General features: G+C 37.4%; 1 protein-coding gene across 2 annotated transcripts; it reads left to right on the top strand.

Annotated features, from left to right (window-relative positions):
- The first annotated feature begins 12455 nt into the window (after positions 1-12455).
- Positions 12456-66405, top strand: LOC134527276 (leucine-rich repeats and immunoglobulin-like domains protein 1). 2 transcript variants are annotated; one of them, XM_063359813.1, is made up of 2 exons: positions 12456-12660; positions 62874-66405. In XM_063359813.1, the coding sequence occupies exons 1-2, from the start codon at positions 12643-12645 to the stop codon at positions 65241-65243; spliced, it is 2388 nt and encodes a 795-aa protein (XP_063215883.1). In that variant the 5' UTR covers positions 12456-12642; the 3' UTR covers positions 65244-66405. The 2 variants fall into 2 exon arrangements, with proteins under 2 accessions (XP_063215883.1, XP_063215882.1); XM_063359812.1 differs by lacking the exon at positions 12456-12660 and adding an exon at positions 49140-49705.
- The last annotated feature ends 5684 nt before the right edge of the window (positions 66406-72089 follow it).

Below are 72089 nucleotides of genomic sequence, written 5' to 3'. Positions count from 1 at the left end.
TTTATATAATCCAAGATGGCGACCGTTACGATAAGTCCATCAGTGGTTTTTAAGATTTTTATTATTTATTCGATTAAATAATTTTTTAATGATTTTTTAAAATTCATCCCGATTTTCTAACATAAAAATTACAGATTTTCAAGATGGCGGCCGTAACGGAAACTAAAACTGTAACGTTATAAACCAAGATGTTGGTTCTGTCTTGTACAGGTAGTGCTATTATTACTTAAAATTAAAACAAAATTTTAAGTCCGAATATGCATGTTATATTTTTATATATCTTATTTAATTCTCAGTGTGGTAATTGTCTCGATAGCCGAGCGGTTAAAGTCGTATGTTTTCCAACCTAGATATCAAAGCTGCGCTGGTTCGAATCACAGCGCTTCCAATGTATTTTGCAAAAAAAAAAAAAATTAATATGTCAATAAGGAACATAATAGCTCTGGTAGGTAAAGAAACATCGAACTTATGTGATGAGACAGAGCGACGCTGGCGCTATATAGGAACAAACAACAGAAACAAAGTCGACGGTATTCAAGATGGCGGCCTCCAGTGGAACAGAAAAAAAATCAGGACGCCACTGGTGCTATCTAGGAACAAAAAACAGAAACAAAGTCGACGGTATTCAAGATGGCGGCCTCCATTGGAACAGAAAAAAATCAAGAGTGATGCTGGCACTATCTAGAAACAAACAACAGAAACAAAGTCGACGGTATCCAAGATGTCTGATCCAATATGGCGGATCCAATATGACTGCCGGGGTCAAGTACCAGTTGAAAGGTCAAGTTGAAAGGTCAAGGTCACGTCCGCCGTGATCTACTTGTCCCGTTACGCTGTGTCCCGTTACGCTGTGTCCCGTTACGCTCATCCAAGATGGCCGCCGTGCCGTCAGAATCAGGGATGTGGTTCGGCTCCGGCTCCATATCCTGCATCCTGTGCCCGGACTGGCTATTACACACTACTACTGTATGTTCATTTCGATTTCTGTTTGTACTGTGTGTTTATTTCGTTTCCTGTGTGTACTGTGTGTTTATTCCATTTCATGTGTGTTCATTCCGTTTCCTTTGTTTAGTTTGTTATTTCTTTTAATGAATGTGTGATGTTTCGTAAAATGTGCGTAGTCAAATCTGTATTTTCTCAGTAGTAGCTCTGAATATTTACTAGACCAATATCCCTTTGTCTTGATAAATCATTTTTCAGGGATTTGTAGTCATCCTGTAAGCATAAGACATGTTACTTTGATCTAATTGATTGTAATAGATTTTATGATAAATTATGTCTGATAGTACGAAGACTTTGCTATGACTGGTCTAAATATGTTATATTACCTGAAGACGAAGAAAGTTATAAGGTTCGTTAATTTCTGGTCTATACGTCTGAAATTTATTATGACCCTGTCACGTGGTCCGAAGACGATTGTTCTAGATGTATGGTTTTGTACATAAACAGTTTATAAGTTATTCTAAGTATTTTAAATTATACTTTCATGTTAGGCTTGTGGGCAATGTATTTAATTCGCCGGACATATATATTGTCTGAAGATATTTTTCTTAGAGTAAATGTTTAATAAACTCCTCGAAAGGTGATGGGAAACAGAATATAACATTTATTTAATATTCAGTTACACTGGTTACTGTTCGAGAATTAAACCTAGGACAATGATCAATCGATTCAGTCATTATTTTAATGATTAATTTTTTGTTAAAATAGGATTTTTTCTCCAATTTCTAACTAAAAAATTACTTATTTAAGATGTTCTCCAAATTTCAAGATGGGGGTCAATATGTTATCATCGGCTAACTGTAGGCTTGTAGATGTAGAACTTAAGCCTTCTTTAAGATTTTGAAAATGATTTATTAAATAAGGACATTTTTACATAAAATTAAAATATTTTGCATCGCCAGGGATCGTTCGGAGGTCTGTAATCGATCGAATCAATAAGTTAATTAATTGCATATTTATTTAATGAATTTTGTAAGTTTTACCGAATCTCTAGCTAAATAATTACGGATTTCCAACATGCCATCCGAACTTTAAGATGGTGGACGCCTTAGTAATTATAAATGACAACTACACTCCAGCGGGTAAAACTTAAACTAATATGACTTTAGTACACTTTAGTAGAAAGAAAATATGTCGGTCTCAAGCAGACGAAAACAAGATGCCGTACATGATGTCATACTAGCTGGCGATGTATATACCTTGGAATAAGTGGTTAGGTTTATCTGCCAGCGGATTACATGGAGGAAGTATCGGTTGCCACTTTTTATGTACAGATATCCTATTATTATTAAATTTTATTTTCGGGGACCTCAATGGCAACTATGTCGACGGCACCGGATATCCCGATGGCAGCAACACTGATGGCAACGCAGAAATTTACGGAATGTGTATCATGGCCACCGATGACATTAGAGGAGACCTAAACAGGTGTGGTTACACTAGCAGAAGAAACTGTAATGGTTGTAGTGCAGGCTGCAGAGGAAACCTAGATGTTAGATGTTTCGTCAACGAAAGTTAATTTAAATGTTGGTGATTCGCCAACAAATAACGAGAATCGATGCCATTATTGTGACAAGATATACTCGAACATTTGCAATGCTCGTCGACACGAGAAGCGAGAATGTAATAAGAATTCTCCCTGCAAAATAATTGAATGTGAGTAATGCCATAAGCATTTACCCAGAAAATATAATATGAAAACGCACTTGAAAACATGCATAGGTCGTGTTCCGTGGCAGAAATTAAAGGTTTCGCTGCCAAAACGATTTGTAATGTGTATAAGTTTACACCTGGAAATATGGTTTGGGTCCGAAAGGTTCATCTTCGTCGACTAGACATCCTTACGTCTACTATGATATGTCGTTTGCATTTTACCGTGATGCACGAAGACATGAGAGAAGTAAATGTTCAAAGAATCCATCTCATATGATGTTTCGCTGCGATAAGTGCTATGTTTGGTTCACTCGTTTTGAATGTTTTAGACGACACGCGAAAAATGGCAAAATAAAGTCCATGTGCAAACTGTGGAACTACCTGTACACATTTGTACGCCTGGTTTCTGTTGTAGACTACTAGCATACAGGCATATGGACAACAACCGATTATGATTATGGCTGGACATGAAACTAAATACAAGACTGTGCTCGGTGCATTACAGGTAAAAGATAATGGATTCCACTTGGCACAATCTGCATTTCGTTGCATGTTGAAAAACTAATCTTATGTTAAAATTTTTAGTTAGTTGAAAAAAATTTGTACTTTCCTGGACGATATCTAGCAGAACGTTATTTATCAGCTTACTAATAAATTATCTACATATGGACCTTTAAAATATAACATGTGGCTGACGATTGCGTATATGGTAAACTGTATCCGTTCGAGGACCAAGAGAAGAAGTGCTCTTTTAAGACTTTGGCTGCTTCAATTTAAAATTCTGATTATGCGAAGGAATCTATTAAAATTTGTATAAAAAAACTCAGCCGAGAAGAAAAAGCCTATGTAAAAAAAGGATCAGGCTGGTCTCTATCTTCAGTAAACCGTTTGGAGCTGAGAATTAGTCATTTCAAGCCAATGCAAAACAAATTTTTTTTAGATTGCTAACATTATCAATTGTTTTTACAGGAGAGTAGAAATCATGTAATATATATTATATTTGTAAATTTGTTGTTTTACTTGTCGAACCTCTCATTGTTTGATAATTTTTATTAAAATTTTTTTTGCATGACAATGATTAGATCAGGGCTATCAATTTAGTAAATTATTAAATTGCTGAATTATTTGTTAAATTTTGGATTTTTTTTTTCCGATTTTCCAGCTTAAAGCTTCCGATTTCTAAGATAGTGGACACATTTCAAGATGGCGGGTGCTACATTTATTGACAAATACTGCATTCTATGAGATAAAAGTTAAACTAATATTGCTGTAGCGCCCTATAGAAATATAAAAATATTTTTCAGAGCCACGATGGCGGCCTCCAGCAGACGAAATCAAGATGGCGGACGTGACGTCATACTATCTGACAAAATATCTACTTTGGCATTGGCGGTTGGAGGTTAAACCGTCGGTGGCCTCCGTGGAGGAAGGATTTATCGCAACTATTTTGGTCTCTCTGGTTCGAACTGAATTCTCAATGACGTGAGTGCGTTTTAGATTAAATTTTATTTAAATTATAGTAAATATAATTGTTTATAAATATTAAAAATTTTACATTTTTACGATAGTATTTACCAATTTCAAAAATGGTCGCTATGATGTAATTATGCAATAAGGCAAATTATTAAAATTATTAAAATTTTATTTATTATTTTTTTTTCTAACATTTTTTTTTCCAATTTTCCAGCATAAAATATACTGATTTTCAAGATGGCTGTCGTAGCGAAAATAACAACATCCTAGAATTCAATATGGCGGGTGTCAAAAATCTGCGTGGGGCAAAGGTCCTACCTTGGAAAATTTCGTATAAATGAAAACTGTTGACTACATTGACACAGTCAAGAAAAGTGTTGCCATTGTGGTCGTTTATTGCCATGTGTTTCGTGCCAGTGTATAACACCTAGCGAACATAATGAGGTAAGAACTAATTTACTATAATCTGATGTAATTTTGCAGCAATACAAAACAATGTATTCCGCCGGGAACAGCGATCGGGAAGGATTTATGAAACTACAGTAAGAAAGTGTGCTTCTTTATGGTTACTGTGCGTTGGTAGTAGTAGAGATTGTCAAACATATGTAGTAGCAGGAGTCGCGCACAGGCCAGACTGCGCTCTGGGGCAAGCATCCGTAACTAATTACGGGGTAAAGATCCGCACTACGTGTTTCATGCGGATCTTTGCCCCTCGCCCGTGTATGTCTAACATACATAGATTAAATTGTTTAAAATAATGTTTTAATTTAAAATCTCAGCCTCTCTAATGCTAAATATTTTGCTGTGGGTTAAGGCACTTGGAGGAAAATGTTTTGGTAATGTAAATGGTCATTGCATTCCTTTATTTTTATTGCAATATTCACATATTTAACTTTACTAACTATAAATTCCCATCGTATCGTGTTTTAATATTGAATAAACTGCGCTCAGTTATTACACGAGTGCTTTGGAACATAATAGGGGATATAAAAACAAATTAATGTATAAAACTTTTATTTTACCTCGTACAGAGGCACTGGAAAGGAAAGCAATATTCGCTGGTATACTAGCCCTCCCATTAATAGGAAAAAATTGATTATATATTCACAAAGTTTTAAAAATAATCTGAAGACCCTCCACATGCCTTCCTTTACTGAATGATAAATAACATGTATTTGAATTCCATCATCTGAGAACAAAAAATCGTAAATTAGACTCTAAAATCCATTCCATATTTTATTTCAAAAACTACACAAGAAAAAAAAGCCAAGGCTTGCACTCCGGAAATGCTAAGAGTTGCAGAGCAGAAGCTTGCAGAAGGCTATTCCAAAATAAAAATTGCTGATGAGTTAGGTATCAACGAGTCTACATTGCGCAAGCGTCTAAAAGTTGGGACTGGTGTTACATCTCTAAGCCGGTATAAACCAGTTTTTACAGTTGACCAAGAAGCCGAATTAGCAACCCAATGTAGAGACTTGGATTCGCGATTTTATGGGCTAACTTTGCAGACATTGCGTAAACTCAGCTTTGACTACGCGGAATCAAATGGAATCGCCCACCCTTTTGACAAAGCAACGCAAATGGCGGGAAAAGATTGGGCATATAGATTTATTGAAACACATAATTTGGCACTCAGAACACTACAGAACACGAGTCTCGGCCGAATTATGGGGTTCAACAAGAGCCAAGCCAAGCTGACATTGATCATCCTGTATTGCTTCTGCTGGATAATCATTCGTCACATTTTTCGCTAGAAGCAATTAACTTCTGCCGTGACCATAGCATACATTTGCTGACACTTTCACCCCACAGTAGCCACAAAATGCAACCACTTGACAGAAGCTTTTTTGGACCACTGAAAGCTTTCTATGCTGATGAATGCAACAAATGGTTAGTGACACATCCTGGAAGAAACCTAACTCCCTACCAGTTTTGTGAATTGTTCGCTAAAGCTTATGAAAGATCTGCAACATTAGAGAAAGCAAGAAATGCTTTTAGAGCATGTGGGATCTGGCCTATCAATTCTGATGTATTCACGGACGAAGACTTTCTTTCTTCTAGTGTCACTGATTTCGCACAAAATATTGAATGTTGTAGTGAAGAACGTGGAGATAACAGAGCAGAATCTTCTCATGTGGACAAAGAAGTTGACTCAGAACAGTCAATGTGTCAAACAACTCAAGATATTAGTACGTCAGTTCCTAATGTGGACGATCCTAATCCTGTGACTCCATTAATTTCAAATTTGTAGAATTAATTTTTTTAAATTCTCTTTTAATATATATTTTAAGAAAGTTAAAATATTAATTTTAAATTTTGAAATTGGACATTGTTTTATATATATTAAAGCAATATTTTCAAATTTATGAATTATTTTGTATATTTAGATTTTTGGACTGTTTGTGTGATTTAATAATTTCCTATTTACAACTTCCAATGTGGTGATATTTTACAATAAGCATATTATAATATATATAATGTTTTCCTGTAGATAAAAAGTGTTGATCGCTGTGGGTTTATATGTTGAAAGGTGCGGGTATTTGCCCCACTCAATTCGGATCTTTGCCCCACTAGTGGGGTAAAGATCCGGATTTGCATATCTATCGATACTTGTAACTTATGAAATAATGCACTTGTTTTCCTACAGTTGTGAATATAACTGAATTGCATTAATGTGTGTGTATTCCGGACATGAAGAGAAAAAAATTCTCCTGCTATTTGGACAGTCAGAATATCAATTTAAACTTAAAGTGCGGAGCTTTGCCCCATCTTACTCTAATGTAAGCAATTTTTATTTATATTTACAAAATTTTAATTAATTTCTATTTAATTAAATGTTATCTTTGAACAGGATTTGAACCGAGGATAGACTGCAAATCTAAACATTTGAAGTAAATTTTTTTATATTTTTGGGATTTTTTTTATAAAGATTTTTTTTTGTAATTTTTGTAATTTGTTCAGAATTTGTACCTAAATAATAACATATATTCAAGTAGACGGTCAAAGTCAAGTTTATGACCTGGTGGCTTGATTTCTGGCGTTATATGGAATTTAAGCCTCTCAGAGGAAAGTTAAGCCTCCGTGGGAAAAATTATGCGTCTGAGGAAAATTAATCCACCAGAATTTTCTGAGGAAGAAATATCTTTAAAAACGGAAATTTTCCTTTAATATAGAGACATTTTTGGGAATTTTAAGTCATTTTTTAATTATTTTCAGGAAATTTTACACCAATATGGCCACCAAAACGTGTCAATCAAAGATGGCGGACGGCTCTATGGCTCCACAGCCTTAAGGCTGTGCCAGAATATTGTTTTATATACTACTGCTAATATTTCCTAAGTTTTTTTATAACATTTCCTACGAAGCGCACAAAATTATTAAATGGCTTGCCAACTCCAAAATGCCTTAAAAAATATTTCAAGTTTCTATTTAGGTAGTTACACTTATTTTATTACTATAAGAGCTCTTATAATAGTACTTGTACCAACACTGGGCATGCATTTCAAAAATTCTCAAATCCATGTTACAGCACTCCCCGATTTGACATGGCCAGCTGTGTAATGAAGTTGTTGCATAATTGCGTAACCCTGTGCCTCCTCTAAAAACATTAACCATGCAAAATAACTTGCACTTCTGCATAAATCCATTTAAGATGGTGAATCATCGGTAGCAAGACGAATGCATAAAAATCTAATATAATCAAGTCACAATTTTGTTTCATGTACTACACTCAGTCATTCTTCCCATTGGGGAATCTAAAAGTTATAAATAAATCGGAGGCCTTACTATAACATCTGCAGCTGAAGTTCTTGTAACGAAACGGCCTGCTCCAAATGCTAGGCAGTGCGTGTCGATGGCACATTCAGCCGTACGCTGACTGCCCGTTACACACAGCAATTCCACTCTCAAGTCCACGGTGCGCTGTTCATGTGCTGTCCGCGTGGCGATCGCCCCACCTTGTTCTTGTGCAGCTAAAACCACAAAGTTCTAAATGTGGCAATCTGGCATACTAACCATGTAAGTAAAAATAATTTAACAAGAAAATCTAACTAAAAGAATAAATAAATCTATCAGTAACTAAATGATTTGAAACCTAAAGTAATTTAAAATCTTGAAACACATTTTATGTTTCAGAATTAAAGGTCCAAAATATTTGCTTTAGTAAAAATGTTGTAAACTTAGTAAAAAAGTTTCAACAATGAAAAATATTTCCTGAGGGGCCTGGATGCACTATAATAATAGTTGTAAAAGATGATTAAATTATCTTTTTTTTATATGTCTAACTGATTCATTATTGACACTTTACCCGAACAACTAGTGGAATCATTCTTCACCCAAAAGGTGGTGTAGTGCCTACCTGGAGACCTTGTTGCATAATTCTTCGAGGAAGATGTGAAGTAATCGACAACAAATGCAGCCCTTAAGGATGTGGTCTTCATTTGTTGAGGAACTATGGCACGATGATGTCACTGAAGTTGAGGAAATGGTGGCCAGTCCCTCAGGCAGTGAGCCTGGGTGCGACCCCTCACGATGGAGGAGTTGGGCTACCGTCTTATCACCGAAGGTGCAGGTCTTGGCAAGACTGCACCGTCTCAAAAGAGAGAAAATAACTTTCGTTATTTTTGATTGAATATAATATGTTAATATTGAATTATCTTTTGTCAGCTGAATTATTTCTCTAACATTCCAACGGTTTTATTTGTGTAATCCATAAGGTAAAAAATATCACCAAAAGGTGTTTTATAAAAAAAAGGTGAAAGATTATTCAAATTATAATACAAGGTTTGTCTTGTGCTCAAGACATGCACTATAAAGGCTTGCAGGTTAAAATAACACTTTCTTTAAGATTTCTTCAACCACTGCCAGTGAACGAGAAGAAGTGAGATAGTTTGCACAACATTAAAAATATTTTTAATATAACACCGTAAAAAAGGCAGTAAAGAGAAAATAAATAAATGTACTTTTGAGAAAAGAGTAATCCACACACGCACACACACACACACACACACACACACACCTACACATACACACACATATGTATATATTTACATATGAATTTTTTTAATTTTTTGATAAAACTAAACTTATAGTTTAAAAACTAAAAAAAAAATAGCTTTTATCGTTGAATTAACTTAAAATTGAAAAAAAGTTGCAAATTAAGTGTTTTGTCCAACAGTCAATTCACCACAACTCTGTATAATTAAAAGCGTGGTGTGCTCTCTTTTTTCATCTTTATAATGACTTTATCCTAAAATAAGTGATAGAAAATGTATTTCAAATGATATCCAGCACCCCATTACTAATTTTAAGTTCATTATTGTTATAAAGTCTACATAGTAATTTTTGGAATGACTTTATTCTTAAAATTTTCAATTTGACTATATCCTAATATTTTTATATTGTGTGTATCCTAAAATTAGTGCTAAAAATGTATTACAAATAATGATTTTTAGTGATAAAATTTAAGACAAATTATGTCAAGAACGCCATTACGATTTTTGAAGTTCATACTGTCATTCATTTCATATATTTATTTTCGTAATGACGACCTTCTAAAAATAATTTGAGAAAATTTAAGACAATTATTATCAAGCAACCCAAGCTTTAAGATATACAGAGTTGTGGTGCATTATTTGGCTGTTGGACAAAATCTTAATTTAAATATTTAATTTACTTTTCTGTTTATTCAAAGATAAAAGGCGTTTATTTTTTTTCAGCTACAAGTTTATTTAATTCTTTTCAGTCCAAAATAAAATTTCACCAAGTTTTTATACAGTTGTCATTAACAATTTTGTACTTAATTGTTTTTATAGCACATTAGCACTACAGCACTATCACATAACAGCAGACATTAATATAAAAAAAATAAGACGACAGTAGTTTTATCTTGCAAGATAAACATTATTCTGAAATTAAGTAACAAACTTTTATGGTTTTAAAAAACTAATTTAATGAAAAACTGATAAACATTTGTGTGTTCTAGGCAAAATGAAATGTCTTTACCGTTTTCAAGTATATTTCTACAGGCTTGAAACTCGGCAGCGATATTCTTTATATTACATGCAATTAAATAAGCACGAGGTTTTCCTAAAGCCTCAAAGACAGATTAAGGGAGCGTTAAAGATTTGAGGGGTTTTAAAACCTCCCCCGGGTACATTATACACCATTACCCGAGCTATTGGATCGGAAACACTCCAAATACAAATAAATAAATAATATAAAAAAATTGTTTTTAATTTTTTTAATTTATGGTCATTAACCCCTACCGCCTCCGAGGGGAAGAAAGTTGAACCCCGGACACATTTTCCACCATGACCCGACCTCGAAAACACTCTAAATCAAAAAGAATATTTTATTTTCGAAATTTTGTGGCTTCCTCCCCACCCCCTTCCTTTTCAAGGTATATTTTACACCATGAACCGACCTTTTGAACCGGAAACACTCCAAACTGACAAAAAGCAATGATTTGTAAAATTTTCAAATTTTGGGATCTTTACCCTCTTCCTCCCCCCCCCCCCCCACCGGGGACACGTCTACCCCGGAGCGAATTACCACCATGTCCTGACCTCATGGATACACAAACACAAAAAGCATGGTTGTTACCTATAAATTAAAATTTGGATTATTTCCCTCTGACGCCCCTAATCCCCCTTATCCTTTAAGGTCTTAAATTATTAAAATATATCATTGCATATGGTTCTTTATATGTATACAAAATTTCAACACATTCGGACGTCAAAAAGTGGGTAAAAACTTATTTGGAAAGAATTTATTACATAGTCCATTCATTCATACATATAGGTAAAGCTAATAAAAGTGTGGTTCTAAATATTACTGCAATAACCGAGTTAGCAATATGGACTCTCCTTATTTAAAATTTAACAGTGTATATGACTGTTATTACTGAACATTCATTTAACACGGTAAGTTATTTATTATTTTTATTAAATTTCATTAAAAACTTAAATAACCCCCTTCATCCATGATGGTGCGTGTGTCTAATACACTTTAAGAAAAACGTGCATTGTTCGCACCATGCCAACAACTCTTTCAATATGGTACCATTGCCTGAATTCAATATTACTACAGTGTGGCAAATGTCAGTAAAATATTTCTTTGTGCACTCTATGAACCCATCTATGTGCAACAAATCCTTAGGTAAATCATGCAAATATATTTGAATTCATGATGATGCTTACTGAATAGAATATAACAACTTCCTTGTGCACTCAATGTGTGAATATTAAGCTTATAATGAAATGACTCATTAAGACACATCGTGCTTACATATTTGAATGAAAGATGGAGTCTTATCTGAATTTAGTATGTTAGTTTGGGGTGGAGCAACACAAGCATTCTCTAGCAGAGCCATTTAACAGGGGTGCTCTTAGCAATTAAGATGGCAGACAGTGATGCGTTCTACCTCATTTTTAAAATTTTTCCTTTGGTGGTATTTGGCAGCCACAACTAGATTTAAAAATGTGGAAATTAACCTGTAGTTATTGAAACCATTAGAGGCCACAATAGCACTCCATTGCAGAAAATAATTGTACAGTTGATATATAGGAACCAAATATACTTTTGAATTTGAAAGCATATATTACTTATTAATTCATTATTCTCAAACTGATTGGTCACCTAGTGGCTATGGCCTCTCTCTATCTTCAATTCAAACGTTGTCACTGTCCCTCGATTCGCCCACAAACTTCTTTTATTTGATTTTAATAGAAATTAAATTAATACAGTTAGAGAGAGGCGTGTGAAGGGGTGTGGCCTGACTTTCACACAGACATTATAATAATCTGTATTAAGGGGTAGGGGTTATGAGAGATTTAACTGATTCTTCTTTGCATCGGTACTAAAATGGTGCTGAACGCTGATGCTCACCCTACTAAAAGCATACACTTAGTAATATAAAATTCTGTCTGAATGTTTCGGTGTGTAAATTTACGTGAAAAAGACAAAACCTTATATTATAGACTGGTGGAATACATTTTATTTATATTTTATGTATTATTTGTTACCATTCTCTAGGCCTATATCATTTCCAAACATCCATATACCTAGGGATATTAAAAATATTACCCAGCCACAATCTAACTTTAATTGTTTCGAAAATATGGATAAAAGTAACAAGGTAACTGTGTAAGTAAACATTCATATTGAAATAATGCCACCGATCTACATTCCTGTGTAATGCAATGACTGACAAGCTCTTCCAAAGCGCATTACAAGATGGAGGCCGGCGGGTGACGTCACAGCTGTGTGCACAGTGCCGCGAGGCCGGCTCCACCAGGTGTTAGCCTGGCATCACAGCGTCAGCCTGTTATCGCGCGATACGCATTAACGACGCGGGGAGGGGAGGTCCCTCCCTTCCTCCCGCCACTCTAACAGAAATGCTGATACCGCGTAGAGACTGTTCATCGCCTTCCCAAAAAGGTCGCTCCACCGCTGCCTGCGGCCAGTCACCTGGAAAGTCATGAGAGCAATTTCCAGAAGCTGAGTGTCGCCAAGATGAACCAGAACATGAAGGTGAGGCGACTGCACTTGTCTACATCTCTCGTGTCGTCACGAGGCAGGGTGACTCAGGCCACGAGGCACTGCACGGTTTGCTGGCCAGTCTGCACTGAGACATATTGCTTACCAAAGTGTAATATATTAACTGTTGCTCGGGTATTTTAAAAGAGTTTCAGTTAATTGACCTTTAAAGTACTATAGGAGAATAATCTGTGAACGTTTAACAAGTTCAGTTAAATGATGCTGTCTCTGTGGTCTTGTCACCGTTAGCCACGACGCATTACCTATAAACAACCTTTTTAACAAAAAATCTGTACAAATCATTTGTCAAAATATCATTTTGTTTTGTATAACTTATAAATAAGGCAAAATTTTGGTTAAAAGTTTCCGGCCTGCAAGTGAAAAAGACATCAATTCCCTTTGAAAACGTGGAACTAAAACGCAATCTTGGGTGGTGCAGATTTATAAATTGTAGATTTTTTAATCAGCGCTAACTTATGTTTTGAACTATATTAGGTAGTCTTGAAAAAATAATTTTTTATAACTCTTTGCCCAAACTTTGCTGACAATTCTTGAATCCGAGTTGTGAATTTAAAGCCATATAATATGAAGTTCCGATCTTCCTAGGCTCCACGGACAGGAAAGGGTTTGTAAGGGGGTTTACAGGCGGCAATAGCCCCTTCCGAGCAAAAAAAAAAATTTTTTATATATATAATTTTGTTTGTGTATATTTATGTTAACTAATTAAAAAACTTTAATTCAACTTTTCTATCATGAAAAGTTGTTTCAAAGTATTAAATAACAGTAGTTTTACTATTAATTTGTAAATATTCAAATCCTATCTCTGACTTATTTAGGTTCCTTTTACGCTGGACCACTAGAAGTTCGCCATGATTTGGGCGAGTGGCGCGCTAGGAAAACGCGCGAGACTAGTCTTGAGAAACTGCGAACGCGCTACTCCGTCTTATTTCCAATTGATAGTATAAAAAAAGTCGATTTGGAGGAAGCATAAGTGCATTGTTAGTGTTGTTTCTACAGGTAAACAAATGCCATAAAAACCGAATATATACTATTCATCCGATCATTTGTTGAGAAATAACATAAAATTTCTAAGAACACTTTATTTTTAAACTCTCTGAATATTATTTCTCAGGCATGACCCATATGGCGATTCCCTCATGCACTTCTCAAATAAACCTTTAGGCGTGGAAACTTGATCCCGCCACCACACGAAGAAACAGCTGTATGCTGGAACCAGGGCAGCGTGTGCAGGACCCATGGCCCCTCACAGTGTGAATAGTTCTGTTAGGTTTCATGTTACCATAGTGTGGTACATTTCTATTGGCACGCCGCAGGGCCCCAGTGTGAAGGAAGCCTTAACATGTTGTGAAACCATATTCTTTCTTTCTATGATAGTCCCTCCCGAAAAGTCTTTCTGGAGCTGCCACTGGTTCCGAGGCAGTTTGTCAGTAGGAAAGCATTCCTTTATATAGAGCGGCTATCATCCATAGAACCTAACTATGTCATTTTAACTAAGGTAAAGTGGTTTTGTAAATGTCTGATGACATTAGTGCTGATGCTAATACCGGAGCGAGGTGACCCCTAAACGCCTCGGTGTGGAATTCGGGAAGCAACAAAAACTAAAGTGGCAAGGGAATTCTTTTGTGGTTTACCCTCGACGTCCGATGATGAGAAGGGAAGGGGAGGGGCTAGCCATGACCCAAGTCCTGAACCACAGGACCCACGGCTTGCCAGTCCGAGGACAGACTTCTTGGATAGCAGTGAACAATGGTCTTTAAATATAATAAAAGACTTTCATTTCATCAAAATAAATAAAATATTTTCCTCATATGAGTATTGTAATCCCACATTAGGAAATAAAAATTAAAAATTGATGAATAAATACATTTTAAAAACGTACTTATTGAATCCAATTCACAGTATTTACTATATTCTAAGAAACTTAGTGCAAATATTTATTTTAAATGAAATATTTCTGAAGAAAAACTATTTCAATTCTGAGAATTATTTCGTATTTTAAAAAGGCGCCTAACTATATAAGAGTTATTCGAAATGTTTCTTCAGTTCCTTTCACATTAAGGGCCTTAATTGTTTTCAAAATACACTCTTTGCAATAAATTTAGAAAGTCTTACGTCTGATCCATGAAAAATGAGTTTCAAAAGGAATTTCCACAAAACATACCACAAAGCTGACTGTCTCCTGCCACTACAAACAATAAATGTTACGGTCAACAATGTGGCGTCATTGCCACCACATTGGCTGCCAAATGTATTCTCTTTTTGTCTGCTATATTGTACTAGCTTCTGTGGCCATTTTGCATCATATACTATTCTGGTAGAGTATGAAAGTGTCATCTATCAATTCGTCAGTAACCATAGCGTCCACAATCTTGTTTTATATCTTGGTCATAATCTTGAGGAGCATCAAAATAAAACAAAAAATCGAAAAATATTTTGAAATATAAAAAATTTGTAATACATTCGGTATCACTTGTAGTCCCGGGTTTTATCTCTGAACATTGTAAAAGAAAGCAATATTTTTTACTGAATACTGGAAAATTTTAAAATTGAAATCGTCTTACATAACAAACAATAAACTACCCGAATTTTTAATCGACAAAAGTTGCAGAGGTTTGTCGGTGCTGCAGACATTTCCCCGCTAACTCCTCTGCACATCGACTACGTTTTCCGTCACAACGAATATCCCTCATACTCGACATCTAGATGATTGAAGTGAGCAAGGTGCTCATCCCATTGTGTTGTCGATACAAGTTAAAACATCTTCCACAAAAAAAAATAATGCCGACAAATGTGCACATCGTTCAGTTCACATTTGGTCACACATTTAGATTGGGCAATATACACGTTCCAAAACATAGGAGAGCTCTTGCCCGACCCAGTAAGAGAGGAACCAGGTGCCTAAAACTCCACACGCCAGCATGCGAAGCAGTGGTTATCTTCTTATCACCTGCCGTAAACTGCGCGAAGCAGATAGCATCGAGCTCTGTAAATATTTAATGGTTACGAGGTCAAGTTCTTAGTGAATAATAAGATACAACCAGGGCTTACAAGCCGCATGGCGGGGGGAGGCGATAACCTCGAGACACGATTGGTATTCAAGTTTATTATAGTGCTTTGTTGGGCAAAATTACAAGTATAATACTGGTAGAACACATTAGACACCTACAAGTTATACGTTACATGCTGGTCACATTTACACTTACGGTTAAGGTAATGTTTGCATTGTAATAATATACTGTATACGTTTTTTTAATAGTGGTGTTTGGAAAACTGGACTTTATTTAGTAACGGGAAGGGAAAGGGCAAATTTATTTGCCCCTCGCCTCCCTTACCAGTTCGTTAGTTTCTCTCGACGGCCCTGGGTTAAATATAATGAAAATGGCAACACTCATCGATATTATAAATAAAACAACTGTTTATAATATACTAGCTGAACCTGCGACCTCGTGTGCGTGGATACAATAATTCACACCAGTCATTTTAGAACAAAAATATTAATAAACAATGATTGCATATAATTGGCACACTGAGACAGGGTTCAGGGTATGGTGCTGTGGTACCGACCACCATATTGGACTGTGATGTCATGGCGGGCATCTTGGATGTTCTGGTGGGGCCATTGTATTAAAAATGGCTACTGGATTCCCCTCATTGATGTCCTCTATCATATTGACCCTCATAACTAATACAAAATAATATATTATAACAACCAGTGTGACGTCCAAGTGGCCAACTTGTATCCGCCAAATTGTTTTTTTCGTTAATGTTTTACCTGCTATAGTGCTGTAGTAGTGATGTATTACCAGCAAACTATTGTCATGTCCAACATCTTTTAAGATATATTGGCAGCCATTTTGAACATCCATATTTAATAAAATAGAAATTCGAGAGAACTTCCTAAAATAATGAAAAAATTACTCATAATATAATGATAAGTTTGATCAATTTCTGTTCTTGGTTCTATATTTGAAAAATGTGGATTTTGGGTAAAAAAATATTTATTAAAATCCTTGTTACATTTTACTATACAAGTGACAGGTTCAAGTAATTAAACAGAACAATTTTTTTTACAAACAAAAAAGTACTTGGTTAATTCTACACTACTTAATGTACAAACAAGTACAAACAATTGAATTAATTATTTAACCACTTTAACCAACTGTAACCCCCTCTTTTGCCTGGCCGGGCCAGTAAACACTAATAGGGACCAAGCAGAAGGCTTGATCACAATAATAAAACCCAGGCTGATATTATTAGTTTATAATATTCAGTTAAACAAGAAAAATATACACATTAAATATTCCACATCAGAAAAAGGCATTAATTCATTTACAGACTCCAACAGTCTTAAGATCATATAAAGACATATAATAAAATAGAATAATCAACGGGGGTCAAGGTCTCAAGCAAAGAGGGCATACAGGCCGTTCCCCTCCAATACAAAACCACCTTCCTCACAAATACTGGAACCACCTGCCCCCGTCGTCCTGTGCACCGGTTACACCACTCCACTTAACCCCATTAAAAATCTCATAAAAAAATAATATATAAATAACAAAACAATATGTAAACAATCTATATAAAAATATTTAAATAACTCTGTTCAGGTACTATTAAACACATTAATATTATGTACATTAGGTCAATGGCATATTCACATTAATAAATATATTTTTAGCACCAAAATGTAGAGAGTTACTGAGCATTTAAGAATGTACCTGCACTTGTTCTAAAACAAATTATAATAAAACACCAATTTAAATAAATTCCATCAAGCTGGACTGGCAATATAGTCTATACCTACTATGTACTTTGTAATCACAATATAATGCCACAGAACATTTATAAAATTAATAATCACCTAACAAGTATTATAATTATACCTAACCAAGAAACAAATGCTTCCTCAGATCACTATTTCCTTTTACGAATTTACTTTATAAAGTTCAACAAGGGTGAGCACCAATAAATATAATAAAAATAATTTAAATGCCAACAGAATATAATCAACTTTACTTTAGCAGGAAAGGTGATTTTTTACAAACTACTCATCCTATTTGTGTGGCAAACCTGTCTAAGCCTCATCATTACCTAATCGCCAGATTTACAGCTGAATTGTGAGTCGGCAGCAAAAAAATACAACGAAAAAAGGCGAATCAACGTAGCGGTAAATCAGAGCACAACTCCGCGATGCAAAAAAAATTAATTCTGAGGAAAACCTACACATATCTAGAATCCCAATTAGGAGAGTAATAAATCTTCGATAGATCCACAGAAATAAAAATGCCAACTCTTACAGTTTAAAGGAAGACTGAACTATGAAGAAAAATCAAATTGCCTCCAGCAATTTACAGAAGTCTGGGAGAAGCGGCCCCATTCTCTCCAGCCGCTGACATGCCTTGAAGTCGCCGCGCTGACGTCATCACAGCTGCACTGATTTCACAAAACTTCTATTCGTAGACTCCGCCTTCTACTTGAATATACAAGCAGGTAGAAAACTGTATCATCGTAGCAGAACTCTTCATATCTTCATTCGCCATGAAATACTCTCTCTGCAGTAGACTTCCCTCTTGTCCTCGGCAAATTATATTATTACAACTTCTCGTACCCCGACATGTAGATTTATAGGAGCAAAACGTTTTATTCTCGTGATCAGTCCAATACTCCGACGCAGTTCGGCTTCATCTTTTTCTCCACTTGCTTACTCATAATCACAATCCCTCGTGAAACTAATGCTGATAGAATTAATAACTCTCGTTAGCTAATCGATGAAAGGTGAACCTCTATTCCGTTGTACCGTTGTCTCAGGCACGCAGCTGAATTTTCATTTTAAAACGACCAGTCATTTGTTGCGTATGCTTCTTACAGTTAACCCTCTTTTACTCCTACTCCAACTCTTCTCTCCAGTAGGTACGACATTACTCCTCGAGGCGACTCACATCAACTCTCTCCACCAGCTGTCTCATACCAACAGCCTAACGCACAACCAATACTACCAATTCCTTCTCCCCAGCGCTAAATTCCCTCGCGTACCAACTGCACAAACACTAGCACTCGCGCGTCAAACACATGCCAGATCGCAGCGCCGCACGACAAAACCAGCAACTAACCAGACCGCCGCGCCCGCTCGCACACAGATAGCGTGCACGACTGCGCCTGCGCCTCGATCACACACAAAACCTAATCAAACAAACCGTGGCACTCAAAAGAGTGTAACACAACTTTTTTCAGTGTTTATATACCCTGACGTTGCAGGGGCTGATCCCGTTTGTGGTGGTTGAAGTCCCGGCTGCTTAGATGGATGGTAGAGGGAGTTCGAGCCTCGTGGCCTGGGGGATCAAGCCTAGCGCAGGTGTGTCACTGGCCCGCTGTGTGTCACTGTCCTGGTGAGTACCGCATTTTTCCGTCGTGGAACGAGATAACGAACCTGAAAAGTTCCTTTCCGTGGTTGCGACCCGCATTGGCCGAGGCATCCGTCCGCGAGCGTCAGCGAACACGCGCCTCCAGCGTGTCCGATGACTCTGCTGCCTCCAGCCACACTGCCACTGCTGGGGCAGCTGCGCAAATTGCGATGTATCGTCTTTGGCGACCGACGCGATACTTCTGCGCGCGATGATCCAGCTCGCAAGATTATCTCTCCCCCAATCACTCCCCTCTTTCTGGTGCATCTTGCCGGCGTTCCCACAGCTCTTTTATTTTGTCCAATTCCCCCCTTTATCACAGTTTTCCACACACGTGCACATCGGCGCAAAGAGGTGGCAATGTGCAAAAACAGTCTAAGCGACTGGGAGAAGCACTTGGGGCGACATCAAATACCCCCCCTCTGCCAAAATCGTTTTGTTCATTGACACCTTGGTCACACGCACTGCATAACGAAGCACTCGGACACCTTGGTATCACTAATCGAGGGCTCAGGCATGAGTGGGGATAGTCAGCTGAGTAAAAGCACCTGGCCATGGGAAGTACTGAAGACGGGCGGGGGCCCTACATTGTCGGGTGGAACGGCGGGGTGCCACAGGGATTTTGAGTTCGTCCTGCTCAGGGTCGCCACTAGTAGGCTGGGCCCCACCTCCGACTTCTTCCTCATCAATAGGAAATATGATAACCCCCTCTGGGTCATCTGAATCACCGAGTAGTTAGGGTGAGAGGCGGGTTTTGCGAGGGCGTACAATAGAGTCTGTTTCCTCCATGGTGTCCTTGGGAAACTCCACATCAGTGTCGTATTGGAGGCCGGTAAATTGGGGTCGTCAACAACTGGGGCTGGTGTAAGGATATGCCCCCTGACCTGGAGTGGGGCATTCGAATCGTCATTACCATTGTGGTGACCCTCCCTTGACCCGGGTGATGGGTCCCTGGGAAACAGCCTATCCATCAGCTGCTCCAGTTTGTGTAGTGTCATGCCACCTCGCTCAATTTTCTGTGATGTACGATTAGCACCAAAGGGGGGTCCCTGTGTGTGGGATCTGGGATTGTTTTTGAGGTATTGTTCCTCTGGAAAGCTCTATTTCCAGCCAGTTCAGATTCAAGTGGGGTGGTCTGGTTGGATTGGTCTGTATGCCCAAACTGTGTGGGTACTACCGCTGCATGGTACTCGGAAGCCTCGGGATTTTGTAATGTAAGCTGGGCTTCAGGAAAAAAAATCAAAAGATGAATAAGTGTAAAATAAAGCCTTGGAAGTGTCAGCCCACAAACAAACAACAATAATTAACACAGAGGTGCCCAGACATCTTACAAAGGAATTTACTTATAACCTACTAGGAACTCTAGGAGGCTATGTGGATCGAAGATGAGTAATAATGAAATAACAAGAATTGTGGTTTGATTTATATAACTGGCCATTTACTAAAATAATTAACTTAGCTTTTTCTTTTATCTTCATATTTTAAGTACACATGTATTAAAACACATTAGTTATAAACAGAAGGGAGCCCCGGGGCAACAAAATACATATAAAAGTAAACAACCATATCTCTTAAACTTGACCCTGGTTTTATGTGAGCTCGCAGGCTCATAAGAAAGACAATTACGTTTTGTTTTTAATTTTCTTTTGAAATGAATTCAACCAAATCCTGTGTTCTGAATACTGGCGGTCCTGGCACTGGAGGTTTCTGTAGATTAAAGTCCAAAAGAATTCATTTTATGAAGAAACTTGTATGTCGACCGGTGTGGGGAGAGAACTTGTGACTGGAAGAGCCCAATCACAGACTGCTAATTTTGGTAGTGAAGTTCCATTCTAATTTTTGTGGCTAATCTTGCACCCCGCCTGCAACCAAAGTCCCAAATTGCTTAGACTGGTTAACAGGCAGCTAAAGCTGGGAAAATCTATGCCCAGGGAAAAACAAAAAGAAGGGGGGGGGGGAAGAATGACGATAACTTACCCAAAACAGCGGGCTGAAGTCACGATGGCGGGCCCCAGAAGTTGAGTTGGCATCTCCCGGTGCGGAAGTCCACGGTAGCCATGGCGAGAAAGTTAAATTTTTTTTTAGATAAAACAAAAAATGTTGGTACGGGCAGCCAATTTATAAAATAAAAAAATTAGGCATCAATACTTTGATGTTCGAATCTACATGTCGTAGTGTCAAGTCTTAGAAAATACAACTGAGATGGACTCTCGCGAATCGCGACGCGTGGTCCGTACTGACCAGATGCTGCCCGCCTAATCTTCAAAAATGGCGTCGGTGCGCCTAATTAAAGAAAGTTACTGCCCCCATCCAAGGAGGGGGGGGGGGGGTTTATGGTCCGCAGGTGTCCGGAGATGGAGATACCCGAAGGGGCGAAGCAGACTGCAAAATGCTCGCCCCGCTCTCACCCGAGTCGCGTGCCGACTAAGGTCGCAATCGCGCCGCTACTGCTGCCAAAGTCGATTGTGACAAGCTGTATCTTATGGGAGGGATGAGTAGTGCGCTCTGGTGGCCAAGATGGGAAACTGTCTGGAGGGTCACAGAAATGTCCGCTAGAGTGCACTGGTGGCACTCGCAACCAGCAGACAGGGCAAGGTTAGGGATTTTTGCCGCCGCTAGGCTTCGCTGATGACTCTGTTGGACAAGGGTGGGTGTCCTGGGAGAGACCATGTACCCTGCGCGGGTTCACTGGAGGTCGATGCTCCGGGTTGAAGTTCCCAGGAAGCCACAGGTGGGTGATGAGGGAAGAGGGGTAAAAACTGGCTAAGTCACCTGGGAAACATATCATGTGAACCGTCCCGAGGCGTCGCCGAGGACTGTAACATGCTCCTCGACGTGCTGCCAAATAGCATTTCAGGTTGTGTCTCAGGGTAAGTCTCTGTTGGATCAGACTTAGGAGTTTCAGAGTTGATACCCATGTCATTGTCCCTCGGTAAAGTTCTAGTTAGCTTGGGTTCTGGTGGGATCAGCGGATTTCGGTCAAGCTTGGTGCGATTTCCCCTTGGTGCCGCCAGGGGTAGCTCAGGTGTTGTCGAGTCGTCGACTAGCCGCATAGCATCGTGGTGGATCTTGGTTGTCCTGCCATTGGCAATCCTGACCAGGTAAGTAGTTGCACCCAATCGAGCCATTAGTCTTCGAGGTTCAGACCACTTGGGTGCTAGGCTTGCACAGAATTTTCGCCGCCAGCTGACAGATGATTAAACTTGACTTGGACCATCTGCCCGAGGGCACGTTGGATGGGTTGAGTGGTGGATTGAGGGGTGTGACGAGCTTGAAAATGGGCTTGTAGCTGCTGGGCCTCAGCTTGCTGGGTCTCTGTTGGGGCCGGGTCCTCAGTCCCAATGGCACCCAATTCGCCTGGCCGCGCTAGGTTACGGCCTTGCAGCAGCTTGGCCGGGGAGTGGCCTGTGACCACATTGGTCCTGCACCAGATACTTTATAGGAGAGTGGGGATGTGGATATCCCACTTGGTATGGTTTTCATCTAGGCAGATTCGTAGTTGAGTCTGAATGTCCTCATTGCGCCTTTCTGTGGGATTTGCCCGTGGATGATAGGTGGGGGTGGTGTGGTGTTTGACCCCCCACTGTATACATGATAACCGCCAGTGACGACTCATGAATTGTATGCTATTGTCTGTCAGTAGTATTCTGCGAAATCCATACCTTGGGAACACTTCCCGGTCCAACAGGGCAGCTACCATTCCCGCCTTGACATTCGCCACTGCAAATGCCTCTGTCCACCGTGAAAATACATCAGTAATTACCACGATGAACCGCTTTCCTCTGGTGGTACGAGGATAGGGGCCCATGATGTCAAGTGCTATGGTGTGGAATGGTGTGTCTGACTGCCTGGGCACATGTTGTTCCACTCCATCAGGTAGGTTTGCTTTGCGCTGCTGGCAACGCTGGCACTTCCTCACGTAGTTTTTGACCTCTGCAGTAAATCCTGGTCAGTGAAAGACCCTGCTGACTTCCCGCAGGGTTTGCTCTGCTGCAGGGTGTCCTGCATGTTCATGAGCATGAAGGAAATACAGTACAGCTGGCTGTGCGGCATAGGGCACATGAATATGCCACTTGCACCTCCCAATAGCACCTTGTGTCCGGAGCAGCCCCTCGAATTGTGCTGGTTCGGGACAAATCGAGCACCACACTCAGCAAGTCGGTCTTGGATACTTGGGTCCTTCTGTTGATCATCGCATATGTGCGCAACTAGGTCGGCCATTGTGCCGATAGTGGTGGGTGATTCGCCTGCGCAAGGCATATAGCATGGCAGGTGGTGGTGCTGATGTCTGAGTGGTAGTGAGGTGGTCCGGCGGCAGAAGGTCGTCCCAGCCCTGGCTGTCGTGGAAGGTGGTGTCAGGGTATGGATTTCTGGAAAGTTCGTCAGCCAGTTGGTTTTCTCGGCCAGGGACATGCTCCACCATGAAAGTGAAATTTGGAATCATCAGAGCTTATCTGGTAAATTTTGACTTCCCTCCCTGAGTGGAGTTAAGCCACTTGAGGCACTGGCTGTCTGTGCGGAAGGTGAAAGGGCGCCCCTCGAGGTGGTGTCGGTACCGCTTAAGTGCCCACACCACCGCAAGGCACTCCTGCTCGTTGACATGGTATTTCCTCTCAGCCTGACCAAACTTTGCACTAGTACATTCCATTACTTGGTGCTGGCCCCTTGCATCCAGCTGATACAGCACAGCGCCCATACTGTCCTGCCTGGCATCTGTCTGCACAAACAGGGGCTCATCCGGTACCAGCCAAGACAGGGTGTGGCAGTTGCAGAAATTCTGTTTGACCAGCTCCAATGCCTAGTCAGCGGCCTGCGTCCACCTGCATTTTTGCTTGGAGGAGAGTAAATTGGTCATGGGTGCCGTGATTGTGACGAAATGGGGGATGAAGGACCTCAGTCAATTCAACAGCCCCATAAGTTTCTGCAGCTGTTTCCATGTCCACGGCCCCTGCTTGCTCGCGATGAGGGACAGCTGATTGGGCAGCGGGTGGCATCCCTCGGCGTTGTCTATATGCCCCAGGAACTGATTTTCTGCCACCCCAATGTGCCACTTCTGTGGGGCGCAGGTAAGCCCATGTCTGGCGAGCTGTTCTAGGACCAGGGCAAGATGGTGTGCATGGTCCTCCCACGAACGTGACCAGATGATCACGTCATCCAGGTAGGCCATGGCAAACTTGCCGATGTATCCATCCAGGACACGGACACTTGTGGTCTGGAAGGTCGCCGGGCGTCCATCAGCCCGAACGGCATTGCACAGAACTGGAAGCGCTGGCCATCAGGGGCTGTGAAGACGGTCTTGGGGTGGTTAGAGGGGCGTTCTGGCACCTGCCAGTACCCAGACTTGAGGTCCAGAGTAGTGAAAATGGTGGCATCTCCAAGTCCAGCTAGGGCATCAGTTATACTAATAAGAGGTGGTTGTGCTGGAATGGTGAGACGGTTTATGGGCTTAAAATTAACACAGAACCTCAGAGTTATATCCTTTTTGGTAGCCATGATGATGCGACTGTTGTAGGGGGAGGAACTTGGCTTGATGACTCCACTCTCCAACATTTCCTCGATCTGCGCCTGTATGGCCTCCTGCTCTCGGGGCCCGAACCTGAGTTTTTTTTCAAAGGGAGGTGTGTGAGGCACGAGAGGGATACTGTGTTCGGTGATGGTTGTCCTGCGAAGTCGGTCTGCTGCTGCAAATACCTGAGGATGATTACTATGTGTCTAATTTATATGTGACCAATGTTATACTGGAATGCCATGATGGAGCTCGTCCAAACTTATGACATGACTGGGTAGAGATGGGAGTGACCGATGGAGCCCGTACACTGTCCAGCGGCCACAGGTAACCAAGTGCATATGCCTGGCCCGGACCTAGATGGTTGCATCCACCTGAGCCAGGCAGGGAGCTCCCAGGATCAGCTCCTCTCTCAGGTTTTGCACTACTAGAGTGTCTGTCTGACTCACATGGTCCCTGATGTTGAGTGTAACTTGGATATGCCCAGTTGCGGGCACGCTATCTCCCTTGGTGGCCAGTAGCACAGTCTCCGCACTACCTGCTGTCATGGCTGCCTCGGGGACAAGGTGAGCCGTGATGTAGGTGCTGCTCGCGGTGGTGTCCACCAGTGCCTCCAGGTCCTGCCCATTCACACAGACAGGAATCCGGAGAAGCTCGCATGCATCGGGGCCCAAGTTCCCGAGTTGTGGTGGTGCATCTCATGGTCTGGCAGCTGCGACAGGGATCGCCAGGGCTATGGTGTGAGCAGGGGAGCTCGCTGGTGACTCGTGGCGAGGCCCGTCGTGGCTGTGTGTGCTGGCCCCACCGACGTTAGTTGGGCGGGGCGGCTGGTCATGGGTTGGGGCTGGGCGAGAGTTCAGGGGGTTGTGGCCAGCTCTGTCACCACACCCTTTCGGCTGTTTCCTGGCGGCGCGGATTCCCACAGGGCGGCCCTGGTCGGACACTCAGCATGCCAGTGATATGTCTCAGTCCGACATTGCCTGCCACGGGGTGGTCGCTCCTCCCGGGCATCCTGTATGTCGCAGCGATGCTCTTCTTGTCGTGGTTGTCGCCAGGATCGGTCAGGCGAACTTGGTTGCGCAGCACCACGACCTGGTGCTGGTGCCGCCGACGTCGTTGATCATGGGTTGACGGGGCCAGGCATATGGTACCACCGCCAAGGTGTCCTCTGGTGGTATGACAGCTGGTGGTGCATCGGCTTGTCGTGTTCGGGGAAGTTCACGCACTGTTTGTGCTGCTAGCAAGTCCTGCTCTACATTACGATCCACTGCCAGGAATGTCTCTAAGTCATTATGGAAGTGCCCCTCAGATAAGGCCGCAACTCTGGTCTCAGCATTTCAATGGCAATAAGTAGTATATCACTCACTAGTCCTCCCATTGCCAGGCATCGGTGTAACCGCACCTTGTCGTGAATAAATGCCTCCACCCCTTCTCCTGGTGCCTCTGCATGGCAAAATAATGTTCGTTGACAGAGCACGCGTGCGCGAGGTCCGTCAAAATGCGCCTCTAATCGCATTGCATATTCATCCCATAATACATTATAATCTCCTGACTGTGCCCAACAGGTCTGCGCATCGCTGCGCAGTCGCTCACTGATGTGCTTTACCCATTCGCACACTGGTATAGATTGACGGGTGAGCTTGTCGCGACAGACGCGGATGAATACTCGCAGATTGTCACGAGCTTTACCAGCAAACTCTGGTAAAGTGAATCCAATGCGGGGAACGACCACTGGTTGCTTGACTCCGGCGTTAATTACTCGTTTATCACACATGGTACAGAGATACATTCCATCGCGGGAGCACAGGAACTCGCGTGCAGTCGTGCACGCGCGGTGTTTTCTAAGTCCACACTCGTGGCAAACAGTTGTCTCTCCTAACTCTCCCCGACAACGCACTGCCCCACATACTAATGTTTCGCGGCCTTTGCCACTGGCTTAGTGTTCGGTTATTATGTCCGTTTGTGATGCGTCTGGCATGCAGGTGTAACTGTCCATTATTGTCCTACATGCACTTAATTCGGTAGCTTTGTCGCCTGCCTCCTCAATTTCGACAGCTATGTGCATACTGGGCCTTGTCATATCCGCGGCTGTCCAGTCCGAACGGTGGCTGGGTTGCGTCGTTGGCGAGGTGCGGACAGGCAGGGAGGGGCGCCTCTGCTCCCCAGCGATGCCGTGTCCTGTCTCCACTCGCTTCTCGCCCCGCAGAAGATTAAATATCGTGTTCGCACGATATCACCGGGCCAGAAAAGTTCGTTTACACTCGCGGGGGGTTTGGGGGTGAAAATTATGCTCCTGCGGTGCGGTGTTTTAACATGATACTATTTATCCAGGCGTTAATCTTATCTTCACTTGGGTGTTGTGCGGCTGAAGCTCGGCGAGTCGGCGGCTAAATGATCCTGGCGTGAGACACGCTGACACCTAATCATTCTCGCCCGCCATATCTCGCTTCGGCGCGCCAGTTTCCTGTCCCAGTGCTACAAACATCTGTCCTTACTGCGTCACCCTGTTTCAGACTTACGATTTTGACAAAATTTTGAAAATTTGAAAGTGACTTGAAATTGAAAACTGACTTGACTTGAAAATTGAACTTTAAAACTTTGAAAATTTGAAAGTGACTTGAAGGCCACAAGAGTCGGGCGCCAATTTTACGTCGCAAGGGCTGATCACGTTTGTGGTGGTTGAAGTCCCGGCTGCTGAGATGGGTGGTAGAGGGGGTTCGAGCCTCGTGGCCTTGGGAATCAAGTCTAGCGCAGGTGTGTCACTGTCCCGCTGTGTGTCACTGTCCTGGTGAGAACCGCACATTCCCATCGTGTAACGAGATGACGAATCTGAAAGGTTCCTCGCCGTGGTTGCGACCCGCGTCGGCCGAGGCGTCCGTCCGCGAGCCTCCGCGAGCACGCGCCTCCAGCATGTCCAACGACTCTGCTGCCTCCAGCCACACTGCCACTGCTGGGGCAGCTGCGCAAATTGCGATGTATCGTCTTTGGCGACCGACGCGATACTGCTGCGCGCGATGATCCAGCTCGCAAGATTATATTTCCCCCAATCACTCCCCTCTTCCTGGTGCGTCTTGCCCGCGTTCCCACAGCTCTTTCATTTTGTTCAATTCCCCCTTTTATCAAACTTTCCACACACGTGCACATCGGGGCAAAGAGGTGGCAATGTGAAAAAACCGTCTAAGCGACTGGGAGGAGGACTTGGTGCGACGTCAACCCATTTAATTTGTTTGCATTAAGTCACTGTACAGGTGTAATGATTTATTTCTGAGGTTGATAAGCGAAATACCTAATGCACATCGTACACTAAAAAATCTTGTACCGATGTTTTGTAACCTGGGGCCTCATATGATGAAAAATTGTTTATTGCAACAGTAGAATGCAGCATTTATTCCATTCGTCATAAGTAAGAATTCAAAATGGTATTTTATCATACTTGGTCACACATTTTAAAAACACCTTTTTAATACAATTTAGCAGTTTACAAATTATCTGATACTTCAAGTCTGTTCTTAAACAGGTTTATCTAATGTATATGGGTTGGATAGTCCAGGCCACTGAAGAGGTAATTATTCTCTAAATCATAAAAACCCTTATCAGCATGGCTTTGATAACCTCCATTTGACAAATCTTGCCAAAATATTCATTTTAAAGAAAAACTGATAGTTCAAGTTTTAGCAGTTGAGCACTGCTCATTTGTTGATTGTTGTTTTTAACATTTCTGCTGGTATTGAGGTTTACTAGCACTTGTTTTTTACTTTGCAGATCTTCTTGTGTTAACTCAGAGTATTTAAATGTGAAAAACCTCATCCCATTTATTATACTTAGATGTCCCCCGTCACACAGTCGGAGACCTACCGCGGGTTACAACATATCTTTTGAAGTTATAATGGAATCCGATCCCAATTGTTTATTACACATTCACCCTGAAACAGTGTTCTTTGCGCGTGTTTCGTACATATCCTTCTTTCATAGCGACGAATCCTTGAAGTTGTACTGAAAGACATACTTTAGAATTTGCACTGGTGAATCGAACATGCCAATGAATGTCCGCTGCCCATTGAAGTCTCTGGCGTCGCTATAATTGGGATCTGCACTCTCGGTGGTGATAGCTCCGATGTCGATGGTACAACTTCCATCAAGGCCTTTGTGAATGTCGTTGAAGATGCCAATGGGATCTGCGCCATCGTCGGTGTTGCTGTCATCGAGTTTTGCATAGCTGACGGCATTACCACCACCAGGATCTGCAGCATAATTAGCGTTGCTGCAATTAGAATTTTCTCTACCATCGTCGTCGTTACCATCGGAATATCTGCTATTGTCCGAATTGCAGCCATCGTAAAATCAGCAACCATCGTTGTCATTGCCATTTGGATCTCCACAGCCATCGGTGTCACTCTCGTCATGGTCTGCACTGCTGATGGTATCCTTTCCATCAAGGTCGACATTAGAAAACCAACAAAATCTCAATAAACGTAGTGGAGAGAGTCGATTCGCACTAAACCATAACCAGAGAAGCACTGAAGGTCATATCATCTAGACCTCACTTTTATACCCACAGTTTCTGGTATACTACATGAGTCAAAACAACTTGTGGTTTTTGTTTAGTTTTGTCTATGGAAACCTTGAAGGTTGCAGCACATCTTGACGATAACAGTTCTTGGACATAACTAACTTTATCTCGAAAATATACCTGTAATTATGAGATAATTTCAACAAGCTTCTCCCGACAATGGTGCGATGCAAGCCGATCGTGATGTATCAGACAAACAAAATAAGCATTTCTTGGAGTATTTCCATTCGTCTCTATGTCGATACTACAGTCGATGGATATAATTTATTCAGTAGCCCTGTTTGGGAAAGTCAAACACCATTAACAGAGCCCTGTCTTGAAACTTTTGGGACTAAGTATCGGCGACTGTTTGCGAACATATTATGCTAGCTGGAACTTGGAAGAAATTTAATATCCAAGAAGAAATCGCCTATTTTCAAAGTCCATGTATATGTCGACATTTAGGTAGCTTTCGTTGTTTTAAAACATTTCTACATTATGTAATTGGCAGTTATCGAACAACGAGCGACTTACCCCAGTATTAAGTTGTCTTCCAGTCTGAAGTCCGACAATGATATTTTGCTAAGCTGGACTGTATTAATTTTTGATAAACTGACTTGGAGACAAACTAGAATACATTTTCAGGATCCAGTACATTATTGATCTTGAATTATTCAAAAGTCTTCAGCCTCTTGATACGTTCGACCATGCTGACTTGGACATGAGGTATCATCCACTAGATAGACTATAGTGTAAGCGAGACATAGTGTGTGCAACTACTTTCACGTTGATTTACATGCTGGCTAGAAGGAATACGAACTCATGTTTCGAAATAATTGTTATATGCCTGTAGTCTTCAGCAAATCCGAGAAGCATAGATGAAGGCATGCCAGATAGCTTGTTAACATCCTAGAGGTCACAGCTTGCCAAATTTGCAGCATACAATTCGTTCTGCATGAGCGAAAGGTAATTTTTCATTTCAAATATTATGCCCACATCTCTCTTCTGGTCTACATATTTAAATAGTTAAATTATTTATAGAATACAATTGCAGGATATATTCGTTTTGGTCGGATACATGCTACCTGTCTGTGTCAGCATGCCTCTTATACATAGAAACGACTGCGAATGCAAATAACAGATATATTGGTGCTGTACAGCGATGCATAATTCATGTGGTAACATGTATAATCCGAAAAGGTAAGGCTAGTATTTGTACAGCTCAATTTTCGTAATAATGTCAAACAAAATAATGTGGTCTACCACGTTGCGAATCTCGTCTTTCATATTTATTTGGCACTTGTCCTATACTGAGAACAATCTTTACTCTGTCAACTGATGACACATAGACGCCTAGTAGGAAACTGATCTTTTGCATGTCAATGCGATTTTTTTTATAAATTACTGTTCTGTGTCACAAACTTTATGCCCATCGCTTCAAGTGCAGACGAAGTGTAATTTCTTCATTTCATAACTGACTAGAGTCCTGGCTGGTCACAAGTCTAATGGCGACTTCATGTGCGCACTTAACAACTACTGAAATTTAAATGAAACATTGCAGCACTTCGAACAGTTTATATCCTGGCAGGACCATTGGTGAAAACTGGAGTAGGTTGTGGTTTATTCTTCAATTAAGATTAGCTCCACTTGCAAAAATGTAGTTTATTTGTATGACGTACATTAGCAATAAGTTGACAGCTCGTAAATATTCGTATGTTTCTCCAGCAGTGTACAACTTTTGTTCCCATCCTAGCAATTTTAATAAGGTCCTTGGTTTCATAAAGTTGACATTTTCACTGCATGTTGTAATGATTTTTTTGATTGCTTTTCCTCACCCTTTGGTAACTTTTCCTTAATGTAATATACAATGTTTTCAATTGTGCCGCCAATTAACATTTTTGGCACAATTTTAACTTTTGAATTTTGAACCATTAATTTTACCAGTAATTTTGCAGCTCAAATGTAAACTTTTTACACTCTCTGTAAACTTCCATTTATTCATTGTCAGGCCAGACTCCCCTATCCAACTTAGAAACACACAACATAGAAACACACAAAATATAATCTTCTAAGTTATGCCTGTTCTAAGTTTTGTGTTTCGGCGTTGCGTGTTTCTAAGTTGTGATAGTTCTATGTTGTGACTTTCTACGTTACGACGTTTCTAAGTAGTGTGGTTCTGCGTTGCGTGTTTATAAGTTACGTGTTTCTAAGTTATGACAGTTCTAAAATGTATGTTTCTAAATTGTGAAAGTTCTAAGTTATGACTTTCTAACTTACGATGTTTCTATTTTGTGTGGATATTGAATGGTGAAACTTTTGGTTGTGTGTTTTTGGCAAATGTTTTCATACGTTCTTATATCCAGCCCTCTACAAAGCTTCTTCCTTTGAAAGTTAGGGAGCTATATATAACCATCTTGACCACCAGCGATCTCTATGTGGTTCGTGGAAAACTACATTTTTTAAGACTTGTTTGTTTCTCGGCAGATGGCATTTTACACCGTTCGTGCATTTAACTATGAAATTACTGTGAAAAATAAATTTTATAAACTAAATAAATTACATCCAACAAAAAGGCGTATTTTAATTTATTCAAAACGAAAATAAAAACTGTAATTAAAAAAAGTATAATTATTTAAAGTGATATCTAACAAAAGTAAAATAAAAAAAAGAACTTAAAATTGAATTTTAATACTAAAATATAGGTATGGTGGAAATACCTGCCATTTAAATGAGCTAGTAATGTGTAAAAATAGTACTAGTTTCTCAGCAACCCATATTTACTGGGTAGATTTTTTTGCAAGATTTTTATAACTGGCAACCATTGATTTGGCCTTATTCTTTGTCATAGTGAATATCATTTTTACTTAATTTTTTTAAATTGCGTAATTTAAAGTTTTATGCTAATTTTTGAATTGAAAAAGCTTTGCTAAATTGGTCATCTGTGAAATGGAAAATTTAATACATAGTCCAATGTTCTGTAATAAAATTTATTCGGTGAACTATTACGTGCAACTTAATGCATTTGTGACCACGGTTAGTCACCATGTTATAGCAAATGCATAACTATCACATAAAACACAGAAAGTAATCCAATCAATTCAAAGGAAAAAGATTTTGTAAAGGTCGCGTTGTGCGCAATTCACAATAATTATTTTTTAGTTTGAAAATTTGTCCATACAAATTCGCACTTAGTATCTAATCTTTTTAAGTAAGAGCATGTAACGAGTTTATATTTTGAAAAAAATTATGAAATAATAAATTTCGTATGCATTTAACCTTCGATATAAAATATGTAACACAATTTACTGCAGAACTTTAAAATCTATATATTTAGTAGTTTTTTTGTTTTAATTATACGTAGCAAAATATTATTACTTTAACAATTTATTATGTATAGGTATATCGTCTACCGTTTGTAGTGTAGGCCTATACAATATTTTAAAAAACCTAGCGTTATAATTTTGTACACTTCTTAGGGGTTTTAGGATGGAATGTGCCTGCCTGCCTGCCTGCCTGCCTTTTTGATTGTGCTTCCAAAATGTGCTGCCCTTTTGATGGTGCCTCCAAAATGTGCTGCCTTTTTTTTATTGTGCTTCCCAATGTACTTCCTTTTTCGTTAAATGAGCTCCATTTTAGATTATGTTTTGACTCGTGTATTATAGTAAATTGATCTTGATTTGACTAGTATATTGTTCCTACGGTTGCGGGTATATATAAGCGAGTCCTAGACAACAGGTCACTCAGTTTGTTACTGTCGTCGACGGTGTAAGGATCACCTAGTTTGTTTCATCTTGTGCATAAGTCAAGTAATTACCTGTTCTTCAGAACTCGATGGCATCTTTACCGTCTTTAACGTCTAAGTCGATGGAGATTGAACCATTATCTACGGGAACACTGACGTCTGCGACGACTGCGATGAAGCAGATCCCGTTGGCAACGACGAAGCCAACACTGGAGGAGACTTCAACAGCCGTGGTACCACCGACAGAAGAGAGCTGAATGACTTCAGTACTGGCTGCACAGGAAACGTCAACGAACGCTGTTTCGCCCTTGATGGAGACTTCAATGGATAGTGATTCGTCAACAGCTAACGAACATCGATGCCGTTACTGCGACAAGATTTTCTCAAATAACAGCAATGTTCGACGGCACTAGAAGAGAGAATGTGCTAAGAACCTTTATCGAAAAATGTTTTCTGTAATAGGTGTCGCAAGAAATTTACAAGAAATGTTAATTTGCAGGAACACTTGGAGACATGCAAAGGTCCTGTTGCGCGGCAGAAAGTAAAGGTTCCGGTACAACAGCGAATGGTTGATGTGCATAGGAGTATTCCTGGAAATGGTACAACTGCAGTAACATCGACATCTGGTTCGGGTTGGTCCTCATTATCTAGGCATCCTGGTGGCTACTGCGATATGACGTTTGCATTTTCACATGATGTCCGGAGACATGAGAGGAGTAAATGTACGGAAAGTTCTTCTCGCATGAATTTATGCTGTGATGAGTGCCATGAATGGTTTACTCGAATTGATAATTTGCGTCGACATGCGTAAAACTGTAAAGGTGACGTCCGTGTGCCTACTGATGAACTATCTGCAGAAATTTCGACTCCTCGGTTTAGATTGGAGACTCGTGAGCGTAGAAGCAAACAAACAGATGTGCAGCAACCGATTGCTATGACGTCTGTACATGAACCTAAAGCCAAGATTTTGTTCGATACCTACTATACAGGTGAATGATAATGGCTTCTACTACTTGGCGCAGTCTGCATTTCGTGGAATGTTGAAAGACTACTATTATCTAAATACGTTAAGTGAGTCGAAAGATATTTGTAATTTTCTTTATATCAGACAGGACATAATCAATCAGCTTACTGATGACGTATCAGCAAACGGTCCTTTAAAATATAACTTGTGGTTGGACTGTATATATGGAAAGCCATATATGTGCGATGACAAAGTGAAGAAGTGTGCATTCAAGACATCGGCTGCAGTAATTTACTGTTTTGAAGATGTGAAGCAAACTGTTAAACACTGTATCTAGAAAATATCTCAGGAAGAGGAGGACTATGTCAGTAAAGGTTCTGGCTGGTCTCTGTCTAGTATAAACCAGTTGGAGCTAAGAATTAGTCATTTCACGCCTATGCAGGCCCAAATGTAAATAATATTGCTGGTTTTCGCAAGTGTTCCTCTAGTAGAATATAAATTAAGTAATAAATATAACGTTTGTAAAAGAACTTGTGGTGTTTTAACTCTCGAACCTGTCACATGTGTGCTAAATTTACATTAATTTTTTTTGCATCGCCCAGGGATCGAACCAATAACAGGGTTCGATCGAATCAATCAGTAAAATAATAAGTATTTTTTTTTATGAATTTTGAACTTTTTCCCGAATATCTAGCTAAATAATTACGAATTTCCAAGATGGTGCTCAAATGTCAAGATGCCGGGTGCCACAGTAATAAAAAATTATTACTGCACTCTAGCAGGTTAAATTTTTGGTAATATGAAGGTAGTGCACAATAGGGGCCGAAAACTAGATGGTGGTCTCCAGCAGACGAAAACAATATGGCTGATGTGACTTCATACCAGCTGATAAAATATACCTTGGTATTGGTGGTGGGAGGTCAGACGAAAGGTGGCTTCCATGGAAGAAGGATCTATCGACATTTTTTTTTTACGTGACAACGTCTAATAAATCGATGAACGCCGGCTGCACGCACGAAAAAGTGTCCCACTACGGATGTCCCACTACGGATGTGTCCTATTTGCTCATTGTACGCATGCGTGGCATCTCTCTTCATGCTCATTGTAGGGCCTACGCATGCGTGGCATCTCTCTTCCACTCGATTGGAACGACCATCGATTTGACTTTTCAATCATATTTTCTTCGTTTGAATTATTAATATTATGTAATTTAACAATTGTCCACCGATTTTCAGCACAATCGGTACAGTTATTTAAAAGTAATGTTTAATATTCAAATACGTTTTGAACCAACAATGGTGGTTTACATTTACATATAATAATGCAAATTACAACCGGGATCTTTTGCACAATGTTTTAAAAAATATTGTAACACATTATAAATAAGTTTGGTGTATTTGGGATGCGTATTTGTTATAAAAACGAAATAATATTATTCCCCTACCGTGAACAAAATTTTTATAAAAGCATATATGACATCTGAAACTATCATTTAACGAATATGGCTTCGTGGGTGAGCGATCAGCGGCGCTATCCTCTTATTGTAAGGTTGTAGGTTCGATTCCCGGCAGGTGCGAAAATGTTTTTTGTACTTGTAAAAATAAATACGACGCACGTAACATTTCAAAAGTAATAAATATATTTGAATAATGAATGCAAATAAAAGTAAATTTATTAATTAAATTGTTTATTTTATTTCACTCCTTTGTATCTATGCAAAATATAAATAATTCAATAAAAATGATTCAATTTAATTCATAAAAGTATGTAGAGGTAGATTTTATCATACAAAAGATAGAAAAAATTTAAAAAAAATTCTTCCTCAAAGAATACAATATTTTTAATGCCTAAATGGTTTGGTTACAAAAACCTATTACGGCTCAGTCTCAGGCCGAATATGATATTATTTCCTTTTCTTTTGGATCAATCATTTCATCAATGTTTTGTTATGACGTTGTCACGTTAAACTATCGTCCGTAAACCGACTTTACTGACAACCAGTTTTTGTTTTAAATTTTACTCTTTATGGGTTTGAACCAAGAACTTCAGGACGTAAGTGTGTTTTAAATAGTATTTTATTAAAATGTGATTATTAAAATGTTATTATAATATTTGAAAATTTTTCCAAATTTCTACCTTCAAAATTACGGTTTTCCAAGATGGTGGCCTGAACAAAAAGGGAAACGGAGTTTTATAGATTATTTATTTTAATTTATTTAATTAATTTTTTATAATTCTAAATGTTTTCCTCCTTTTCAAGCATTGTACTTATGGATTTTCAAAATGGCGGACATGACGTCGTACTAGATAACGATATATATACCTTAACTTTTGAGGGGGGGGGGGGGGTTGTCAGTATGCCTGCAGCCACCATGAAGGAAGGATCGGTCGCCGTTTTTTTTGGTCTCACCGAATTCGAACTGAGGACTCCGATCTCCATGCCGTAGGTGTATGTTTATTAAATATTTTTTATTAAAATTTAATAAAATTAAATTATTTTTTTTATAATTTAAAAAAATATTAAAATCAGTTAATAAGAATAGATATTCCAGATGGCGGCCGTAACGTAAATTGAAACGGTGACGTTATTATCCAAATTGGTGATCATAAACCCAGATGATGTCAGAGGCTCATCAGAGGCTTTAGACATGGATGCTTAAGCCTCTTTTAGGACAATGTGTTCTTCTAAGGCAAAAAGTATTTTAATTTTTTTCGAAATTCTAGTTTTTGAATAGTGGAATTTTTTGAGATTTTTTGACGGAATTTTGTTCCAATAAAATGGAAATTTTGGCGAATTTTGGGTAAATATTAGAAAATGTTGGCAAACTTCAAAGGTCAAAGGTCAATGTAAAGATGTAAGTTCAAGGTCACGGCTATCCAAGATGGCCGCCGTGACGTGACCATCCAAGATGGCGGGCGGCACCACAGGCACCACAGCTTGAAGCCTGCGCCCGGACATACTTTCCTATAGATACTATTTTTTATGTTGACTAACTTGATTATTAACGGTGAAGAAGAGAGCAAAATTACAAAATACATATTTTCTTTGACCTCCAAATTTCTAAGTTGTTACAAGTAGTTGGCGAGATGAAAATAGAATTTAGAGTTGTGTGAGTAAGGTTCAACCTCGAATCTTTAACATTTCATCTTTACAAAAAAAATCATACACTTAATAAAATTCGATAACTCAAGGATAATTTGATGCTCAGAGTGAAATCCAATTTCCAGATTTTCAATTTTTCCAAGAAACTTAAAAATTTCAATAAAAAGAAAAATTGGAATTACTTACAAAATGTTAAATTTTATTTTAAAATGTTGCGTTTATTTTTATTTATCCTCTTTATTCAGTTCGCTTTTTATAAATATAACTCATATTAAAACGGTTTTGAAACCAGTCACGTGATACAAATTCATGTGTCCAAAAATTCAAGTTCGGTATTTGAACCTCGGGAAGCCCACAAAAACATCTACCGCTGTCTTTACACTACCAAGCCCATTAGGCAAGAGTAAAGTCATTTTTTTAATATTCTCACTCTCGTCTTTTTCTTTATTATTTCACTGAGCCTCTCACAAAAATTACTAGCAGGTTGTGCTGAATGCTTGGTTATCGTTGTTAATGAAAGTGCCACACATTTTCAAGAAAAAATACAAGACTATTTCTTAAGGTAATTTTTTTTTTCATAACTTTTGAAGCATAATGGTATTTTTAGAAATTTTTGAGACTGTTTAATTCATACGTCAACGGTTATTTAAAAAAAATGTTCAACTTCAAAAGAGTGTTCAAAGTCATTATTATTCTGTCCTATATGTAAATGAGCACGGCGTAGAGTAAATCACATTGAACGAACGAATAAATTAAGTTGTTCCTTAAATTAGGTATCAAACGTGCGCTATAAAATAACATCATTAATAAAAAATTTCAATAATTGTAAGATCCATACAAATCAATAATTTCTCAGCGATTTTTCTGAACGTGTAGTAAGATTCACAAACAATTTTCAAGAGTGCACGCATTGTATTAGATTTAACGACGTAAGATGCACATACCACCCATATTACACTTACTTTGTTTCGTTTTACAAATACAGTAGTTTTAATTATTGAGCAACAAATAATTTTAACTTTCGCATACGAAGCCTCCGACTGTAAATAATAACTTCACGGGCGAATTTCTCTAAATATCATGACGTCACTCTGTGCTTTTGTTTTAGCTTGGAGAAAATAGGTCTTTGAAAATAACCGTTTGTGGAAATATTTTCTTCAGAAAACATTTGTATAATTTTCTTTAATATTTTGATTCTTTTTCTTTTTTAGTAACACATCGCGCTAACTCTAACATGCCAAATGTTTTCACATGTTGGGTTACGGTAATATGTTATTCAATAGACGTTTACCCAATAAAATTAATTCACATCTCTATTATATTTTTTTCCGCGAGAAGCTACTAAAAACGAACTTCACCCAAGAATTTCGTTAAGCCATTCAGCGGTTTATGCTTTTTTGGATACAAAAAGACGTTAAATTTGATTTTGAGTGGAATATTTTTTTGTAGGATGTACCAACAGTATAATAAGATAATATCCAAGCAGTAAAATAATTTTCTTGCAAACACCATTGATATCGGACGTTCTGCTGGCCGCTTTCTTAACGTTCGGAACGACTCAGTGTCCTTTGACGACGAAATATTTTTTTTAAATTCTGTAAGTTAAATGTTTGGGGCGGGTCAACTGTTTAAATTGATAAAATATTTACTAACAAATTCTAAAACGCGGTCGTATGAAACCGCTATATGGCCGTAATAAATGTGGATACTATGCGATATTTCCGAGGCATCTTCTCTCGATTAAGGATTGCTTTCTTCCAATTTAAAAAATCCAACTCAAACTTATAACTGAAATAAGATAAAAGTTAAGTATTTTTTTCAGTAACGTAACTGAATAAAGGCTAGTTTTGAAATGGTGAATTTGAGGCCAAGAAAGTCGCTCGGCAGTTTAGAAAGGGTTCAGTTTGATTTAGAATAGGATAATATGCATTTTATTTTGATGGCAAAATTAGCATATATTTTATGTCACCAAAAATAAAAATAACTAATTTCTTATCCTACGAATCTATTCTTAAGAAAATTTTTCTACGAAACGACCGTACTAAATTTTGAACATAATAGGTTTTCATTCTCTTTGTGCTGTATATATATATAAAAACACTAGCGGACCCAACACACGTTGTTCTGTTCAAACGTTTTAAATTTGAAAATATTTACAGGAAATTTCCCTGAATCTGATCACAGCTTCCTCTGCCGGGTCGAACTGAAATAAAAATAAAATATTTCTGAATATTCGATAACGCGATAACAGCGCTTCCTACCGGATCCAATGTAAAAAGATCCAACGTAAAACAACTAAATTAAATTAAATTAATTAAAAATATTATTTATCGGATTGAATTGTGAATCTAAACCATTCTTGAATCCACCTGAACACACACTTTAAAGTGGACCCGACAGACGTTGTCCTGTTCAAACGTTGTAAATCATAAAATTATATATTTTTCTAAATAAACTTAAAATTAAATAATATAAAACTTAAATTTTGAATATACTTTAAACTTTAATTACTATATGCAATTTTTATTTTATAAATGTTATAATTTATTTTACAAACTTATATTTTTATTTTTAAAGAGGCGTTCAATACGTCATAAGTTGCATAGAATAAAATGAGAAATGACGATTTAAAATTGTAGGTTAAGTTGATTGGTATTGAATGTACGTGTATGCATCATTAAAATTACGAAAAAATAATGTTAATTACTCACTTCAATACTGCACCTCACAAATTTGCACAATGTATATTTTTAATTACAGTTTAAAATGTTATTTCAATAAGTTATAATATATTCTCAATAAGCAATTCTATTTTAATTTTAATGTAATAACAACAATCCATAGAATCCATCCAAAGATTAACAACACATAAATAAATACACAACACACACATAACACATATATATACTGTAAACCTAAACCATTCAAAGATCAACAACAAATTATAAATAAAAAATTAATTAAATAAACATTTTCCAGTGGACCAAATTGTGAATCCAAACCATCCTCGAATCCCCGTGAACTCACACAAAAAATTTCATAAAAATCAGTCCAGCCGTCTAGGAGGAGTTCAGTGACATACACACGCACACAAGATATATATATATATATATATATATATATATATATATATATATATATATACTAGCCGAACCAGCCCGCTTCGCTGGACGTGAAATAAGGTAACTGCATTGAAGGCAAATAATTAAGTAATGTCTGTTATACGCAAGACCCCATTAAAATTCGTATATTAGTTGTGTAGAAAACCGCGTACAAACAGACAGACAGAAAAAGAACTACTGTTTTATTATAGTAAGATAGATATATTATTCTAACATGTTCGCATCCATGCAATATATGAAAAATCAGCATGCATAGCCCTATACCTATAACTAATCGTAGCTCGTTCCCACGACTTTTTCCTCATGGAATTTTGTATTATCTTGCACCATTTAGAAATTTAAACATTATAACATAACAGTTGATACAGTTGTAGTAGTTTTCTTATGTTTACAAATGATAATTTTTCTCACCTCTATTTCAGTCTTTGCAATAAAAATATGTTACTACCTAAATTTTGGGTAAATATGTTTCTACTTTCAAATGTAATGTCGGGAAATCACTTCATAAAATTTCTTTGTAAACCACATTTACTGTTTTCCCGTCTTGAGCTAGAATGTAAAGATTGTCTGCATTACTGACCCGCGAGCAAGCCACATTCATCTGGCCGTGGGAAAAACAATCAGACCTTAAGTCGACACCAGCTGCCTTAAGGCTCTGACCCTGAGACTTATTTATTGTCATCGCGAAAGAAACTGCTATTGGAAACTGTGTGCGCTTGAACCCGAACGGGAAGTTATTCGGGATGATCGGTATGCGTGGTATGAAAACAGTTTCACCTGAGCCACATCCAGTAAGAATCTCACCTTCGATTATATTTCGTTGTAGAGCAGTTACTTTAAGTTGGGTTTCATTGCACAATTTTGGGGGAGTAAGGTTCCTATGAAGCATTATTGGAACACCAACTTTGAGAACAATTTTGTGAACAGGAAGACCACTTGCAGTGAGAGAACTCAAAAACTTAACTGGATAATTAGTGGCGTCGTCCTGATTAAGGACGCTGTTAAACGATATGTAAACCACTTCAGCCCCATTCAATTCGTTTAAAATTTTTTCATTGATTGCAGCAGCTTGGTCATTTCTTGGAGTGAGTATGGCACGTTCACATAACCACGTATGTTCCTGATGTTGTATGTTTGACAAATACCCGAATACCGAACGTATGAGTTCGTCTTCCGAAGATACGACTCTGCCAAAATTTCTGAAAGCGTCACCTGACGGTGTTGCTCAGGGAATGCACCTTCTCCAACTTTTAATAGAACACCGGAAAATTCTTGCGCATGAGTTTTACCACCCAGCTGTGCTTTCATGTTAATTGTTAATTTCAGTTTTGTTATTTGAGGCCAGAGGTAAGAATTCTTCAGTGAAGCTTTGATTTCATCGGCTGATAATGCCCGGCATGCGTTGCAATGCCTCAATCAATTTTTTTTGTAATTTTTTAAACGTATACTAAGCATCTCTCTTCATCTCTCTAATTCTCTATCTCTCTTGTATATCTCTATAACTCTCTCTATCTTTCTATTTATATCTCTATCTCTCTATATATCTTTCTAGCAGACCCGACAGACATTGTCCTGCCCAAATGTACTTTTTGTGAGATATGGATATGGCGGTAAGTATTTCTACGCTGGACATGTTGTATCTTCTCATTATGCCCTCCTCTTGGGCACGCCACTGCCGTTACCAATAACCTTTCCCATGGTTACGCAGAAGGCAACAACAATGCAAAAGCCCGTTGCCATGGAGGCTAATTATCAACAATGCTTAGTTTTTTTGCTTTTTAAGCGTGTTTTTTTAGTTTTTCTTAACTCAGAATCGAGATAAAATATCCAATTGTGAATCTAAACCATCCTCGAATCCCCGTGAACTCACACACAAAATTTAATCAAAATCGCGTACAAACAGACAGACAGTAAAAGTACTGTTTTATTATAGTAAGATAGATAGATTATTCTTACATGTTCGCATCCATGCAGTATATGAAAAATCAGCATGAATAGCCCCACACCTATAACAATACGTATCTGCTGCCCACGACTTTTTCCGCATGGAATTTTGTATTATCTTGCACCATTTAGAAATTTAAACATTATAACATAACAGTTGATACAGTTGTAGTAGTTTTCTTATGTTCAAAAATGATAATTTTTCTCACCTCTATTTCAGTCTTTGCAATAAAAATATGTTACTAGTACCTAAATTTTGAGTAAATATGTTTATACTTTCAAATTTAATGACGGGAAGACACTTCATAAAATGTCTTTGTAAACCACATTTACTGTTTTTTCCGTCTTGAGCTAGAATGTAAAGATTGTCTGCATTACTGACCCGCGAGCAAGCTACATACATTTCAGAGAGAGAGAGAGAGAGAGAGAGAGAGTGAGTGAGAGAAAGACACCTATTGAATGTCTATAAAACTAATTTTTTTTATGAGAGCATATTTTCATTAAATAAATCATGAAATCATTCAACGATAAAAGCTGTTTATTTAATTAAGCGGACGGGTTTGCTCCAAGGAGAAAATTGACGCGGCGAGACCTCGTGGACATAGAGAAATGACACACACTCACTATTTGTGTGGCTATGAAACATGATTTTTTTTCTGCAATTTAAAATGTAATATACAAAAAGGGTATTGAAAATTGAAACAAATATGGCGACACTATAAACTGTCAGGATCTTTTTTTTTTTTTACTCTCTACTTAGTTCCTTACAATAGCAAAACTTAATGGCTTCTAATAATGCGTTGCAATTTTTTGCTTTTAAAGCGTGTTTTTTTTAGTTTTTCTTAACTCAGAATCGAGATAAAATATCCAATTGTGAATCTAAACCATCCTACTATTTGTGTGGCTATGAAACATGATTTTTTTCTGCAATTTAAATTGTAATATACAAAAAGGGTATTGAAAATTGAAACAAATATGGCGACACTATAAACTGTCAGGATCTTTATTTTTTTCTTACTCTCTACTTACTTCCTTACAATAGCAAAACTTAATGGCTTCTAATAATGAGTTGCAATTTTTGCTTTCAAAGCGTGTTTTTTTAGTTTTTCTTAACTCAGAATCGAGATAAAATATCCAATTGTGAATCTAAACCATCCTCGAATCCCCGTGAACTCACACACAAAATTTCATCAAAATCGGTCCAGCCGTCTAGGAGGAGTTCAGTGACATACACACGCACACAAGAAATATATATATAAAGATAAAGATAGACATACAGAGAAAATGTTTTTTTTTCTCATAATTTTACACTCATATTGACTGTATGAATGTAATCTCTGCCCAAAAACACAGAATTTATTCAAAGATGGCTTATCTTACCTGAATTAGTGTTAAAGATATACTCTTTACGTCACATTCGATATATTTACCACTGATATACTTAGTGCAAAACCCTAGACGTTAAACCTTTTAGTTTATTTCTGAGTATTTTTTTCCTAACATAATTAAAACTAAGAGTGTGTGGGATGAGTCTGGGTAGGGAAGACTCTAAGTGCGTCTCAGGGCGAAGCCTACACGCTCTAATCATCCATCATGTGCTAGGAGGGGATTGGCCAGCCATGGCAGCGATTGGCGCCATGGCTGACTTCCCTCTCTGACTATACTAGACTAAATCTAGGTAAGTTGGGCCCAGGTAAAACCTGCATAGACACAGGGAAAACCCTGGGCTCTTTCATGCAGGGTTCCAAAAAATCATGCATAATGCGTGCAGGTGGTTACGGGAAACAGAAGGATGGATCTGGAAGAAGTGTGGAATTTTTGAGTATGTTTCAGTAAAGTTACCATATAGTTCCAGGAAAACACTTTTCTTTCATGTGATTCTTTACTTAACAGGTGTAAAGTTCAGTATTTAGGTCAGTTTAGTTTTTAGATTGGTCGAAAGCTAGAAACATTTAACATGGATAGTAGGGTATTAACAACGTAAAGGAAGTGAATAAATTGAGGATTCTAACTAGTTGATAGTAGATATGTAAGTCACTAGAGACGATGAGGGATGAAGTGACAGTTCGCCGTTTTTTGAAGTGCCCGTCGTGTCTCTCTTTTTCGAGGTCAACTATTTATATGTTAATATAGTGTATTTTAAAACAGAAATAATTGTGAAATGTTCAATATACAAAGTCTAATACGCTTGATAGCAGGATTGTAAAAGAATAAACCAAAATCTTTAGCAAAGTCTTCCATAAAAAATCTTTAGATAAATTATCACGAAACGGAATTTTTTTTCAAATAAAAAGTTAAAACCTTAAAATTAAATTTTAATCTTTATGACTAAAAATAACAAAAGTATAAAAGCATGATGTATTTTGTTAAATTTTACTGAGATAAACTGTCTTGTTACAGTTTAAATGTCTACTTTATTAAGTAGACCTATGCTTTAAAATCACACGATGAAGCGATTCTATAAATCCCAAAACCGAGGCTCATTATACGTATCCGATGATTTTTTTAAATTTTTCTGTAAGCCTTGTTTTTTAAATGAAGTGTTACAAATATTTTATTTTCAGTATGCGTATATTTTTCGACGTCGTATATTTTTCGACGTTTATTCATGTTTTACCACGCAAGTCTACGTGAAAGTTTACTTAAAAAAAATGTTTTTAAATCATTTTAAAAAAACTTAGTTTAAATGATGATTTAGGCCTCTAACAATTGACAACGCAACACATTTTTAAAAAGTCAATACTTAATCAATTCCGTTAAATAGCCTACATGAATCTGAAAGGGGGTAGGTGCTCAATGGGCTAAGGCGTCACACTTGTTCGAAGAGGGTCGTTGGATCTAAACCACTTCTTAACGGGGGCGCGGAAAAGAACCATACTGGAAAACTACCCCTTTTGGGGGTGGGAGGGGTGGTTTATAACATAAGTACTCGGGGAATTCTATTGAATATTCTTATAAACTTTTTTTTTGTTTTTGAAGAACTTCTCAACTAAATTAAGGGTGTTGCTCAGTTAAATTATTCATTCAAAGAATGATATGTATGTATGTATATATATATATATATATATATATATATATATATATATATATATATATATATAAATGACCATGGTCTAGCTACTTCGATTGCTTATTTCAGTAAAACCAGAAATAATATTTCATTTGAAAACGTTAAATCGCACATACATATATAACAACTTAATGCTGAAACAATGTAAAACATTGTTTTCATTTATTTATTCAAAAATATTCATTTTTGATGTATTTGTTGTGGTTATGTGTGTTTATATTTAAATAGAATTAAACTAAACATATCGTTGTTGACAATAATTAACGCATCGTCATTATTATAGGCTTACATAGAAAACACACATTGTAATCTTAGGCGTAACGAGGAGCGCAATGAGAAATATATTATCATATTTTTTATATGAAAGTTTCTTGAGGGGGAGGGGTAGTGCTTCTCACCCGGACTGTTTTTAAAAATATGTTGCTATAAGCTGTATTTAAATCTAGCTGAGGACCCTTAAGAGCTTTATCTTAACCTGAAAATCTTAGGGGAAAATTACCACTTATGAAATGTAAATCCACAAGTCCATGATTGTAGTAATGCGTGTTTTAAAAAAAGTCTACACTAAAATTATGCAATATTCAGTAGCAATAAATCGAACCATATTTTTAATTTAAACTGGTTAATGAGATGCACTACTATTTTAAAAAATGAAATAACTTGACTTTTTGATTACATAATAAAAATGAATGGGATAAATACAATATTTAACGTTTTGTATAAATATTCTGGCTCTAGGGAACGTTTGTACACTGCTTAAATTAATCTCAAAAACACATCAATATTTATGTAAAAATTTTCACAAGCTTGTCTCGACAGTAGTACTATTTAAGTCGATTGTGATTCACAAAACAAATGCATAAGTGATTGGAGGAATGTTTCTGCTCATCGATACCTCGTTTCTAAATTTGTAGATGTTAGAATTTATTCAGTCATCCTGTTTGGAAAACTCAAACATCATTAACGGAGCCTTGTACTCGAACCTGTCGTGGCTCAGTATCGGTGATAATCAGTGGCCATCGTACATATGCTGAAACTTGGCATACATTAGATATGTGAGGATAAATCTTCCATTTTTAAAGTCCGTGCTTTCACTTTTTAAAAACATTTTAACATTACATATTAGACATTTATCGAAAATGGAGTGACTCGCTCTTGCATCATGATGTAACTTGTTCTTTTCGTAGCGAAGCTGGACTTTACTATCCAATTAATGTACACTGACTTTGAGACAAGGTGGGATACGTTTCCAAGCTTCAGGATTGGAATGGTATGTAAATGTTCTTATCATTTTATACATTATTCAGTATCTTGATACTTTTGATCATGCTCTCTTAGACATGAGCAAGCTTCACTTGATATACTGTAGTTTTAACAAGACAACCTGAGGGTTTTATGTAAAAACGACAATTGTGCTAATTTGCGTTTTTGATGGAAGCAGTACAAGTTCTTGTTTCGAATCAATGATGATATACAAGTAGTATTAAGCGAATCCAAGAAGAATGGACAGATGAATACAAACTTCAAACTTTCCTCCAGCATAAACAGGAAGCATGTCATCTTCGAGGGCCGAGCTGACCATACTTGCAGCAGACAGTTCATCCGGTTTGAGCGAAAGTTAGTTTTTTTATAGCAGATGCTATTCCCAAATCTCTTGTCTGGTCCAACTCGATGTTATTGAGTACGTATGTAATGCACTTGATTAGTTTTATACTATTGCAAGATATTGCCGTCGTTGTCGCATGCATTCCATATGCTTTTTCAGCGTGCCTCGTATATGTATAAACGACTGCGAAGACAAAGTACATTGTTTTGTACAGTGATGCGTACTTCTGATGGTAGTTCATATGGCTCGAGAAGGAAAAGAAGGTACTCGTGCAGTGCCATTTTCATTGTACTATCAACAAAAGTTTTCTTGTTGAGGATTTCATCTTCCATAATTATTTTCCACTTTTCCTATATTTAGAAAAAAACTATATGCTGTCAGGTGTTAATGCACCGACATCTGGTAGAGGAATGAACTTTTGCACTTCAAAACTTTTTTTATATATCTGTCTGGTCTCATCAACTTTATGCTCATCGCTTCAAGTGCAGGTGAAATGTAATTACTCCGTCTTGAAATTTACCAACCGATCTCTCTGATCAGTGATTTTGACGACTTTATGTGCGATCTCACGACGACTGTAACCTAAATGGTTCTTTGCGGCACTTAAACTAGTTCAAATCCTGGTGGAGCCATGGGCGGAAACTTGTGTAGCATGTGGTTTTTTCTCCCATAGAGATGTGCTTCACTTTGCTAAATTGCAGTTTATGCAGTTTATTCGTTTAATATTTATGTGCAATATGTGTAAATCGCGCGTAGATTCCTACATTTTCCTGCATCATACACCTTTTGTTCGAATTCGAGGATTGAACCTAACCTTCCTGGTTTCGTAAAGTGGACAATTTCACTTCATGTTTAGATTTACATGTAGTTGAAAGTATACATATGGTAGTGACATTTCCTTTTTTTAATTTGCAACATCGTCCATTTCGTAAGAGCCAACAGGTAATTGTATTTAACAAGTGCTCCCATAACCATTCAGAAAGAAGGCTACATCTTTCAGTTATCTTTATTGATATTTGGTATTTCATTATATGTTTGAAAATCTGTGAGTCAAATATACCATTAACCATAGGTAGAAAATGGACTGCTCGCAGCTCCCAACTGTGATTTGTCAATGTAAGTGTTATCAACATGACTTAATTCTTTCTCATAACTAAACATTCTTTATATTCTTTTAAGAAGAAAGCGAAGGTACATGTGACTGGTGTTTATTTGTTTAGGTAACTATCTGTTTCATAATTGTAGCACAGCATTGTCCCATTCAGATACATCTACTTTCTGGAGGTGGTCTCAGATCATCGAAATTGCTGTAGTACTCAGCCTTTTTTCCAGTCTTTATTTATGCTACCCAGTGCATGTCATGGCCTGCTGACGCATCTAAAGAAATAATGGCACACTCACGCGTCATTGGTTTGCTTGGTAAACTATCGCACATAAACACTCCTCTGAAATGTAGTATTTTCAGGTTGCGAGCGTACATACTTAAATTTATATTGGTGAGGGGATTTTGTGAGCGGATATTCCAGTCTGAAGCCCAATGATGATGTATCTTTGTTCTTCGGTAGCAAATCTGGACTTAACTATTTAGTTGACACATTGATTTTGAGGGAAGCCAGTATACATTCCCAGACCCCAGGATCGGAATTGTATATTAATATTCTTGCAATTTTCTAAGTTCTTGATACGTTCGACACTGCTCACTTTGATGTGAAGCAGCATTCTCTCGATAGACTGTAGTGTTAGGGAGATATAGTGTGGATTTTCAGCAGCATTGCTCTTGCATTGATGTCCATGTTGGTTGGAAGCAGTACGATCTATTGTTTCGAATTAATGATATAATGCTTGTAGTCTTTTGCGAATCCAAACAGCATGGATAGAGGAACAAAAACTTTGAACTTTCCTTCAATATAAAAAGGTAGTTTGCATTCTTCCCCGAGTTCCCAGCTAGTTGTCTTTGTTGTAACAGTTCGTTTGGCATAAGCGAAGAATAATTTTTCATAGCGGGATGTAATGCCCACATCTCTTGTCAGATCTACCCCGACTCTATTCAGTATATATGTCATGTGTTTTATTAGAGATATTTAGAGCCAATGGAGCTAGAGAGAGCCTTTGGAGCCATTTGGATCCATTGGAGCTATTTGGAGTAATTATTGGAGCTGGTTGGAGCTAAATGTAACTGAAGCTAGTTGTAGCCAATTGTGACATGGGGAGGGAGCAATACTAGAAACTAATTGGACATTTTAAAATGCATACACGGTAAAAAAGATTATTTTAAATAATCTATATACATATTTTTAATTCAAGTTATCTACTAGTGGCCAAGAGTATATAAGTGAGACCCAAAAGTGGGATCCTTAGTTCGTCTTTGGTTTAGATTGTGTGTTTGAATCAGCTATTTTATTGCACATATATTAAGTTAGTTGTAAACTCATCATTTTCAGGCATAATGGAAGATTTACCATCAGCGTGTAACCTGATGGCAGCCACAATGATGACCGTAGAGATCTCAATGGAAGATGTACCATTGCTATCAAGGGCCCTGATGGCAGCAATGCTGACAACTGCAGAGAACTTCTTGAGATGTATACCATCGTCATCCGAGATCTCGATTGCAGTAACACCAACGACCTCAGAAATCCTGGTGACAGCTGCACTAGAGGATATATCAGCAGGCGTGGTTCCATTAGTTAAGGAGACCTTTACTCCTGCGGTGTCTTCAGCTGTAGAAATTGGGTCCCTACAATGACATAAACTTTGTTGAATCCATCATCGACCATCACTGGAGGTACAGCAAAACTTCCGAGCATCGAAGTCGCCACTGTGTAAATTGCTTTACCATAGCTATTATGTTCGCATGCTTGGAAGATTCGGATACCCGAATATTGTACAGGGAACACTGCATCAGTGCGTCAAATTTAAAAAACAATTTGTTTGCCATAATAACATAAACCGATATGATGAAATCTGCACGGGACCAGTTATGCGCAAGAAACAACCAGATTGTAAATTCGGTGAGTATATCGTAAACTTGAATCTTCGTGAGTGTGTGATAAGCCACTGTAATAATAATAGTAAAATTTTTATATATCAGTGCAAAAGGGGTTGTAGCCATTTTAAACACTGTGAAGAATTTTAATGGCACATTAGGTTTTTCAGAGAGCTTGTTAACCATTTATCAGGACCAAACTGTGTCTTCTGTGGCATAAATTTTGCACACATGAAAAAAAACCAATCATCATTAAATATATCACTGCCCTTTTAACAAAAAAAATGTTCCAGCTTTGTGTTATACGTGATCAAATGTAATTTTGAATGACCCTGAAATGATACTTGGATAAATATAAACGACTTACTTCGCAATACATGAAAAATGAAGAAACAAGAAGTGCTAATACTTTACTAATTTGCTTTATTTTTACACGTAGTACGGGTAGAATTTGTGTAATAAATAATGTTTGTAAAAAAGTATTGTTTTTATTAAAACTGGAGCATTGACTTTTATAGTAAAATATTAAACTGTAGTGATTTATAACTAAATAAATACTTTTGAGCCAAAATTACTTTTTTGCATCGAGCAAAGGCAATACCTAGTACAGTTATCGTTTGGATGAATGAATTATTAAAAAACATTTTTAAAGTTTTTCTGGATTTTTTTTTTCGAAAGTTTTGTTTGCAAATTACAGTTGTATTTTTTTTCCGATACGGCGGCAAAGATAGCCGACAATATGGCAGACATGACAATATATGACTAATAATTGACAGTACTGCACTCAATTGGGTAAAAATAAACCCAGATGGCGGTAGTGCACTCTAGCAAACGGAAAATATATATATATATTATTAGAGATGGTGTATATACCGAAGATATTGCCATGGCGTCATAATGGTGAAAATATTATATGCAATATGCCTTGGTTTTAGTGGTGGGGGTCAGCTGCCTAGTAAATATTGCCAAAGAAAAATATGAAACTTAAAATGTATAAGTGCAGATTTTATTTACGTGTTTAAATAACTTTTTTTTTTACAAATTTAATTTATTTTGTAATTTAGATTATTATTTTGCAAATTCCTTTTGCCATGATCGAACATAGAACCCCGAACTCGATTATGTATGAAATATATTATTACTTATTTTTAAAGAATGCTTAATTTATTTGACATTTTAGGTAAAAATGGTATCGATGTTTCGAATTTTACTCGAGGTATGATATTTCAATCGTAATGAGCGTCAAAGGTCACGATCCAGGCTTAACGGCTTGTTTCAAAAATTTTAAGGAGTTTTTATTTACTGTAAAAATTGTCAAGCTTTCGAAATTTTTATGAATAAAAAAGTGACATTATTTCATAACAATGGAATTTTCCTTCGAAATAGGGGAGGGGGGAAAATCAATCATTTTGAGGAATACTGAGTAATCTTTGACCAATTTTGTGGAAATTTTCCTTTAAATTTAAGACTGCGGTCGGTCTTTGACCTGCTCCTCAGTCATCACCAAATTATGCACCAGATATCCATTTTCTCTACTACTTATGTAACTAAATTGGCTAAAATTTTTGCCAGATAGTGAAAATGACTACATTTGTGGCCTGGTAACAAAAGGCTATATTTTAATCAATTTAGTTGCTACGAATAATTTTAAGACTTCGCCAACAAATTTATAATGAATCCTTATCAGTACTGCATGTAAAAGTCCCTGCTTCTAGCACTCATACACTCACTTTGATAATACTATAGAATTTTTCTTCTTTAATTCTGCCAGGTCCTTTAACATTTCCGACTGATACACATTAGTAGTATATAATAGTTACTCTCCGGACTGGCATCTGGCTGTGGATTGAGATTATCTTAGTTACTCCGAGCGCAGAGATTCTCGTGAGGTGTCAGTGCCCACCATATTGGGTTGAAACGTCACGGCGGCAATCTTGGATGACCTTGACACTTGACCTTGAACCCAGCGGCTATCTTGTATCAGCCATCTTGGATATGTCATTTTGTTTTCAAGAACTTTCTGCCATTTTGAATTCCATCATTTTGTTTTCTAGAACTTTTAGCCGTTTTGAAATATGACTTCACTGTTGGAATTTTCATCTGAGCCGCCATATTAAATATCCGTACTTATTTAGCTAAAAAAAATTGGGAACAATTCTATAGTTCATCAAAAAAATCTGCAATTAATAGACTAATTGATTCGCACGATCCCTGTCCGTTGTTCGAGACTTTATTGATGCAAAAAATAATAACTGTACGTAAACAGTAATAATATCAATAAATATGGCGGGAAACTTAAAATAAGCTTAAATTCATCGTCTTGCCAGCCTCAAGTAAGCCGACAGTGTTGTTTTGACCACCGTATTGAAAATTCGTAATAATTAACCTAAAAATTCGGAAAATTTTCGAAAAATAATCACTCATTGATTAATGCATTGAATCTTTGGATTCCTGTTCTTGCTTTGATCTTTGATCACTACAAAAAAATTTTAATTACAAATGCCATAAAAATTACAGCTTTGTGAATTAAAACACCACAAGTTCTTTTGTACACATCGATTTTATTAAATAATTACTACACTACCTACAATTACAAACAAACAAGCCAATTACTAGAAATTAAAAGCAAATTCTTTAACATTTCTCGATTTATGCATCCCACAAACTAAAGTAGGATTGTCCATTTCTTCGATTGAGAATTTTTTCCACCTAGTAGGTACTTATTGAGATACATCATAAGCTGAATCTCGTTGGCATAGATTAAATAACGAATAGGCTTGTGGTTCATATCTTCACGGTAGTAGTCCTAGACTCCGATTCACGAACATGGGTCACAAAAAAAGGTTCGGGACTCCAGTACGCAGTGAAACCTTTCTCGAAGATGGCTTTCTGCTTGGAGACGTTAGCTTTACACTTTCGTGGATCTTTATTCTTTGTGTTGGAAAATACTGTTTGAAGCAAGTGATCGTCATTTACGTCTTAAGGCTTCATATTTGTTGTACACGGCGATGTGGAATTGTATTCGCTTATTAGATTCGGCAAGATATCAAGCCAATTGTAGTTGCAGTTAGCTGTCAACTGTCGCCACATCTAGGTACGCAAAGTTCTGTTAAACATTCAACAATGGAGGCTTTGACATTACTAAATGTAGAGTGGTGTTAGATTCCATACTTCTTCATAAAAGCCTTGAAAGTTACACTGTAGAATTCTTTACTTAGATCCTCTTGCAGGTGTTAGGGTACACGAAAATCACACAAAATACTGAACATGGCCTTGGCTACGTCGGTTGCAGTCTTCAATTTCACAGGACTAGCTCATTCGAAATAATTAATGTTCACATCAATGGCTGTCAACATTTATTCAATCGGGAAATTGTTATAACCTCATAAGGTCCACCTGTAATAAATCATAAATTTAGAGAATTATGACTTAATGACTTTATTTTTGTCTTGCAGAAGCATGAAGTTCAGGAGTGAACCGGTTCAACTCAATGTATGTATCCGGCTTCCCTCAGTTCTTAGAGTATGGAGACTATTTCGTTGATGTGTGAATAGTTTCCTGCACTAAGCGAAGCATGTAGAAGTCTAAAATGATCAAATGATTTATTGGGGTTGTCCCAATGCACATAATGAAAGTTCGGACCACTTTCTAGCTTTTTTAAACCTTCACCATGTACTGCTAGTTCACTGAAGATATTAGTGAGAATGCCTATTTTTTCATGATCTTCGTCTTTATATATGCCACTTTCCGGATCGTTATCGCGAAAATGAGCATTGGTTAGCTCTAGCAGTTTTTTTGTACTCTTGTTGATCTTCGTGAGAATAGCCTTTAGGCTCCCTGCAAAACAGCAATTCGTACGAACTCGGAGTTCCGTGCGTTATGAACTGTTCTACATGCACTATATTTCCTGGTAAAAAGGCCATATTTTTTGCATCAAGGAAACACTTATTATGTTTTCTGGTCACTCCATAGGTCGTGTTATTATTCCTACTCGTGAAAGATCTCAGGCTGCACCATAGCATTAACTTATGTCCTCGTTTCCGTACTTTTGTTCTTGTGCATAGACTCTCTACACGTTTCTCTAATTGTTTCTTATTTCCTCTTCTTTACAGTTTACATTACTTAATCAACTTCTGTTTTCACCATGACGATACGACTAGTAATTGGTTAATCTCTACATTTTACTTATCATATACAAGTCTGGCTCTTTTAGCAAGTAGATATTTTACACGAAAATACTGTAAAGTTCGATGAATGTCACTGGCAAGGTGTGACATTGTACTGGCTGAAAACATTTTGCAAAACTTCCTTTTAAACTTTTTTTTCGTCCGCAGAAACATCTTTCTAGTTTTGGGCAAGATTTGATTTTATTGTCAAGTGAGTAAGTATTGCATTCAGACTGCTTTGAAAAGTCCTCAAACCATCGCGTCTTTGTGCGTTGGATACTTCGATCATATCGCGAGTTCGAGAATCCTAGGCTTCCACGCACTGGTCGATGGCCTGCAGGTACTCTAGTAATTCGTTTTTCACACTTTCAACTTTTTGAGTCAGTAATGAAATATATTAGTGGAAATCGGTATCGTGAGACTTAAGAAAAGTATTCAGTTTGGTAGTGCGACTGCTGTGACAAAATTTCGAAATACTATGGCTCATGTTTTATGATAAACTGATCAAAACCTTTTCTTTACCTGCCCTTATATAGAGGTCAGTCCTTGACTATAACTAGGAATCCGTGTTCGTTTTTCCAACATAAGGAGCACATGACATTGAATTCCTGGAAAGTCGTGTTAGTGTTAACGTGATCGTCATAGTTATGACGTAAATTAAGTTCAACCATGCGAAAAAGTACAATGATATTCGCGTTTGTCACAAAGGAAATGTTTTTTTAATATGACTGTATGTCTGAAACATGTCAATGCAGTTGACATTGGCGTGTCTGCTCATTGAAAAATACTCCTGTATTATTTGTTGCTTCTCGCTCATGACATCGTTGAAAACAAATATGGGATTGGCTTTTGCTTCGCTTGGAGACACCACATCTGCGTTATCATTAAATGGAAAATACTTTAGGCCATCAACCATTCGCTTAACCGTAGACAACGCCTGTACTTTGTCTGTTGCCGAGACTTGGAATAGAGGTACACATTTTCGAACCTAAGATAGTTTGTTTCTTCCAGGAAACTCAGTAGAACGCACGTTTTCCCACAGTTGGACTGACCGGTCACTATGCATCGCATGTTAGAAGGCAATAACAAGCCCGGCTGCGATCGCTTGCCCTGGCTTCGTCATCTTGCGTAATCCACACAGGCAAATACACTTCTACTTGACGACTTGCATTGTATTGGTGAAGTTGTATAAAATCAAACACATTTATACATTATCTCAGTTGTGCGTAATGATTTAAATAAGTAATTACAAAAAATACATCAGTGCAGAACTTGTGAACTCGTTTATAAACAATCTACCTTTTGAGCTACACATTCCCGGCTACATGTTATGTAGTCCAGGGGAAAAAACTAGCCAAACTACTAGCTTGCTGTGACATGGGCATTAATTCTCTTTATGAAAAGCGCAAGCAGCACGGTATTGCCTATTCCCTCAGCAAGGATCTGGAATCAAGGCACCAAGCTGATGTGATATTGTCATAGGAAGCTGGAGATTTAAGTAAATCACCAAACGTGGGACTAGGAGAAAAAAGTCGCGAAGTGGGGCGTATCCAAAATCACGAAAGCTAAGACGAAATCAGGAATGGATGAATGTCGAGCCAGCTCCAACAAGTCAAAGACGAATTCACGCAAAACCAAGTGCAAGACTGGTGCAGGAATACAAGAAGTCAATTTGGTTCGTTCGTAGACAGGGTCCAAGAACTGGATCCAAGATTGCGGCCAAATGGTTAAACTGGCATAATATTAAATATTCACTCCCGACCACAGGCTACGGAAATTATACTTCCAAATTCTCCACGGTGCCTCAGAACCCCTTTGTATTCCATGACTACCCCAGCGAGCCATTTCTACAAGATTTTAGGATGCCAGCAAGTCAACGAATTAGGTTTAATCTAAATTTGTATTATTCATTGCCTAATGACAAACCCTGCATTTTTAAAACGGACTTAAATCGCACCACAAATAATAAATATAAATCTGGCATTGGCAATAACCGTAATTATTTATGTAACAAACCAAAGAAGCACCAGTGTGTACATTTCTATGTGTTTAACATATTGTACCAAGTTTATTTTTTATTATGGTTAAAGGTATTTCTTTAAACATTTTCGGGCCGGCCGTAACATAAACATAATTTATTACTATTAAAAATTAACCTGTAATAAGTAAAAAAAAAAATTGTATTATTAGTGTTATTCAGTTAACCATATAATTCAATCATTTAACTATCCAAAATGATGTTTTTTTTTGTAACAATTCACAATGTTGTATCATTTTCTATTTTACCTATGAATAAAAATAAATCAGTGAATGTATATCAACTAAACTGCATTTTTAATAATTAATGTAAATTTACAGATCCACAGTCTCCTCAGTGTTTTCAGGGAGGAATTCTCTCTTATTTTTTGTTTGGCCTTTAGTGTCACCTCTGAGGTTCAATGTTTTATTAGCCTGTTTCATGTTTAAATACCAGATACTTACAAGGTAAATTATTATTCCCTTATTTATATATGTAATAGACTCTAAATGCCATAACATTACTCACATTCTCCTCCGACACCTCAAACCATTCAAGTAGCTTTTCTACTACCACAAAAGTCTTGAACAAAATCAGTCTACTTCCTGAGATGATTACTGCACAAAAAATTTAAAAAATGCAATTGGCATTGGTACTCATATCATTGGAATATATACAAATTATTCCACGATATTGAGAGAAAATTCAAGGAAAGTAAATAGAGATCATCATAGAGAGAAAAAGTGAAGAATAAGATAAAATATGTAGTTTAGACACATTTTAATAGCATGGATGTTCCAAGTAAAGCTGGTGGTCCGCTTTTGGTTGACACAAATCATTGTGCATAATGCTGGAAAACTACGTATTTTGTTTCTCCGGTGAATGTAGACTAGATTAAGTTTTAGAAAAGTGGAAAATGGTTGCACGAGATATTTACTGTATGCGTGAGTAGCTGCGGTTGTGGTAGCGATGAACTGAGAATATAGTTCTAAATATACTAAAGAACATTCATGGTCGAAATGTCCATAAACCGAAACACTTTTGGTATGGTTATTTACATGTGACTCCGTACCCTACATCACAATAAAAGAGGCTTAGAGCAAACAAAAATATTTTTTTTTTGTATTCAAGCAAAATCTTTTTACTTTTCTCAGGTTTTTCATTGAGGTTTATTTTGTAATTTTTTACTAAAGGCTATTTTTTTCAAGTGTATTAATTTTTACACTATGTTTTTCATGCTAAAAAAAGTGCTTGTGTGTACTTTGATATATATATATATAAACCGATGATTTAATAAGTTCTTATTTTTACGCTATCATTACCTGCAATATGTATCCCACACCATGCGCTATATTACCTAAAATTTGAATTAAACATAATGTAAAACAAACTTTCGAAAACATATATACAATTTTTATTTGACAAGATATATTTTGAGCTATTATTCATTAAGATTAAGTATTACAGTAGGAAATTACGTATCATTTTGCAAAGTTTTATGTGACTACAAATTGCATTGGTAAATTGAATTAAATTGTTTTAAAACGAAATTTTCTTTAACTCGCCTGTTTTACGTATCTTTTTCTACTCTTTTAGAGATTGAGTTACGTAATTATATATAGTTCTGCATCATGCAGTGGTGGGTTACTTTAATTAAAATTATTCCGATTTCATTAAATGTATATGTTTTGCTTATTGAGAAACTCTTATCTACCTATAAAGATCGATTATTTTACTGGCCTATAAAGGGTTGGATGATAACGTCTTTTGCTTGGCGTGCTGGGAGTGGAATGCAATTTTTCTTTTTTAAATAATTATGAATGTGACCTGTAAATATGAGGCTGTTCTTTAGTTTTGCAATAGACATGGCGTATATTGTGTTTGAAATTAAAGAGTTGGTGACAGTACGACTCTGGAATTACTTTTCGACGTTTTAAAATGCAGACATTGTTTTAGTGTATGTTTTCAGGTATCAAAAAGCTTAGAGGACAATAACTATTTAAAAATGGCAATTATTTTGCAATTTTTTTTATTTGGCACTTTAATACCAATTATTAAAATCGTATTAAAAAGCTAAAATATTTTACAAATGGTTTAAAAGATAGCCAGATTATATCATTTCCTTAAATAATTTACTTTTTATAAGTTAAAAATTCACGAGAAACACAACATTTTATATAAGTTTCATTCTGAAATCTTTTGTTTTTTGGTTCGTAAGAGGGAACAGTTATTTAATAAAATTTTGTACTGGTCATTTTATAAACTGGTCAAATAGTCCATTGCACTGGTTCGCTTGACTGAAATGACAAATGTTCCAATACTTTCAATAACTTATAACTGAATGTCCCGTGCTGGCTGCAGGGTGGCCGGAAAGTTCCACTCTGCCAGGCCACTCTCCCAGGAACGGCAGGAGAGTCCATGCCACGCACGGGAGCTTCGCGACGAGTTCAGACCGGAGGCTGGGCTTGCAGCCACTAAGCGAAGTAAAATACACTGGAGCTGGGGTCAAGACAAATGTAAAATTTAGTGGAGGAATAAGAGTTAGTGTTAAGTGGATAAGTCATTTAAGCTTGCCTTCACTACATATGTAAGGAGGGACGGACGACAAACCTAGTTAAAGGATCTCCGAAGTAACCGAAGTTTGGTTTCTAGCACATAGTTTACAAGAAGTCCTGCAAATGGCTCGCGTAGTCGCACTGGGAGCCTGAATTATGTTGCCATAGGTGCTCAGAGATGGAATTCAAAGCTCTAAAGTAGTCATAGAGCAAGGCAAAGAATTTTTAATTTTTGCCCACAGAGTTCAGAGATGGACGCGTGTTGGATTGCCATCGAGGCTCAGGTTGTCTTAAAGAAAAGAGGGGCTAAAGTGATGTGTAAGTGGGCTGATTGAGGTCCCGAGGAGCAGTTTAGAGTTATAGTAGGCTACGCTCGGGTGGACTTAGTAGAAGGTGAGGGTGTAGACCAATTGCCATTATGTAGTTTGCTATGTAGTCCACTAAGAATGTCCTGCTCACATCAACGGAGTCGTGTCAAAATTCAATCCCCATATCAAATGGAACATGCCTAACAGAGGCGGCGTGTGCCTGTGTACGTGAGACCGGGTGTCGCCGCCGTGCCCACACAACGATTTATCAGGCTTCTGGACGTGAAATAGAAAAGCTATATGATCCCATGAAAATGATAGAACTAACTTAAACAAGTCGCTGTAGAAAACTAATTAACAATGCCCTTAAGAAATCTAAACCAAGAAAGGAAATGTAAATTTGAGTATTGAGAACAATTAGTAATTAAAAGCTAAAAAAAATATATAATCAAATAGTCACAAAATATATGCTAGTTATCGGCAAAAATGTTCTGAAAATATTAAGAAAAAGAACAATTTAATTTTTTTATGGTTTAAGATTTGTATCACTTACTATCAAAAAATAATCAATAATTTTTTTAATATGTGCAATGCAATGATATTAACACTTTGTGTTGTAATGTAATATTAGTGTAAATAATATGTTTTGGATGATGTACAATAAATTTTTTAAATGTTTAAATAATACCGGATAAGGCATTATTTTTGTTTAAACCACCAGGAGGAGATTCATGAATTAAATTAACCAAAAAAAAAGTTTTTTCTTAAATAACAATATAGAAAAACTATGATAACTTAAACATTAAATATTAAATGTTTTTAGTAAAATTCTCAAAACACATAAAATAAAACTACAAAATTTTGAAATGCATTTTGTAGAAAGCCTAATTTCAGTATGCTTCAAAAGGTTAGACATATTCATCGGGTTGGTTGCTTAGGGCTGTTTATTTTTAATAAGGCTTTTAATCAAACAGTTTAGCTACACTTGAACATTACAAACTCTTGTGTGACTAACGTGTGATATTGAAGAGGATTTTCTTCCAGTAACATACAAGATTTTTGTATATTTTATTTGTTATCATGTGAAAGTCTGACATTTATACACAAACATTCAAAATATATAATCATAGGTATTTATTACTTCAATTTTGGTCTACTCTGATAATAATGCGAACATACATTATATACCTGTGATAACTACATTAATTGATAGATATTTGTATAATAACATGCATATGTTATAAATATACTAGCTGCAATACCCGGCATTGCCCGGGCTGAACACAGGATGTTGTTAGTAATTGTCTTCTTAATTTGAATGTCAAGTGTGAAAATTAATTTATATTACTTTCAGATCCGGAAAACGTTGTTCTGCCAGTTTATAGTTATTTACCTGGTCTGTATGTAATTTAGACTTTATAAAGCAATATAGATAAAAGCTGAAAAATAAGAGATTACTAATATTGAAAAGATTCCATTATCTAGCTAATGTTCGGCCTGCATTGCAATGCCTCATTCAGTTTTGTTTTGTAATATGTTTGAAGTAGATCCACATATACAGATCATCTATCCATCTCTATAAGTATATTTATCTCTATCTACATCTATATATATCTATGTATCTCTCTATCTATATTTATCTCTTTATATCTACATATATACTTCCCACTATCTCTATATCTTCTATATATAAGTCTCAATATACCTCTATACATCTATAGGTATATCTCTTTATCTAACCCATTTCATTCTCTATAACTCGCTCTATCTCAACTTATCTCTCAGTTTCTATCTCACTATATATATATATATATTTATATATATATCACTCTATCTCTGTCCCTCTTTTATATTTAAATAAATTGTGTCATGCGTGCGCACTTATACAACAAAAACAGACGAAGTGCCGCTATATAAAATAAACACATTTTTTGACACGATTCGTGCTCCAACTATTGAAAAATAGTTATACCGTCTCAGTAACCTTCATGGGCATGAGCATAACAAATCACCAAAATTTCATCGCAATCGGATGAATTGTATAGGAACGCATACGGCACAAACAAACGAAAATTAAAGACATGACAAACGCATCAAACGATGGTGCGTTTAAAATTCAAGGAAAATCTATCTATTGACGAAGTTAAGATAAAACGTTTATTAGCGCCTTTATTTTGCTAGCCGCTGCGATCTCCACTAAGCGGACTGGTCTCACCAAGGAGAAAAATATTAATTTGCCAGACCTTACAATGTGTATGATCGTGTGTCAGACATAGAGAAATAACACTCATCACTCACTATTTGTATGTCTATGACGTATGATTTTTTCTGTTATAAAATGAAATTATCAATTTTTCACTCCGTTAGGGATGGAATTTCATATTAATATAATGTCTATGTGTTAATCCAGGTTATAAGCTAGCTGTAGGCCGAATTTCATTCAAATCCATTCAGTAGTTTTTACGTGAAAGAGTAACAAACATCCATCCATACTTAAAAACTTTCGCTGCCCGACCCGGCTTCGCACGGCTATACTAATGGAAAAAATTAAGCCACATCTCCCATTTACAGTAATGGTAAATAAAAAAAAATTCAGTGAAAATTTATTACAATGCTGTATAATGTACCGGAGAGAAAATGAATAGCACCGATGGTTTCCCGACTCGTGCACGCAACGTACAACTGATGTACCCGTACTTCGCTACGGCAGTCTACCGGCAGATTACTCTTGCGCCGCTCATTATACATGACCCTCCTTGTGGGTACGCCACTGCCGCGCGATGCCCGTTGCCATGGAGACGCAGAAGGCATGAACAATGCAAAATCCTGTTCTCATGCAGACAAAGTACCCACTGTTGCCTGGTTTTAACCACCCATGGGATCTAATTTTCGGAAAATGTCATCCTGCGTAACATAAGGAACATTACTGTGAAGTTTCAAGTCTGTAAATATATATACTTGAAATAAAGGGCAATAAAAAAACTAATTAAACACAGAGAGAGAATAAAAACAATAGTTTAGGTTTGCGATTTAAAGTGATAAAAAATATTTAAATACTAATTGAACTCATATTATGGTACTGATTGCTTCGTTGTTAATATCACACGGGTGTTTTTTACTTTTATGGGAAAATTAAGAATGATAAGGCATCTAGTGCGTAGCAACAATGTTAATAGGCAATAGGAAATAAACTTCTAGCGCCTGCGGCATTGTCAACACACACTTCGTACGTGTAATGCATGTTGTATCTAACCATCTAACCCCCTCCAACGCATTTGATTCTAAATTGGACTTTTAGTTAGGATCCCTAATGTAATTGATAATATAATATAGCCTATAGTCTTCCTCGATAAATGTACTATCCAACACTGAAATAATTTTTAAAATCGGACCAGTGGTTCCTGAGATTAGCGCGTTCAAACAAACAAACAAAAACAAACTCTTCAGCTTTATAATGTTAGTATAGATTTGTATGTAATATGTATATATTTATATTATTTAACTTATGTATTTAATTATATATAAATATGCATGTATGTACATTATTTAAATATACATGCCTTTATATCATTAGAACTTTTACAAAGTATTTTCAAAGTTCTCTAAGCAAAAAATATATGTTTAAATCACCGTTAGCAAAACTAATCCCTTGCATTAAGTTTGGGTAACACGGTTATAAGGGACAAATATTCTCTTGTTGATGGGGGAAACCCCTACACCCCCTCTCTAGTCAACCTTCTTTTATGGAAGTAAATCTTGTTCAAGACAGATACTGGCTCACGAATTTAACAGTTGGAGGAATTATATTTTTAATGCCAATCCATGCATGTACTACCTAAGTAATATAGTAACAGATCATTCATTACTGAAACACATATCAAAATGATTTAATATTTCTCCTTAAATTATGTGAAAATGTTATAAAAAATAATTTCAATATATAAATATTTATAAAAATATAAACTCTAACCATTAAAACTGTTCAAAATGGTGGGTTTAAATGAGAATTATAATTAGGTTATAGAGCAATTTTGGAACATATAAAGTAAATAAACTGAGGTATTATGTGTTTTGAGATGATTGGTTAGTGTTTTCTTACATATTTCTCGAAGTAAAAATCTGATGTGGAATTGTCCTTTTTTCATAGGTAGCCACACTTTTTCTACTGATCTTCAATACATCGGCAGTAGTTGCATCAGCCCAGAGTACGTGTCCAGATTCGTGCAGTTGCTCCGAACAACACGTGGACTGCTCCGAGAGAACCCTCAGCAGCATACCTTCTATCCCGAGAAGCACAGTAACCTTCTCCTTGGCCCACAACATCATCTCAGAGGTCAGCTCCATTGACTTTCCAGTGCGTCTGACGTTGCTGCACACCCTCTTGCTGAACAACAATTCCATCAGAGCCATTCAGCGCAGGGCACTCGCCAACCTGCCCGGACTGCAGTCTCTCGACTTGAAAAGAAACCGTATACGCACTATCGAGCCCAGGACTTTCGAAGGCTCCAACAGGCTAACTCGGCTTGTACTCGACCACAACCTGATTGACTATGTCTACATGGACAGTTTTTATGGGCTTGGAAGCTTGGTAGAGCTACGACTGGAAAATAATCATATTCAGACTATCGATGTTGAAGCCCTTCAACAAACCCCAAAGCTTGAAAAGCTTTACCTGAACTATAATAATTTCTTGATTTTGCCAGCTTCAGGGCCTCTATTTAAGGCACTTTCGTTGCTTACACTTGAAATGGACAACTGCAACATTATGGGACTCTCACCAAAGGCATTCGAGTATGCTCCTAACATAATTTATTTAAAGCTAAGAGGGAATTACTTGCAGCGGGAGGATCTGCGCTCAGTGTTACGTTTGAAATCTCTTAAGTTCCTTCATCTCGAGTTCAATGCAATCAGCTACATACACCCTAATGCTTTTGATGGAATAAACCTGGAATGGTTATATTTAACTGGGAATGAACTTTTCATGACCAGGAACCATTCATTTCTGTACACAAAGTTTCTTGTCACACTGGATATTAGCGTATGTGGCATAGAAGATATTCACCCTGGTGCCTTCAGTAATTTTACCAGACTTAAGGGTCTTTACATAAAGGATAATCATTTGACTACATTCTCTATCGATTCTGATCTCGAAAGCTTAGCATCTCTCGATCTATCGCATAATAAACTAATGTATCTAGAACCTGTCATGTTCTTACATTTACCAAATCTCATGTTCCTTGATATAGGTTTTAACTTCATCAATGCGATAGATCCAGAGACATTTTCAGCAAATAAAAAGCTCTCATATCTCAGCTTGCAGAGCAATCAATTGACGCTACCAGAAAGTGGTTTCTTGTTCAGTTCTCCATCTTTAATATCACTGGATCTTAGTTCCTGTGGCACTGGGGAAATTTCTACTAGTGCTTTTATTAACATGGCTAACCTTAAGGAACTAAAACTTTGCCACAATGCTCTGGAAACAGTAGACTTTTCGGGATCACTGGGAAATCTCACAAGTTTAGATATTTCTAAAAACCGGATCGTGAGACTCCATGGTGAACATTTCTTGGGAATGAACTCTTTAGTTTACATTAATGTATCTGAGAACCCGATCGATTGTGACAGTTTCCGAGAGATGTGGTTTTGGTGTTCTCCAACACCTGTAAAAATTGAAGCACAATGCACTTTTTCGCACGATACAAAAACAGATTCGTTCACTGAAAAATGCAAAGAAACTCAGCGGAAGAAACAAATAAACGAAACAACTAAACAACATGTAATATCTGAAAAACCAAAGCTTGTTCTTTCTATGAGGGGCCTAGAGGCTAACCCTGACATAGTGAAGGTAGATAGAAGAAAACAAAAGCCAGCTCTGAATACTTCTATGAGAGTATTACAACCAAATGCAGATGTTGAAATAGTAAATGAGATGAACAATGATACTTTAGACAGCTACATCCAGTTAAATGACAGCTCCTCATACAATGTGTCCTCGGTTACTCTAAAGTCAAAAGAGAACATGAGCATTTGGTGGATATTGGTGTACGTCTCTATCGGCTCTGTAGCATTTCTATTGCTCGTCTTTGTGACAACCTTATCCCTCGACTGCTACATTTTCCGTCGGAGAAAGGCTGCATTGCAGCACTCCACATCCGTAAAGTGGACCTCCAGCAGGATGCAGTCATCGCTGGACCCGTCTCTTAGGCCGCTACAAGGTAATTTCCGGCGTCCGCATTCAACCAGCAGGCCCAAGAGGTCACGACAGAGAGACTCCATTACATCCATGTCGCGGTCTAGCGGTGAGCACCCACGCTACATCTCAGCGACAGGCAAGGAGGCTGAGGAAGCGGTGGAGCCTACCACGTACCGTCCACACGAACTGTGGTCACGGCAGTTCCGCGACTCTCCACATGCCTCGGTTAGTGACACGGGCAGTCCCCAGCACTTGAGTTCTATGCAGAGCCCCTCTGCGCCCGGCCACCTGGCCGCCAGCTCCTGGTCGAGGCCAGCCCGATAACCTGCTCACAACACAGACCTTAGTGAGAAACACAGGCACTCCCCACGACTTGGGACATGTGCAAAGCTCCTTTGTACACGACTACCCGACCACCAACTCCTTGTCGAGGCACGCCCGGTAGACACTCTCTACACATGCCTCAGGGAGAAACACAAGAACTCCTCAGAAATTAAAAACAATGCAGATCCCCTCTGTCAAGGCAAGAATGGTAGCTACTCGTTTCTCACACTTCAGTTATTAAATATGCAGTCATCAGCAATTGGAAAACGTACTGAGCCCTTCTGAGCCAGTCTACCCTGCCTTCATTTCCTCGTCAAGACTAATACGGTAGCAATTCTGACCACAGACTTCAGTGATTAAGAAGTGCAGAACTCAGCAGTTGGACACAGTGCAAAACTCTTCTTGGGCAGTCTACCCTGCCACCATTTCCTCGTCAAGGCTAACACGGTAACCATTCTCACCACAGACATCAGTGATTAACAAGTGCAGACAACAGCAGTTGGACACAGTGCAAAGCCCCTCAAAGTCCTGCTTCTCGTCTGCCAGTTCCTCCTCGAGGCTTGTATGGTTATCCATACTCTGTTTTTAGTTACGTGGTCAGAAAATACAATTTATTTATCGTTTACTGTCAATTATGTTTGTTTGACAACAAACAAGTTTGGCTGAGTGACAATGTATCATTAATATAAATGCTAATTAATACTTATTAACTTATGTTGAAGTTGATAAAACATATTCGCTATTTTAAATGGTATGTAATTTAGAGTGTCTAAGTATCATCAGCAATACAGTAGTTACGCATGTTTTTTTATGTTAATTTATACACCGATTCCAAAAAAAATTAATAAAATTTATAACTATCGTTTCAAGAATTTTATTAATTAAAGAAATTTGTGAAGTAAGTCTTTTATGATTATTGATATTTTTATAGCCTAGATATAAATATTTTTATTTCAAAACTTATTTCAAAAAAATCATGAATTAATATTAATGAACCAGAGCAAAGGAATTCGTACCTGACAAAGACGTTCAGGAAGATCATCAGTTTTTCTAAAGAACTCCTTATCTGAGTCTAAGAGACTTTCTGAAATGTCTACGGTATGCATTGGATATTTTTTTTTATAAATGTAATATCAGTTTTATTAAATTTTAGAAAAATATAGTTACTTGTGTTTAATATTTTAAAAACTGAAGTTCCAAAACAATAGTTCTTGCAATAACCACTATCTATTCATGTGTTCTCTATGATATACGAAAAATTGTGTTGATTGTTTCTTTCAAGTGTTTAGTTTTGTTTTTGGATAATTAAATGAATGTTTTCCTAAATATGTGATTGAATAGGAAGTAGTGCAAACCACATTATTCCTTTTTATATTTTATTGTAAAGAAAAAAGTTTATGCAAGGAGATAGTTTTTTTTATAATTTTAAGAGTGATGTGAAATCAACAAGAAAATTTCCAGATATTATTAAGTCTATAAGAAACCACCCTATAGATCACAAGCATATTTCGAGAATTGTAATTTATTTTGATTGAAGGATAAGCGAACTATTTAATAAATGTGGAAAAATACCCTACTGAAGAAATCCATGATGATTCGTGAATGATTTTAATATTATATTTTATGGATTGTAATAGATAATAGAACATTTGAATTATCGCATGAATTTGTAAGAATACCAGAATATTGCTTCAATATTATAGTTCACAGCAAGAAGATATATAAACTACTATCGTACAATTTAACTAAATTAATCCAACCGTAACATTATGAATAGTGGTGCGGCTTAGAAAAATAAATACCACTTCAAACATTCAGCACATTAGGTTTAAGAACGAGTGTACTACGTCGACCGAAGGAAGGAAGGAAATTACTTCGTATGACTATCCCGAGAGACATCTACAGGTGAAATCAACCTTGGACTCCGTTCGTCGAGTCACCAGCTAAACCCCAGGAACCAGAATAGGATCATGGTTCGTGACGAGTGGTAATTGCCACTGAAAGCTCTACGATACATCGACTATTCTTCGGGAGCGTGGAATAGTTATGTTAGATATCACAACACTAAAGGTACTGTCCGTTTCTTAAATGTAATATTGATCCTCTGTCCCGATGTCCAAGCTAACGAATTTGTAATTTTTAACTTCTTGTTTGAATCAAATCATTTTGATACTAATCGTTGCCAGTAGTATAGGAATGGGGCTCCTGGTGCAGGGTCCAGGGTGAGGAGCCAGAGGAGCCGACCGCCATCTTGGATTGTGACATAACGGCGGCCATCTTGGGTGAGTGTGGCCTTCACCTTTGACCTTGACCTTGACCCCGGCGGCCATTTTGGATTCACCATCTTGAATCCCCCATTTTGGATGATGTCATTTTGTTTTCTCGAACATTCAGGTAATTTATTTTCCGCCATTTTGAATTATGATGTCACCATTGCAATTTCCGTTACGGCCGCCATCTTGAATATCTGTATTTATTACCCGATTTTTATTTAAAAAAATTTAAAGTTAAAAAAATTAAAAAAATTAAATTTTAATTTAAAAAAATTAAAAAACCAACATTTACGACATGGAGCTCGGAGTCCTCGGTTCGAACCCGGTGAGGGCAAAAAAATTGTGACGAATCATTCCCCCACTGTGGTTGATGGCAGACTGACCCCCGCCACTTGTTTCATAGCATATATATCATCAGGTAGTACGATGTCATGTCCGCCATCTTGAAAACCCGTAATTTTTCTGTTAGAAAATCGGGAACAATTTTAAAAATCATTAAAAAAAATTATCAATTGAATTAAATAATAAAAATCTTCAAAGACACCGTTGCACATATCTTAACGGCAGCCATCTTGAAAATCCGCAATTTTAATGCTAGAAATTCGAGAAAAATTCCAAAATTCAACCAAAAATTTACCGATTAGAATACTGTTTGATTAGCTATATTCCTGTCCTTGGTTCGAAAGCTGTAAGAGCAAAAAAAACAACAGATCCTTTATCCACAGAATCCACCTAAAGACTGATCTACCACCCACAAACCAAGTTACATATATGTCGTCAGCTCGTATGACGTCATGTCCGCCATCTTGTCTTCATCTTCTGGAGACCACCATCTTGTTTTCGTCTGCTAGAGTGTGCTGACACCATGTTAGTATAATTTTCTGTTCACCATACCTTTGTCCTCAACTGTTGGCATTGAACTTAGACCTTAACTTTGAAATTCGACCTTGACCTTGACATTTGACCTTAACCATGAACTTTGATCTTGACTTTGAACTTTGACCTTCACCTAGAAATTTAACCTCGAAATAGAAATTTCACCATGACCTTCAAATTTGACTTTCACCTTGAAATTTGACCTTGAACTTAAACTTTGACCTTAACCTCGAACTTTGACCTTGACCTTGAAATTTTACCTTGGCCTTGAAATTTAACCTTGTTGTTGAAATTTGACCTTGAAATTTGACCTTGCCCTTTAAATATGACCTTGATATTGAAATATGACTTTGAACTTGACGACCATTATGGATCCGACAGTTTGTGTTAGGTACATGTTACCAGGAGCTACCACCTGCTAAAAGTCATTGCCACCATCTGGTTTTCGTCTGCTGGAGGACACCATCTTGTGTGTACTCGTATTATAGAGTACATTACCATCATACTTGTTTAAGTTTTACCCGCTAGAGTGCAGTAATCATTTATTATTATTACTGCGACACCCGCCATCTTGGAATTTGGGCACCATATTGATATCGTGAAATTATTTAGCTGAAATTCGGGAAAAGATACAAAAATCATCAAAATTTCAGTCTTTAAGGTAATGATTGAATATATCAATTCCTGTTCTAGGTTAGATCCTTGCACGATGCAAAAAAAATTATTTTCTGTAAAAAAAATTATTATTATTTTAAGAAGAAGAGACGTAAAATCATCTACTACCATCATCATTTAAACCATTACGACAACCATCTTAGCTATTTGTATTTATTGATTTATTAGTTTGGAAAAAATTCCAAAATTCACCTGAAGAATCGAAAAATTACATATTAAATCGATCCTTGGTTCTACCTCTGGACGATGCTAAATAAATCAATTTAAATACAAGAAAAGTGTCAGGTTCGAGAAATAAAACACACCAAGTTCTTTTACAAACATAATATTTATTACATAATTTCTCTTCTACTACAGGATCACTTGCGGAAGCCAGCAATCTTATAAATATTTAGCCCTGCAAAGGCGTGAAACGACTAATTCTTAGATCCAATCAGTGCTCCAAAGCTCCAACAGCTCCAAAGCTTCAAAACTCCAACAGCTCCAACAGCTCTAAATGCTCCAAAAACTTCAATCCTCCAACAGCTTAAACAGCTCTAAATTCTCCAAATGCTTCAATCCTCCAACAGCTCCAAATGCTCCAACAGCCCCAAAAGCTCCAACAGCTCAAACAGGTCCAAAGCTCCAACTGCTCCAAAAGTTTTAAAGCACCAACAACTCTAACAGCTCCTAATGCTCCAAAGCTCCAACCGCTCCAAAGCTCCAACAGCTCCAAATGCTCCAAAAGCTCCATCTGCTCCAACAGCTCAAAATGCTCTAATAGCTCCAAATGCTCCAACAGCTACGAATTCTCCAACAGCTCCAACAGCACCAAAGCTCCAACAGCTCCAAAAGCTCCAGCAGTGCCAAAACTCCAAAGCTCCAACAACTCAAACAGCTCCAACAGTTCCAAATGCTCCAACAGCTCCAAATGATCCAAATGCTCCAAAGCTCCAAATCTCCAACAGCTCCAACAGCTCCAACATCTCCAACAGCTCCACTGCTCAATCTTCATTTGGCTCCAACTGAATTCAATTACTTTTTTTTATCGAACATGACATGATTACTAGCATGTCCTTATAAGTATACATTTTGGCTGTCAGTGGTGTCGTTTTTTACACCTTTAAGTTATAAGTTTTATTTAGAAATGGTATTTCGAGAAATGATAAAATCCATTTTGAAACCAAAATATTAATTTTTCTTCAAGTTTATACACATGTATTTAATTTAAGCCATTATTGCATGTAGCCAGCTTCCCTCAGTTCTTTGAGTATGAAAATATTTCTTTGTTGCTCGAATAGTTTCCTGCACAAAGCGAACCATCTAGAAGTCTTAGCCTATCAATCAATATGTTAGGATCTTCCCATGAGGTATAATCAATCTCTTCTGCTACATTCATTTTTCTTGTATGTTTATAATAAATATTATCTATCGTGTCTTCCGTTTTAACACCAACCACAATGTCACTTTCGTCATCGAGCCAGTGATCATCACAAGCTTGATCAGGATAATTTAATTTATTATGGCGTTTGCATCGTTTTGGTCTCAAGCCACCATCTAAATCTTCGCTCTTGCATGCTTTAGGTGCTTCAGCACAGTACTCAACCATGTCAGCCTTAGATGTGTCAGAACAGTCATCGATCATGTCAGCTTCAGATGTGTCACCACAATCTTCAATCATGTCAGCTTCAGATGATTCATCACAGTCTTTGGGCTAGTTAGCTTCAGGTGGTTCTCCATTTTTCATATTTTCATGGAGACGACTAGATATTGGTGTAAATATCTTTTAATTTCTAATGAGGTTGCTACTTTCTTCGTTTGTTTTAAATTGAAAAATATTGTCATGATCTATATCAGTATTTTTAGCATTTTTTTTTAACTTTTTTCTTAATCATTATTGTAGTCTAATATTCCGCCTTCGTTTCTCTTCCGCGATGTTGCAGCACAGTCTTCGTTATCTTTATTCATCTTAGTTGTACAGTTCCTGCAATGTCTATCCAAGTAATATCTTCTACAAAAAGGATTTCTGACACTGACTGCAAATAAATGGTTTTTGACAAGGACCCAAATTACATTCGCTTCTCTCATGTCGTTAGGCATTCTTTCTCAAGGTAAACACCTTGCGGCAGTATCTACAGTGATATCGTTTTCATACAGCTAGAGACAACGGACCAGGGTACACGTTTGCTTCTACGACTAGCGGCAGATGCAAACTAAGAGTTTTAAACTAAACCCAATACTTAAATAAATATATTTTTTTTATTATTTCGTCAGCTAGAATTAAGTTATCTCTTGCGAAGGTACTTGTTCTAACTAAGTCAGCTTTTCAACAACAGATGACGCCACGTGTTGCTTGCAGGTAAATAATATTTATTTATTTTATGTGGGATGCAGGATGCTCACTAACGATCGCAAAAGAAGGATGGCTTCGCTAGTCTACAAGGAGAAGGAAGTTTGTTCTTCCAGTTAGTGTTTCTCAGATTTCTCAGAGCATATTATTATTTGACTGAGTAATGATATTTTTTTTTCCACCTAATGTAAATATTGCAAGTTTTGATTTAGTAGCAGAAATTCACTAATTACATGTAACCTTGAATAAAATCACATGTCTCATTAAGAGTAAAACTCCTTCATGGAGGGATCGGTTTCTCAAAAATAACCAGAAGCATTTGGAGAAACCACAGGAATGATCGCAAGAACACGCCAAAAACCATAAAAATATTAACAAGTTTAATCGGGAGCACACCGAGAAAACCATCATAATATTGACCAGAACAATTGGGAGCACACGGAGAAAACCATCATAATTTTGACATGGATAATCGGGAGCACACGGAGAAAACCCCCTACATGTTCAAGAATAATAAATAAATATGATGGTCTTCGTACAACTCATTTTAATTAAATTGTGTATGTTCGCAGACAATTTGAGAAAAAAAAATTGATTAGTTTAAGGAATTTGATATTTGCTTTTTAAAGTGCTATGTAGTGACAAGAAACGATAAATACGGAATTATGTATATTTAGATACCAAACATACAAT

This window comes from Bacillus rossius, chromosome 1 (genome assembly GCF_032445375.1).
Source record: "Bacillus rossius redtenbacheri isolate Brsri chromosome 1, Brsri_v3, whole genome shotgun sequence".
NCBI classification, from domain to species: domain Eukaryota; kingdom Metazoa; phylum Arthropoda; class Insecta; order Phasmatodea; family Bacillidae; genus Bacillus; species Bacillus rossius.
Note: the sequence above shows the minus strand (reverse complement) of the source record. Positions and strands in the feature narration are given on the sequence as shown.

Coding starts and splice junctions, on each gene's coding strand:
- LOC134527276 (XM_063359812.1), top strand. CDS start 49,649: ATGATGAAATCTGCACGGGACCAGTTATGCGCAAGAAACAACCAGATT. Junction 49,706..62,873: donor ACAACCAGATTGTAAATTCG/GTGAGTATATCG, acceptor CTTTTTTCATAG/GTAGCCACACTTTTTCTACT.